Source organism: Oncorhynchus tshawytscha, linkage group LG17 (genome assembly GCF_018296145.1).
Source record: "Oncorhynchus tshawytscha isolate Ot180627B linkage group LG17, Otsh_v2.0, whole genome shotgun sequence".
NCBI lineage: Eukaryota > Metazoa > Chordata > Actinopteri > Salmoniformes > Salmonidae > Oncorhynchus > Oncorhynchus tshawytscha.
In genome coordinates this window covers 18,154,731-18,226,819 of record NC_056445.1, presented here as the reverse complement: position 1 = coordinate 18,226,819, position 72,089 = coordinate 18,154,731, and the positions used below count along the sequence as shown (strand labels likewise).

The window sequence follows — 72,089 nt, the reverse complement described above, 5'->3', positions numbered from 1 at the left end:
GGCATGTGTATTCTGTGTTGGTGGGGAAGGCATGTGTATTCTGTGTTGGTGGTGGAAGGCATGTGTATTCTGTGTTGGTGGGGGAAGGCATGTGTATTCTGTGTTGGTGGGGGAAGGCATGTGTATTCTGTGTTGGTGGGGGAAGGTTGTTTTTGCTGTCTCTTTGTGTTCCTCTCCTCCTCCCACCTCTGTACACAGCTCTGACAGAGCTGCCTTCAGGTGGGATGTTCGGCAGCAGTGTCCTCCAGGTCTGTGGGTTTGATGTTGTACTTCTTCAGCCACGTTTTCAGCTGGTCCTCGTAATGCTAACCCCCCTGCAGACCGCCGGTCACGGTGTAACTGGCCATACACGATCTTCTGCGGCAGGCGCTCCTGAGATCACCTGAAGACATGCCCGAGCCAGCGGAGTTGGTGTTGGGTGACTGTGGCCTCCATACTCTTGCAATTGGTCTTAGCAAGTATTTTTGTCATGCCAGGTAATTCCAAGGATGGGAACACACACTCATACACACTTCACTTTGGGCTAGGTCTAGAGCGACAGGAGTGAGTTCTTATAAACAACACGGACACAAATTACGTTTCAGGACCACAGTAAAAGCTGAACGATTCAACCAGTATACATTGTACATTCCAAGGCAGTCACCAAACTGTCTCACAGTAACTAAGAACGAAGTCAACACTGCCATTTTGGTTGATCATACCACATTGTCCTTGGATTACAGTGGACAAATAGGTCTGAGATGAACAAGTGCATGACAATATTCTGGACAATCGGCTTTTTAGAGAGGGGCTATGAGGTGTTAAGAGGGGCTCTGAACAAAACTAAGTACAACAAATACAAGAATAAGTCACCTTGTTTATCTGATTGCTTCTCGGGCCATTCGATTAAATAAATGTTCATGGTTTCAATTGCATCCCTTAATTAAGAGAGGACCTCTCCATGTAACAGCAGCCCTTGGCTCTCATTGATTGGTGCCTAATATAGCAATCAGGGGGGGGTAGCAAATATGAAAAAATGGATACTGCAGCAGACCGGACAAAGTGAGAGATGAAATTAAGTTGCACCGCCACTAGTGTGAATGTGTGTGAGGTCTCGGTGTGTGTGTGTGTGTGTGTGTGTGTGTGTGTGTACGTGTGACAGAATGTCCCTCTGTCTAACACGTTCATACTCTACATGACCTTGACAGGTTGTTTCCCTCGCCATCCTTGAGTGGGGACAAAGAGGGGTTATAGATCTACATTTGGAGGGACACAGACAACACAACATCCAGTTTGATATTATGCTGTACATATTGAAGTCTCTCTGGAGCATTCCGTCTTCATGACTATGACAGTGTTTTGCAAATCAACAGTTATATACACACACACAAATGGACAATAACAACCAGAGAGGTCTTACAAATCTGTGTTTCAGAATTCATCAGCATCTTCACGGTTTGTACAGATTATGAATGCACGCAGATTCATTTGGCTTGTGTAATAATTATCCACAGCCTACAGTACGTTTTATTTATGGAAATGTTTTCATGCATGGGCGCTATTTTCAGACGATCTCTGTTTGGAAAACAAATTGCTGAAGCAACCAGGCTAATATATTCCTATTTGTGAGGCAAGTCGTTGAGCCAATGTTAACATTAGCCTTTGGCAAATTCACCCAAGTGAATGTACTGTAGGCCTACAGATATCATTACCTGCAGTCAGTTTCCCTTAAAGCGCTATTTTCGAGAAAACACTATTATTTTTAAATGAATTCAATACGGATTTAGTTGGGAACAATTGGTTTGTATTGAGTGATGGACTGGGGTATAGGTCATGGCTCAACCTCCGTACACTCACCACACACTCTGAAGAAATGATCCAGGGAGACCTACTGCAGAGACCGTCTTATCATATGTTCATTAGAGATCAGGATCACACGCCACTATCTAAATATAGAGATGTCATTCACTTAGAAATTCAAATTGGAAAAGGAGCCTGAAAGAGTTGAAATGAGCTGGTGGACAGACAGTCTTCATGTGGAAAACGTTATTGTCCCCATTAATCTGACACAGTCCAGAACTTCATTATATTACTGTAATAGATAGGAGAGGGTAGTATCTGATTAATGGCCAGTGGTGTGATATCATATGCACTCTGAATTGATAAGAGGACTTTCCAGGAGAACTTCCCCCTCTCTCTCTCCTATAGTCCTGTACCCCCCTTCAAACATTCAACCTCCAGCTGCGTACCCCCTCCAGCACCAGGGTCAGTGCGCTCTCAAATGTTGTTTTTGCCATCATTGTAAGTCGGCCACACACATTTATTAAACATAAGAATGAGTGTGAATTTTTGTCACAACCCGGCTCATGGGAAGTGACAAAGAGCTCTTATCGGACCAGGGCACAAATAATAATAATCAATAATTGTGCTCTTTATTTAAAAATCTTACATATAAAACCTTATTTGTTCATCACAAATTGTGAATAACTGTCACGTTGGTATGAAGAGATTCGGGAGACAAGCGCAGGAATGCGTAATATTTTTTTAAATTTAAACCCAAATTACAGAGTGCCGTGTAAAGGCACGGGGACGAAGACCAAACAAACACGTAACAAACACAGGGTAGAAACCCAAAACAAAGAGCGAGGAGTACCTCGAATAAATAACACAAGCACACAATGATTAACACACGGGACGAGACCCGTAATCATCTGCGCAATCCACAATGGCACGAAAGCCCAAAACACACAGCACAGGTACTCACACGCACCAACGGGCAAAGTAACAATAATCGACAGCACAATGGAAACCAAAGGGCACACTTATACAAGTACTAATCAGTGGGAATAGGGGACAGGTGTGCGTAATGAAAGTTCCGGATGGATCCGTGACAATAACTCACCACAGGTTAATGAGAAGGGTGTTTGAAAGATGCACATAACTCTGCAATGTTGGGTTGTATTGGAGAGAGTCTCAGTCTTTGTCCACTCAGTCTGTGCCTGTATTTAGTTTTCATGCTAACGAGGGCCGAGAATTCACTCTCACATAGGTAAGTGGTTGCAAAGGGCATCAGTGTCTTAACAGCGCGATTTGCCAAAGCAGGATACTCTGAGCACAGCCCAATCCAGAAATCTGGCAGTGGCTTCTGATTAAATTCAATTTTCACAGAACCGCTTATTGCAATTTTGATGAGGCACTCTTGTTCAGATATCGGTAAGCATACTGGTGGCAGGGCATGAAAGGGATAACGAATCCAGTTGTTTGTGTCATCCGTTTCAGGAAAGTACCTGCGTAATTGTGCACTCAACTCACTCGGGTGCTACGCAATATCACATTTGACATTGTCTGTAAGTTTTAGTTCATTTGACACACAAAAAATTCCTACAATGGTGGGAAGATCTGTGTGTTGCCCTTGTTAATGCAGACAGAGAAGAGCTCCACCTTCTTAATCATAGCCTCAATTTTGTCCCGCTCATTGAATATAGTTGCAGGGAGTCCCTGTAATCCTGGATTCAGATCATTCAGGTGAGAAAAAACATCACCCAGACAGGCCAGTCGTGTGAGAAACTCGTCATCATGCAAGCGGTCAGACTAGTAAAAATGATCAGACTAGTGAAAATTATGGTCAGTAAAGAAAACTTTAAGCTCATCTCTCAATTTAAAAAAACTTGTCAATACTTTGCCCCTTGATACCCAGCGCACTTCTGTATATTGTAAAAGCGATACATGGTCGCTGCCCATATCATTGCATAATGCAGAAAATACACGAGTTCAGGGGCTTTGCTTTAACAAAGTTAACCATTTTCACTCTAGTGTCCAAAACGTCTTTCAAGCTGTCAGGCATTCCCTTGGCAGCAAGATCCTCTCGGTGGATGCTGCGGTGTACCCAAGTGGCGTTGGGAGCAACTGCTTGCACGCGCGTTACCACTCCACTATGTCTCCCTGTCATGGCTTTTGCGCCATCAGTACAGATACCAAAACATATTGACCACCAAAGTCCATTTGATGTCACAAAGCTGTCCAGTACTTTAAAAACATCCTCTCCTGTAGTCCTGGTTTCCAGTGGTTTGCAGAAGAAGATATCTTTCTTAATTGACCTCCCATAAACGTAACGGACATATACCAGGAGCTGTGCCAGGCCCGCCATGTCTGTTGACTCATCCAGCTGTAAAGCATAGAATTCACTGGCTTGTATGCGAAGCAGTAATTGTTTCAAAACATCTCCTGCCTTGTCACTGATGCGTTGTGAAACAGTGTTGTTTGATGAAGCCATTGTCTGTATAGTTTTTTGGGCCTTTTCCCCCAGCAGTGTCCCAGCCATATCCACGGCAGCAGGAAGAATGAAGTCCTCCACAATAGGTTTGCCTGTCCTAGCCAGTCGGCAGCTCACCATATAGGATGCTTCTATCCCCTTCTTATTAATGGTATATGTTGCTTTTATACACGTCTTAATTCTCGCTCAAAAAAACCCTGTGGCTTGTTTTTCAAATTGGCATGTTTTGTTTCTAAATGTCTCACATTGAGTTGTGAGATAGTACTTTTGCACACATAACACACTGTGGCTGAGGAAAGGCACTACTCCCAATATAAGTGAACCCCAAATCAATGTAGTTCTCATCATATTTGCGCTTCTTCGATGGTCAAACGTCCCTGTCTGTTGTTCGATGACTTCCCGGGTAATGGGGCAGTAGCTCTTCGGCTGCATCAGCTTCACAACTGTCAGTGTCCATGCTAGCTGGGCTAACAACAAATGGAGAATTACTGATGCTAGCATTGGATGTGCTCGTGGAAGCAGAACAACTTGTGTCGTCAACAGGTGCTGGTGTAGTACTGCTGGTAGTAGCAGTACTACCAGTAGAGCTCGTATGTGTCTCTATGGATGCAGAACAACTTGTGTCATCAACAGGTGCTGGTGTAGTACTGCTGGTAGTAGCAGTACTACCAGTAGAGCTCGTATGTGTCTCTATGGATGCAGAACAACTTGTGTCATCAACAGGTGCTGGTGTAGTACTGCTGGTAGTAGCAGTACCACCAGTAGAGCTTGTATGTGTCTCTATGGAAGCAGAACAACTTGTGTCATCAACAGGTGCTGGTGTAGTACTGCTGGTAGTAGCAGTACTACCAGTAGAGCTCGTATGTGTCTCTATGGATGCAGAACAACTTGTGTCATCAACAGGTGCTGGTGTAGTACTGCTGGTAGTAGCAGTACTACCAGTAGAGCTCGTATGTGTCTCTATGGAAGCAGAACAACTTGTGTCGTTGACAGGTGCAGGTGTAGTACTGCTGGTAGTAGCAGTACCACCAGTAGAGCTGGTATGTGTCTCTATGGATGTGGGCCTTACTTTTTTTAACCATTTATCAATATTCGAGGAAACGGATTGAGCAGCAGCTACATTTGGCTACATACGGACCGTTAGTGGAATTCCCTCGAGAGAGTAACGGTTAATGTGATTGGATGTTAATTATTTGACTCGGCTACCTGTATTTGACATTGTGTGGTTATTTCGCCGAACACTTGATGGTTTAATTTTATTTTTGGCAGTGAAACGATGATACTCAGGGGAGAAAAAGCCTCACCCAAATATTTAGCCCAGTTGGAAAATATACTTTTTGAAAATGTGAAGACTTTTTTTTCAAAACATAACAAAAAACATTTATTCATTTATTTTTTAAGAATGTGTATCACATTTTTATTTGGCGTACCCCTGACGGCATTGCGCGCACCCCTGTTTGGGAATACCTGATCCAACGCAAAGCTAGCTTTACACTCTATTGTTATGTACAGTCAATTCTGACAAGTGGAACACTAAAAACCAGGGCTCAATGCCAGTCGGTTACACTCCAATAAGCTTTTATAAATGCAGGACATTTTCCCTGACTCTGTCTAGCTCTTTTTGGGAGATGAATAGCTGAACACACAGACCAACAATGAAGAACTGGAAGTCTCAGACTGGTGGAATGGCTTTATGTGTTCACTTGCTATTCTACACACATGATACCATAAACATCATGCTCCCTGTAATTATCATATGTTATTAGCTTGTAAATGATCATTCATTAGCTAATGCATAATTTACGACATATGAGCTGATCGTAGGCCTATATGACATCCCTCACATGTGGATAATAGCATACATTTATTTTGACCTGAAATGATTGTACATTTAGGATATAATCATGCCCCTGCGATAGCAAACAAAAGCTAATCTAGCATGACTAGCTCATAAGAATAACATTAGCATGAATTAGCATTGAAATATGGTGAGCCATTTGTCTTACATAGCTGCACGAAAACAATCTTGTGTAGGCCTAGCTAATACTGAGCATGCCTCTCAAGTACACATTAAAAATATTCAGCAAATATAACGTATAAATGTTACTTATTAAGTCAGAAGTAGGGACAGGAAAGGATAAAATAGCATTTACCCTGACATTTAGCACTGAGCTAGGCAAAGTCATTGAACTGTGAACCAACATGACCCTTTTAGCTGACCAATGCAAAACAGTAATGGCAGAATTTACATGAGCCTCTGAATGTTTCACTTAGATGGCAGTAGATGTGGAATGACAAGCCCAGACAAACAGAAAACATTGAATCTCTAGTGGACCACTGTACATAACAGCATATGTTCCCCCAAAAACAACAAACCACTCTGACACTGAAGGAAAAAAGACGGAATACGGAAAGTGCAAGGGAAGAAGTTATTTCCATGCCGTACTACCGTACTCCCAAGTCAGAGTCTTTGAGTGGAAGTCCGATTTTCCTTGTGGAATAGAGTGGAGGCCTCTGCTCTACTCGCTCCAGGGAACCTGTTTGGAGTGCAACTTTATTTTGGCCTGTGGACACATCAAGTTCTGCCTCAACAAGAAGAGAAAGAGAGCCGAGGAGGAGAGAGAGAGGCTTTTCAAACAGCATACATTAAATGTCTTCTCTGTACTGTCTTCACCTTCCGTGTTTGCCTCTCCTTTGGGTCTGTCTCACGTCCTAGGGCAATGGCACTAACAAGACTCCCTTCCATGGTCTCTGGTCACACCAGATTTACCTCACTGTCAGTTCAGCTCCCCTTCAAGGAGAGGCTATCAACACATTGGTCACAGTGTAAGCAAAGTCCAAGTGTTCAGATAACAAACGTTAAACCGAGAACCTGTGTCTAGTGGAAACTAATGCTAAATGGAAGTTAAATAAAACATTTAAGAAGATGTATCTGGAGACATTCCAAATGGACAAGAATTGAGCACCATCTGAGAAACATGTATTTCCAGAAAACGAAAGGTTGCCTTTTGAAGGATGTACTGCATACTTGTATATCCTTCCAGACATCCCTTAATCCCTACTCGCACGTTGTTCTTACACTGCCGAGGACCGGCAACAGTTCAGCTCCATTTGAAGAGAAACCATTTGAATGCATGACCTGCATCATAGACAGATAATGCTTAGTGAGGCATCGAAGAGGAGCGTTCCTTGCTGAGCAGAGTGCATGGACATTCTCCTGGGAGGCCATATTAACAATGGGTGAGCTCCTTCCAGAGGAGGAGCATGGTGAATCCATGAAAACCACCAGCAGAACCAGGGAGGAGCTGTTAGCATGGGCTCTGTCCTGACTCAGGGAAAACCATGGATACTGACCTTACCTCAACCATCTCTAGAGTAGCTTGTGCACGTTCACTATGTCATCAAGCCATGTCATTGGTACTACAACACTATACATCCTGTGTGATGACATGAAGCTAAAATGAATGGGAGTGGGGGAGGGTTGGGGGGACTTCAGGATGGGTTTGTAAGGTTTGTGGGACATAGTGTATTTTAGTCTTTCCCCTGTGAACATAAATGTGGATGGATGAGGAACAATGCAACTCTCATGCCTGGATTGGCAAAGGGCTTTTACAGACACGTAAGACTAACTGATGGCTTGTAGCTAAAATGGTCAAGATCCTTCAGCTGATTTAATGATGAGGTAGTATGGCAGGTGCTGGAGGTGGAGAGGATTAGCTTCTTTCTCTGTGTTCGTTCATAAGATATACCATATAAACTGCAGTAAAATATCACTAAATGTAGGTATCTACTGTATAGACAGACACTGTACATATCACCGAATTTTGATTAGGCATGATGACATTGAGCTAATGATGTGCCGTCTTGTCTCTCACCCTAGGGATGATGACAAAGTGTTATAGCCTAGTGTGCTATCAAGTAGTCACCAGAGGGTCAATTCTGCTGAACTGAGTTTGCATACACAAGGTTCCCTTACTGTGTTTTAACTTGGAGAATGCCTGGAACATCTGAAGGCTCTCCCCAATTTAATTCAGAGCTCCTACCTTTGGATATTAAGTTCCCAAATGCAGCTTTTGAATGAGGCTGAACTATTTTAGGAGGAATATCTGTTATAGCTTGGAAGGAGTGAACTAACCATCATTAAGTTAGTTGAGACTGTTTAGAGAGGCTCAGCACTAGAGAGAGCCTTTTTTTACCTTGCATCAAGAGAGGGGGTGGAGACACGCTGGCACTTGAGACTGGAGTGACCCTATCCTGTGGATTCTGCTCGCCCTAGGTAACGCCCCCTACAGTGCAGCCATAGACAATTACCAGGGAGTGTTTGATTGAAGATCAAAATTCAGCTCAGAGCTTTCAACAAGCCTCACATTGCCAAAATCTTGGTTCGGTTTCTATTCAAATCTGCCAGGTTATAACTATTCACAAATAATACTGTAGCTTTTTAAGTTCTGCATGCATCTTCATAATTAGAATTGCAGACCTCTAACAAGCATATCTACAGGAAATCAAATGTGTGATTCGACAAGTCTGTTCTCTGGGTAGGTAGCTTGCATAACACATGTATGTGGATAATTCCTATGTGGGTAGAATTACAAATGACCAAGTGCAAACAACAATAAGGCTTTTTTTGTCTCTCTTTTGGATGGTGCAGAAATATCACAGAATGTGCTGTGACTTGCAGCATGTTAGTTTGAAGTCAGCAGTTTGTAATTGTAATTAAATTGCAGAACTGAACGGAGGTGTCCCAGTTTTATTCAACTTTGGCAGCCGGTGAATAATCAGTGCACAGTTGAAGGACATAATTAATGATAAGGAAATGTAAATACAAATACATGTCATCTATCTGCAGGAGAATAGTGTATTGTTATGGGAGTGTTGTCTAAATGATTTGTTTCCCAGATGAACTGTACCAACTAGTCACAAAGAACAGCTCATTCTCCAAATATAACTAACATTCCTGTACCCATTTATTATTTTCCCAGGTACATACTTTGATTGACCGTTTGTTATCGCAAATGTAAATGATCCCAATGCAACAGTTTAACAAGAGAAAAGTTGTTTGCACTTTCAGAACATCTCTCCCAAAGACAGCCTTTGAAATCCTTTTACAGAACTTCAAACACTTTAAATACTCTGTCTTGCCACTGATCAGTATGAGCACCATTAGTTTCTCATCTTATGGGCTATTTATAGTAATCTGTGCTGATGAAGTTTATAATGTAAGACTGTTCTCAGGGGAACTATAAGAAATGCTTTGTAGCTCTGCTGACATGAAGAAAACTCACCTCCGCAAATATATATATATATATTTTTACTTTTTATCCTTTCAAAGCTAAATGTGGACTCTCTGGATGACACCCTGAGCATCTGCAGGCTGAGCTTACAGACAGACTGTATAAACAAGAGAAGAGTGCCCCCTGTATGCAGGCTATGTCCTCGCTTTTATTTCTGAGTGGTATTTAGTTCTGCAATAATCAAACTGGTGTCATACATCCTATTGCAATTTATTCTAAATGATAAAATAACAACACAATCACTTTTATTCAGACAAGGGTTTTCATTTTATGCATTTCCAGACATTTCTTGCTTAAGCCAACAGCCAATAACCAATAGCCCAGATACTCCGTTTTAAATTAAACATATTTTTGTCTTCCCTCAGAGATAAGGGTGTATCTAAGGTGAAAGATACATCAGAAACGTTCCCATTCAAAATTCCCTTTCTATGTGCAGTGTCAAATAGAGTTAAATGAAGAGACAGGGCAGAGAGTTCCGCCAGCAGATCTCCACTGTCTTATCCACTAAACCAAGAGAGACACTGTCAAGACCTCATCCGCGACCTGCCTGCTAGGATAAATCACATATTCCTAACAGAGATTAGAAATGAACTCGTCAACCATTCAGATAGTCTACAATAGGTGCCCTTATTATCTGTGTAAGAAAGGCTCAATCAATATTATTGCATTTTATATCATGCCTGAGTAACCCAAATATACATAGTCCCATCGCATGCAGACTATTTTATATATGCTTATATAATGCAGTAGAATGAACAATAATTCAACAAATGGCTGACAAAAACACATCAAAGAAACCAGTCAGGTGTATCCAATGAGGCACGTAAGTGGATTCCCAAATCGGGTTATGCAGTATTACCAGGGATCTTCTTGGGTTATATGGTATTTGGTATTTTGGTATTTTATTAGGATCCCCATTAGCCGTTGCAAAAGCAGCAGCTACAGTACTGTTCCTGGGGTCCACACACAACATGAAACATAATACAGAATGACATAATACAGAACATCATTAGACATACAGTATAACCAGGGATCTTTTGGGGTTATATAGTAATACCAGGGATCTTCTTGGGTTATATAGTAATACCAGGGATCTTCTTGGGTTATATAGTAATACCAGGGATCTTCTTGGGTTATATAGTAATACCAGGGATCTTCTTGGGTTATATAGTAATACCAGGGATCTTCTTGGGTTATATAGTAATACCAGGGATCTTTTTGGGTTATATAGTAATACCAGGGATCTTTTTGGGTTATGTAGTAATACCAGGGATCTTCTTGGGTTATATGGTAATACCAGGGATCTTCTTGGGTTATATGGTAATACCAGGGATCTTTTTGGGTTATATAGTAATACCAGGGATCTTTTTGGGTTATGTAGTAATACCAGGGATCTTCTTGGGTTATATAGTAATACCAGGGATCTTATTGGGTTATATAGTAATACCAGGGATCTTCTTGGGTTATATAGTAATACCAGGGATCTTCTTGGGTTATATAGTAATACCAGGGATCTTATTGGGTTATATAGTAATACCAGGGATCTTCTTGGGTTATATAGTAATACCAGGGATCTTCTTGGGTTATATAGTAATACCAGGGATCTTCTTGGGTTATATAGTAATACCAGGGATCTTCTTGGGTTATATAGTAATACCAGGGATCTTCTTGGGTTATATGGTAATACCAGGGATCTTCTTGGGTTATATAGTAATACCAGGGATCTTTTTGGGTTATATAGTAATACCAGGGATCTTTTTGGGTTATGTAGTAATACCAGGGATCTTCTTGGGTTATATAGTAATACCAGGGATCTTCTTGGGTTATATAGTAATACCAGGGATCTTCTTGGGTTATATAGTAATACCAGGGATCTTCTTGGGTTATATAGTAATACCAGGGATCTTTTTGGGTTATATAGTAATACCAGGGATCTTTTTGGGTTATGTAGTAATACCAGGGATCTTCTTGGGTTATATAGTAATACCAGGGATCTTATTGGGTTATATAGTAATACCAGGGATCTTCTTGGGTTATATAGTAATACCAGGGATCTTCTTGGGTTATATAGTAATACCAGGGTTCTTCTTGGGTTATATAGTAATACCAGGGATCTTCTTGAAAAGCATAATCATCATGATAAGGGAATAATGGTTTGCTGAGAACATATGGTCTGTGCTATGTTATACACAGCTTTTGTCATGTGCTCTCTAGAGGGCTATCAAACGGCTCCAAATACACGTATCACCTTTAAACATTCCCTTTTGCACAAGAAGAGAATGAGCCAAATTAAAATGCACACTGGGTAGTTGATACTAGTAGGGAGCACATGATGCACAAAACCTGATCAAGTAAACAAAGAACACTGTAAGCATTTGCACTTAAAGCTGAGGAATTAGCATCTGTTCAAATGTAGGTGAACCCCAGGCATGCAGTAAACATCCTATTGAAAGAGTAAAGACCTCAACAGTTCGACTCAAGAACAGGATTGAGATTAATAAAAGGATCAGGCGTGTCGACCAACAGCAGAATAATGTGATGCTTCCAGTTCCGAGTTGGAACCTGACGCCGCAGAGGAGACAGATGTGCAGAGGAATATGCCATCGATTGCCCCCAGGCATTTTCAACAGTTCTAAAGGCTTCCACTGTCAGAAACGAAGCACCGGGGAGCGCACAACACAAAAGTTAAATGAAGGTTAAATGGAAGCACTTCAAAGTGGGAGATCCTCCACAGAAAAATAACAAAAAAGGATCATGTGTGTTTTGTTGAGACAGCCCAGCAGCTTGTAGCTTTTGGGTATGGCAAGTCTGAGGTCCAGTTTGAGCCGACTGCCTCAGGGCCTGACAGGTTTCATTTACCCAGTAACAACGGCGACTAGCACACAAATAGGGTTTTCCACAAATGACATGAAACGGCAGTTTTCACCCAATCCCCTCTTGGTTGATGCCGCAACTACTTCAATGCCTCAACACCTGGGATGAAAACTCAGCAGCATGGCGGGATAGTCACACAACCTGCTCTACCTTACATGTCCAACATCCCCTTCTGCTGCTGGCGATAACGAAGTGTCACTATCAGGTGGGGAAAGAGGAGAGGATGATATTGGTGTAGGTGTATTAGGTAGATGTACTGGTGTAGGGGTATTAGGTAGATGGAGTGGTATTAGGTAGATGTAGGGGTATTAGGTAGATGTAGGGGTATTAGGTAGATGTAGGGGTATTAGGTAGATGGAGTGGTATTAGGTAGGTGTAGGGGTATTAGGTAGATGTAGGGGTATTAGGTAGATGTAGGGGTATTAGGTAGATGTAGGGGTGTAGAGGTATTAGGTAGATGTACTAGTGTAGGGGTATTAGGTAGATGTAGGGGTATTAGGTAGATGAGGGTTTAGGGGTATTAGGTAGATGTAGGGGTATTAGGTAGATGTAGGGGTATTAGGTAGATGTAGGGGTATTAGGTAGATGTAGGGGTGTAGAGGTATTAGGTAGATGTACTAGTGTAGGGGTATTAGGTAGATGTAGGGGTATTAGGTAGATGTAGGGTTGTAGGGGTATTAGGTAGATGTAGGGGTGTAGGGGTATTAGGTAGATGTAAGGGTATTAGGTAGATGTAGGGTTGTAGGGGTATTAGGTAGATGTACTGGTGAAGGGGTATTAGGTAGATGTAGGGATTAGGGGTATTAGGTAGATGTAGTGATGTAGAGGTATTAGGTAGATGTAGGGGTATTAGGTAGATGTAGGGGTATTAGGAAGAAGTAGGGGTATTAGGTAGATGTAGGGGTATTAGGTAGATGTAGGTGTGTAGGGGTATTAGGTAGATGTATGGGTATTAGGTAGATGTAGGGGTGTAGGGGTATGAGGTAGATGTATGGGTGTAGGGATATTAGGTAGATGTAGGGGTATTAGGTAGATGTAGGGGTGTAGAGGTATTAGGTAGATGTAGGGGTGTAGGGGTATTAGGTAGATGTAGTGGTGTATGGGTATTAGGTAGATGTAGGGGTGTAGGGGTATTAGGTAGATGTAGTGGTGAAAGGGTATTAGGTAGATGTAGTGGTGTAAGGGTATTAGGTAGATGTAGTGGTGTAGGGGTATTAGGTAGATGTAGGGGTGTAGGGGTATTAGGTAGATGTAGGGGTATTAGGTAGATGTAGGGATATAGGGGTATTAGGTAGATGTAGGGGTGTAGGGGTATTAGGTAGATGTAGTGGTGAAAGGGTATTAGGTAGATGTAGTGGTGTAGGGTTATTAGGTAGATGTAGGGGTGTAGGGGTATTAGGTAGATGTAGGGGTATTAGGTAGATGTAGGGGTGAAGGGGTATTAGGTAGATGCAACTACTTCAATGCCTCAACACCTGGGATGAAAACTCAGCAGCATGGCGGGATAGTCACACAACCTGCTCTACCTTACATGTCCAACATCCCCTTCTGCTGCTGGCGATAACGAAGTGTCACTATCAGGTGGGGAAAGAGGAGAGGATGATATTGGTGTAGGTGTATTAGGTAGATGTACTGGTGTAGGGGTATTAGGTAGATGGAGTGGTATTAGGTAGATGTAGGGGTATTAGGTAGATGTAGGGGTATTAGGTAGATGTAGGGGTATTAGGTAGATGTAGGGGTGTAGAGGTATTAGGTAGATGTACTAGTGTAGGGGTATTAGGTAGATGTAGGGGTATTAGGTAGATGAGGGGTTTAGGGGTATTAGGTAGATGTAGGGGTATTAGGTAGATGTAGGGGTATTAGGTAGATGTAGGGGTATTAGGTAGATGTAGGGGTGTAGGGTATTAGGTAGATGTACTAGTGTAGGGGTATTAGGTAGATGTAGGGGGTAGATGTAGGGTTGTAGGGGTATTAGGTAGATGTAGGGGTGTAGGGGTATTAGGTAGATGTAAGGGTGGTAGATGTAGGGTTGTAGGGTATTAGGTAGATGTACTGGTGAAGGGTATTAGGTAGATGTAGGGATTAGGGGTAGGTAGATGTAGTGATGTAGAGGTATTAGGTAGATGTAGGGGTATTAGGTAGATGTAGGGGTATTAGGAAGAAGTAGGGGTATTAGGTAGATGTAGGGGTATTAGGTAGATGTAGGTGTGTAGGGGTATTAGGTAGATGTAGGGTATTAGGTAGATGTAGGGGTGTAGGGGTATGGTAGATGTATGGGTGTAGGGATATTAGGTAGATGTAGGGTATTAGGTAGATGTAGGGGTGTAGAGGCATTAGGTAGATGTAGGGGTGTAGGGGTATTAGGTAGATGTAGTGGTGTATGGGTATTAGGTAGATGTAGGGGTGTAGGGGTATTAGGTAGATGTAGTGGTGAAAGGGTATTAGGTAGATGTAGTGGTGTAAGGGTATTAGGTAGATGTAGTGGTGTAGGGGTATTAGGTAGATGTAGGGGTGTAGGGGTATTAGGTAGATGTAGGGGTATTAGGTAGATGTAGGGATATAGGGGTATTAGGTAGATGTAGGGGTGTAGGGGTATTAGGTAGATGTAGTGGTGAAAGGGTAGGTAGATGTAGTGGTGTAGGGTTATTAGGTAGATGTAGGGGTGTAGGGCATTAGGTAGATGTAGGGGTATTAGGTAGATGTAGGGGTGAAGGGGTATTAGGTAGATGTAGGGATTTAGGGGGCATTAGGTAGATGTAGGGTTATTAGGTAGATGTAGGGGTGTAGGGGTATTAGGTAGATGTAGGGGTATTAGGTAGATGTAGGGGTGAAGGGGTATTAGGTAGATGTAGGGGTGAAGGGGTATTAGGTAGATGTAGGGGTGAAGGGGTATTAGGTAGATGTAGTGGTGAAGGGGTATTAGGTAGATGTAGGGGCATTTAGGGCATTAGGTAGATGTAGGGGTATTAGGTAGATGTATGGGGTATTAGGTAGATGTAGGGGTGTAGGGGTATTAGGTAGATGTAGTGGTGAAAGGGTATTAGGTAGATGTAGGGGTATTAGGTAGATGTAGGGGTGTAGGGGTACTAGGTAGATGTAGGGGTGTATGGGGTATTAGGTAGATGTACTGGTGTGGGGTATTAGGTAGATGTAGGGGTGTAGGGGTATTAGGTAGATCTACTGGTGTAGGGGTATTAGGTAGATGTACTGGTGTAGGGGTATTAGGTAGATGTACTGGTGTAGGGGTATTAGGTAGATGTAGGGGTGTAGGGGTATTAGGTAGATGTAGGGGTGTAGGGGTATTAGGTAGATGTAGGGGTGTAGGGGTATTTGGTAGATGTACTGGTGTAGGGGTATTAGGTAGATGTACTGGTGTAGGGGTATTAGAAAGATGTAAGGGTATTAGGTAGATGTAGGGGTATTAGGAAGATGTAAGGGTATTAGGTAGATGTAGGGGTATTAGGTAGACGTAGGTGTGTAGAGGCATTTGGTAGATGTTGTGGTGTAGTGGTATTGGGTAGATGTATGGGTATTAGGTAGATGTAATTGTGAAGGGGTATTAGGTAGATGTAGGGGTATCAGGTAGATGTTGTGGTGTAGGGGTATTAGGTAGATGTAGGGGTAATGAGGTAGCGGTAGGGGTATTAGGTATATGTAGTGGTGTAGGAGAATTAGGTAGATGGAGTGGTATAGGGGTATTAGGAAAAAGTACTGGTGTGGGGGTGTAAGGTAGATGTAGTGGTGTAGGGGTATTAGGTAGATGTAGGGGTATTAGGTAGATGTAGGGTTGTAGGGGTATTAGGTATATGTAGACATGTAGGGGTATTAGGTAGATGTAGGTGTATTAGGTAGATGTAGGGGTGTCGGTTTATTAGGTAGATGCACTGGTGAAGGGGTATTAGGTAGATGTAGGGGTGTAGGGGTTTTAGGTAGATGTAGGGGTATTAGGTAGATGTAGGGATATAGGGGTATTAGGTAGATGTAGGGGTGTAGGGGTATTAGGTAGATGTAGTGGTGAAAGGGTATTAGGTAGATGTAGTGGTGTAGGGGTATTAGGTAGATGTAGGGGTATTAGGTAGATGTAGGGGTGTAGGGGTATTAGGTAGATGTAGTGGTGAAGGGGTATTAGGTAGATGTAGGGATTTAGGGGTATTAGGTAGATGTAGGGGTGTAGGGGTATTAGGTAGATGTAGGGGTATTAGGTAGATGTATGGGGTATTAGGTAGATGTAGGGGTGTAGGGGTATTAGGTAGATGTAGTGGTGAAAGGGTATTAGGTAGATGTAGGGGTGTAGGGGTATTAGGTAGATGTAGGGGTGTATGGGGTATTAGGTAGATGTACTGGTGTAGGGGTATTAGGTAGATGTAGGGCTGTAGGGGTATTAGGTAGAGGTAGGGATATGAGGTAGATGTAGGTGGTGTAGGTGTATTAGGTAGATGTAGTGGTGTAGAGTATTAGGTGGATGTAGTGGTGTAGGGGTATTAGGTAGATGTAGGGGTGTATGGGGTATTAGGTAGATGTACTGGTGTAGGGGTATTAGGTAGATGTAGGGGTGTAGGGGTATTAGGTAGATCTACTGGTGTAGGGGTATTAGGTAGATGTACTGGTGTAGGGGTATTAGGTAGATGTACTGGTGTAGAGTATTAGGTGGATGTAGTGGTGTAGGGGTATTAGGTAGATTTAGTGGTGTAGAGTATTAGATGGATGTAGTGGTGTAGAGTATTAGGTGGATGTAGTGGTGTAGAGTATTAGGTGGATGTAGTGGTGTAGGGGTATTAGGAGATTTAGTGGTGTAGAGTATTAGGTGGATGTAGTGGTGTAGGGGTATTAGGTAGATTTAGTGGTGTAGGGGTATTAGGTAGATTTAGTGGTGTAGAGTATTAGGTGGATGTAGTGGTGTAGAGTATTAGGTAGATGTAGGGGTGTAGGTGTATTAGGTAGGTGTAGGTATGTAAGGGTATTAAGTAGATGTAGGGGTATTAGGTAGATGTAGTGGTGTAGAGTATTAGGTGGATGTAGTGGTGTAGGGGTATTAGGTAGATTTAGTGGTGTAGAGTATTAGGTAGATGTAGGGGTGTAGGTGTATTAGGTAGGTGTAGGTATGTAGGGGTATTAAGTAGATGTAGGGGTATTAGGTAGATGTAGTGGTGTAGAGTATTAGGTGGATGTAGTTGTGTAGGGGTATTAGGTAGATTTAGTGGTGTAGAGTATTAGGTGGATGTAGTGGTGTATGGGTATTAGGTAGATGTAGTGGTGTAGGGGTATTAGGTAGATGTAGTGGTGTAGAGTATTAGGTAGATGTAGGGGTGTAGGTGTATTAGGTAGATGTAGGGGTATTAGGTAGATTTAGTGGTGTAGAGTATTAGGTAGATGTAGGGGTGTAGGGGTATTAGGTAGGTGTAGGTATGTAGGGGTATTAAGTAGATGTAGTGTTGTAGGGGTATTAGGTAGATGTAGTGGTGTAGAGTATTAGGTGGATGTAGTGGTGTAGGGGTATTAGGTAGATTTAGTGGTGTAGAGTATTAGGTGGATGTAGTGGTGTAGGGGTATTAGGTAGATTTAGTGGTGTAGAGTATTAGGTGGATGTAGTGGTGTAGAGTATTAGGTGGATGTAGTGGTGTAGGGGTATTAGGTAGATTTAGTGGTGTAGAGTATTAGGTGGATGTAGTGGTGTAGGGGTATTAGGTAGATTTAGTGGTGTAGAGTATTAGGTGGATGTACTTCAATGATCTGTGTATTTCTTATTGATAATTAAGACATGGACAGATGGGTCCATTTCATGCTCTTGCTATATATTAGGCACATACAGAATTAAATTCATCGTTTTGCTTGGGAATGTGGCACAATTGACTGCTACACAATAGCTACATGAGATACGTGGAGCCGAGTCATTGTTAAAAGCCTGTCCTGTCTGTCAACACATACGCTCACATGTCATTGTTTCTGTGCTGACACAACTAGCCTCATGTTATTATTACCAAGTCAATTCTACATTAAAGAAATGTGTATCTTGCCCCTATAGTGCCAGGGGTCCCCCTTTAGTACATCAACTTATCACAACAATATCAAGAAAATAGGTTCTGTGTCTACGTCGAAACACAATGGGGACAATTAATTGCAAACTATGAGGACTAAATGAAGCCATGGGGGAATGGTGTTGAACTGAGGCTCTGCAGCTTACCAGGGAATAGTTTGACACTGTTTTGAAGGTCAATTCCTCCTGCATTCAAACCCCATACCATTCCCTTGGGGTCCCCTTGCCCTGTTAAAATGCCTATCACAGGAAACTAGAGAGGCTCATTGTTCTCCCCTCTCCTGTTGACCCTTACCGCCCCATTAAAATCTAGCCTGAAACCCAGCCTGGGGGTCTTCAGCCATCATCGGCACGCATGCCTTGGTAAACAGCGTTGCATACTAACGAGAGGGCATGCACAGAGTTGGAGGAGACTGCGGCTTGCATCCTAAAATATGACAATAGAAATGATCTCATATTTATAGGCAAATGCTGAATCAGAACTGGGGACTGGCGTTCTTAAAGCTGCTATGCACTTTCACATTGACGATTGATTGAATACAAATGTAAAGTTTCCTGTATGGGGAATGTTAGGGAGGCAACACACACACTGTTTACTGATAGGGTTATCAGGTGGTTGATGGTTTGGAATGTTTCAGGCCCTTAAAGGGAAAAAGTGATTTGCCTCTCTCAAAAGACCACTTCACATTTTGATATTGGGATCATCATAAGGTGTCTGTCAAAACTATAGGTTTAAAGGGATAGTTCATCAACATTTCTTAATTCCTCATGTATTTTCTTACCCTGAAATGAGAAGCAGTAATCCATGCTTTCATTTTTTACATCTAGCCACTTCAACACGTCGCTAACGTGAGAATTTCTGAACAACAAACAATGAAAGTCAATGTAGCCAATATTAGCATGTCCATTAATCAATTCATGCCCAAACGATCAATCAGAGATTCACACTAATTATGCAAAGATAATACATTTTTAAAAAAGTGCAGTGAACAGAGGATGTGTTCGCATGATCTTTTATTGGACTATCGCGATGCAACTTCTTTATATTGCAATTACAAAAATGTAATTGGTCGTCTGCGTACCCGTGTGACACTTATACTTGCTTTCAAAATGACAATTGCAGAGGTAGTGGAATTACTGACACAATCTGACATATAGTATGATTGTCTATTCTATTACAACACCGGGACTCAGCTACAGACTGGAGCTCATGTTTCTACTCATTAAATGAGAACGTGGGCACACAAAACCATATCATATACATCATTCCCTCAGAATCGGTGCATTAAACTTTCCTGCGCGTTTGCATCCTTAGACTAGTATGGTAACGTGTGTGTTGTTATACATACAACCAACGTAGTTGAAAACATGACCTTTTTAGATTCACGTTTAAGAGTCGTTATCGTCAAGGTGTTATGCCCATTGACTTCTGTGTGTTCTGATGTAAGGCAGACATACAGGTACTGAAAGGTTAGGATTTTTGTTTGTCACTGTGGCTGGGTTCCCTCCCCACATAAATCCAAGGGTATGTTCTCAAAATGTGCTGAATATAACAACTGTGGAAGACTGAAAAGGAAAAATAAATGTCACATTCAGATGTCCAAATGAATTACTCACATGAGATCAGATGATGGAATAGGATTTGTAAACATCAAGGAGCAAACTGAGAAAAAAATAACACAAATTCCCCCAAAAATACTGTCACAGTTGACTCTCTCACAAAATGCAGTGTCAACACCAATTAAACAAGGTTGTTTATAGGCAAACCCTTACTTGCTTATGAATGGATAATATTTAAACACAATATTCAGCAGGGTCTAATAAGGCACAGTAACTTGTTAACTTAAACATTTACTGACAATACCTTTTCAATAGTGTGAAATTAATGACAGCTTTAGCCTCCTAGTATAGCAAGACATTTCTGCAACTGCAAATCATCTGCGGTTCCTTTAAGTTTTTAATCCCCATGTTGATATCCAGATCCATCTGTGAAAACAGATGTGTGAAATAAAAATGTATTGCGGCTAAATATGTATTTTCATACTTATAGAGTGTTTTCCTTGCCACACCAACACTGTCCATTGCACGGTTAATCTTCTAAGTGCTTTTCAGCCCTTCTGATTAAAGAAGAATGACAATTAAAGTGTTTTGTCACAAGTCTTCTAGGAGACATAATTGAGATACAGTCTAAGCTGTGAATTAATCAGAAGAGGATTGTTTTTCTTCCAAAAACAATTTCCATTACGCTATGACACAACCCGAGTCAATTACATTATGTCCACAGTCAGCAAATCAAGAGAACTCCATCTTTAAATGCATCATTAGTAGAGTTACAGCCTTGTCCTAGTAGGAAACATTTTCATTAGCTACAATAGGATAATAAACGTGTGTGTATAAGAAATAAAAACAGAAAACGCATTAACAAAAAGAAAAAGTATAGACATTCTTTGAAATTCCTTGTGATGTATTAGATGCTGTTTGACCATCTGATTAGATGCTGTTTGACCATCTGATTAGATGCTGTTTGACCATCTGATTAGATGCTGTTTGACCATCTGATTAGATGCTGTTTGACCATCTGATTAGATGCTGTTTGACCATCTGATTAGATGCTGTTTGACCATCTGATTAGATGCTGTTTGACCATCTGATTAGATGCTGTTTGACCATCTGATTAGATGCTGTTTGACCATCTGATTAGATGCTGTTTGACCATCTGATTCCATACATACCTATTTTGGCTTAGCATTTTTGTTCAGATGAACCTTTACAGAAAAAAATATAGATTTATAAATCAAAAAGTGTTGGTATTATGATAACCCCACAGACATACCAAACATGCCCAAAATACAACATTATAATACAGAATCCTTCATACATAGGAGCCAAGTGTATTTGATAAGGCTAATGGTGCATAATTGTTATTCGATTGACCCAAATTTAAACAATTTCCTTTTGGTCCTTAAATAATATGCAAATAATTTCAGCATGACACATTTAAAAACGCATCACATTGCCTTCACATTACTATGTACAGAACAATCTGAATACTGTAGATTAATTGTATATAAAGAGTATAATGAAGTATAATTTTAATTTGATATAATATTATACTTAATTGTGGCACAAATCAAAGTTAAAGCCTGATCGTTATACTGTGTTGCATTGGAATAAAGAATGGACTATATAAGTCAGTGTTATAACCTTGTTTGATTATGTTTCCTTCACAATAAAAACAGAATATAACTTATAAGAAAAGGAAAGAAACGGTTGAATACTGAAGAGTTAAATCATTCCAAAAAACAGCACAACACATTTTGCTCATCCACATTGTCTATGGAATGACAATAAGCAATTGATATGGTAACTAAAGGGAAAAGCAACACTATGATTTTATTATTTTAGAAATAATGTCTCTGATTATACAAAACACAATCTCAAATCATACACATACTACACATGGTTGAAAATGGAAACAAACATGATTTTGCTCCAGAACAAACATAATTGCCTACAAAATGGCTTTGCCACAGCAGCACATGAATGCAGTGTGTTTATTAAGTCAATCTACCGTTAATGTACACCCTGTGAAATACTAGTATATACACACCTGTTGAAGCTATAGAAGGGAAATAAAAGTACAAAGAAAATATATTCAATGGCCATAAAAAAAATACGTTTTTTTAAACTTCAAACTTCAAATACAGAAAATCGAAACTAAAGAGAACTTTTATTTTTTTAACGTATTTCATCTAGGAATTTCTTATCTTTTGACACAAGAGCAGCCACTGGGAACAATGTGTCGTTTTGCGATTTGAGGGCAGCTCAGATTGTAACATTTGGTCTAGGTCTTTTGAAACCAGTAGGGGGCAGTGCTATTTGATATATAAAAGTGATTATACAGTACATTCATCCTTTAAGAACTACTGCATACTGACCCCTGTTGTCAGTGACTGGGAATCGAGAGCTGCAGCTGCAAGCAAAAAGTAGACACTTGCCAATGTAATACAGCCCACAGTCAATCTAAAAACTACCAGAAATCACATAATCATAATGATATATCTATTTTTAAAAATCTAAATATAAAATGCTGGTAGGCTACACACAAATTGGGCCGGTAAGCAAACTACCGCAATCTAACAGGTGCATAAGTCTGTTTCAAGCTGTGTTGAGCTATTTGACCAGAACACAAGAAGTGATGGATGTTAAGAATTCTAAAAAAAATATGAATAATCGCCTCTGTGGATGGCATCCAGCCAATGGAGGATTTAGAATCAATGTCAAACAATGTTATGGTATATTGCACATTAAAATATATAGCATATAACATCATTTAGTTAATTATTGTTAATTTAGGTCATTATTTGCATATTATTTGTACTAATTATTATTAAACATATATTAAATCATATTAACATGTATAACGTTTGTGGTGCAATGAAACAGATATTATTAATTAAGTGAAGCTATACTTTGAATTGTGTACATATGGTACTGTACATAGTTGGTTAAACAATCTTCATTATTATGTTAATAGAAATTGCTGACAAAATTCTTCAAGCAAACATTAAGCTTACTACAACTTCCCACAAAAGTAATTTAAGAGAGTTAGAGTTGAAAGGAAGAAATACTGTACTTGAAAATTAAGGTCACATAAGAAGCTGTTTAACCGTTTCACAATAGGCATGTTCATTTGGTAATTTCTATAACACTTCAATAAATACTTTCTAATATATATATATATATATATATATATATATATATATATATATATACACAGTACCAGTCAAAAGTTTGGACACACCTACTCATTATAGGGTTTCTCTATATTTTTAATATTTCCTACATTGTAGAATAATAGTGAAAACATCAAAATTATGAAATAACACACCAAAAAGTGTTAAACAAATCTAAATATACTTTATATTTGAGGTTCTTCAAAGTAGCCACCCTTTGACTTAATGACAGCATTGCACACGCTTGGCATTCTCTCAACCAGCTTCATGAGGTAGTCACCTGGAATGCATTTAAATTAACAGGTGCGCCTTGTTAAAAGTTCATTTGTGGAATTTATTTCCTTCTTAATGCTTTTAAGCCAATCAGTTGTGTTGTCACAAGGTAGGGGTGGTATACAGAAGATATCCCTATTTGGTAAAAGGCCGAGTCCATATTATGGCAAGAACAGCTGAAAGAGGAAAAGAGAAACGACAATCCATCATTATTTTAAGACATGAAGGTCAGTCAATTCAGAAAATTTCAAGAACTTTGAACGTTTCTTCAAGTGCAGTCGCAAAAACCATCAAGCGCTATGATGAAACTGTCTCTCATGAGGACCACAACAGGAAAGGAAGACGCAGAGTTACCTCTGCTGCAGAGGATAAGTTGATTGGAGTTACCAGCCTCAGAAATTGCAGCCCAAATAAATGCTTCACAGAGTTCAAGTAACAGACACATCTCAACATTAACTGTTCAGAGGAGACTGCGTGAATCAGGCCGAAATGCTCCAAAGAAACCACTACTAAAGGACACCAATAAGAAGAAGAGACTTGCTTGGGCCAAGAAACACAAGCAATGGACATCAGACCAGTTGAAATCTGTACTTTGGTCTGATGAGTCCAATTTTGAGATGTTTTCTTTCCAACCACAGTGTCTTTGTGAGATGCAGAGTAGGCTTTGCTGGTGACACTGTCAATTATTTATTTAGAGTTCAAGGCACACTTAACCAGCATGGCTACCACAGAATTCTGCAGCGATACTCCAACCCATCTAGTTTGCACTTAGTGGGAATCATTTGTTTTTCAAAAGGACAATGACCCAGCACACCTCCAGGCGGTGTTATGGCTGGCTATTTGACCAAGAAGGAGAGGTCATCTGCATTAGATGACCTGGCCTCCACAATCACCTGACCTCAACCCAATTGAGATGGTTTGGGATGAGTCGGACAGTAGAGTGAAGGAAAAGCAGCCAATAAGTGGTCAGCATATGTGGGAACTCCTTCAAGACTGTTTGAAAAGCATTCCAGGTGAAGCTGGTTGAGGGAATGCCAAGAGTGTGCAAACCTGTCATCAAGGCAAAGGGTGGCTACTTTGAAGAATCTCAAATATATATATTTTTGATTTGCTTAACCTTCTTTTGGTTACTACATTATTCCATATGTGTTATTTCATCGTTTTGATGTCTTCACTCTTATTCTACAATGTAGAAAATAGTAAAAATAACGAAAAACACTTGAATGAGTAGCTTTTGACTGGTACTGTATATATGACACAACTTAGATGCATTCTTTACATAAGGCAATGTATCATTGGGGAAAGTTAAACAGCTACTCCCAGAAATGACCATTGACTACACAAATGAATATCCCTGTTTATACGTACATCAAAACAATGGCTAGGAATAGGTTATATTGCTCATGGATTCTTTATTTGGTATAAACCAGCAATATGCACATTTCTAGATGATTTTGATTGTGAATATCAAGTATTCTTAATAAGGCCATTGAAAATACAGCCAATAAAACTAATTTACATTCAACCTCATTAAATATGATTAAATTGCATTTGTTTCATTGTTGTTTTGGATGAGGCCTAAACATGGCCAGTTTAGAAGTAGTGCAGCGTATACGGACTCCATGTGCAATATGCAATAGTGAATAAAACAGCGGGTGTGTTATCGTTAGATTAGAAGCTTGGCAGTTGTGCAGGTTTAGCTAACGAACACAACGGACACCGTGTGCTAAAGGACAGTATAACACATGGTCACTGGAGCCACCAAACCATGAACTCATCTCTGTTCCTGTGTTGCAACGATATCTGTCTCTCACCATAACCCTGGTAATAACAGACATTATGTGTCCTCGCATGTCAGCTCCCAGCATAGGAAGCTGGGATATTAATCTGTATTGATTTCAATCAGAACAGTTGAATTGGGTTGCTGGTGTGGTAGGTTTAGTGTCACAGACTAAATACATGAGCAGTACTAGATTTCTGTCAACAGGTTGCACAGATTCCTAGATACGCGACAAAAGCTTCTTTCTCATATTCCAAGCCTTGTGGCCTCCTAACATGCGTTCAGTATCTTACACCATTATCTCCGGCTAGTCTGATGTCTGAGTAGTAGTCAGGGCAGTCACCCCTTCCTCCAGCAATACGCCTCGCAGTATCCCACGACATGGTTGTCGTTGTTACTTTGGCAGTTTGAGTGTCTCTGAAACAAAGGGGCCCCTGCGGGGAGGCCCCCGAGCAGTACCCTGGAGAGTGAAAGACCAGGAGGCACCCCATTGGGCTCAGTCTGCAGTTTGATAGTGGCAGAGGGGGACGTGAAGGTGGTGGTGGAGGGGGGTGTGGTTGGCAGTAGGGAGGGGCTCTAGATGTTGGTCTCCCTCTGCATGGCGTCCTCATCTTTGGGGTCTACCATGTCCTCCAAGGCCTGGGCGTCCCCGTCTGTCTCCTTTTGGTCCTGGTCCCGGTCAGGGTCCTCGGTTTCAGTCCGTTTGTACATCTCCTCCTGCTTGCGCTCCTTGGCCAGGAGTCTGTAGTTGATGAAGTTGCCGATGAACAGCCAAATGCTGGCCATGATCACCACAGCCCCACAGCAGAAATACATGTACTTGTAGTTTTTGGTGATGTCCACCAGTTTACCTGTAAATAAGAGCATAGAAAGGGTCAATGTTATTACATTTTTGTAAATGTTTTTTAATGTTTTATTGAGTGATGAAGGTCTGTCATATTGTTATGTTCTGCATTTCCAAATATGCCTTTATCAGGTTCTTCATGTCTACTGATCTTTAATGAGGACATTATGTCAAATAAATGAAGCATTTTGTAAAGGACCAATAATCACAGAATGAACTTTCCATTTGTTGTTATTGTAATTAGACAAATAAGCACATATTATAAGAATGCCAAAACGTAGTATGGCTTTTCCACTATAAATCAGCAAACTCTATAATCAAGATCAAACCAAGTGAATGACTACTAAGCAATAGCCCTCCATAAAACAATAATTGGGTGACTTTAATTTATTCCTTTGGCATATCAACTGCTTAAAAAGTAAACAATGTCTCACAACTGAATTAAGTAGTAATGAGTTGAGAGATCAGTGACATACCTGCCAGAGGTGGACCAATGAGGACAGGGCAGCACTCCACAATGGTGGTGAGCCCCACAGCGCTGGAGAACCTCTGAGCCCCCACCAGGTCCATCAGCGTCTCAAACAGCACCGAGCTGACCATGCCGAAGGCAAAGCCAAAGAACACGGCGTACACCACCAGGCCTGTGTAGCTCTCCACCAGGGGGCAGAGGATGTGGCACACCCCGTTGTAGAGCACGGCGAAGCTGAAGAAGTACTGGATTCTGGGCCGGATCCACTTGGAGTTGGCCAGGAGCCCCATGGAGGGCCGGGCAAACATGTCCACGAAGGCCAGGATGGAGAGCAGGAAGGCGGCCGAGTACTCGTCCACGCCTATGTCCTTGGCATAGGCCGTCAGGAAGACGATTGGCGAGAAAAAACCCAAGAACATGATGACGTTGCCCGACAGGTAGATGAGGAAACCGCGGTGCTTGAAAAGCGACAGGTCAATGAACTTGTTGACAGTCCCCAAACAAGTGGTCGTCTCCTTCTTCTTGGTGGCAGTTTTGGCAACGACCAACTCCTCGTCCTTCTTGATTTTGCCCAGTGGTGGCCCCAGGGGCCTCATCAGGGCGCCAGCCACACAGCAATTGAGCAGTATGCCCCCCAGGATGAGGAAGCTGCCCCTCCAGCCGAAGGAGTTGAACAGGTACTGGTTGAAAGGGGCTAGGCTGCTCAGGAACACTGGGCTACCGGCCATGGCTATTCCGTTAGCGATGGGACGCTTCTTATAGAAGTACTTGCCAATCATAGTCAGGGCTGGCTGAAGGTTAAAGGCTAGGCCCAGGCCTTTGTGAGGAGAGAGGAATAATATGATTTAGAGTTAAAAAGATCATACATTTCTAACAAGATAATTATCTGATAAAAACACATTCAGAATAATATACATTTTCTTCAAGTAGCCAGACTGTGGTCATTAAATGATTTGACAAATCAAGCTTAACTGTACTCTTGTAATGTATCTATAGTCTTTTACTATGACCTTTGTGAAAGACAGAATGGGAAACTCCAAATCAGTTGTAGGCTTATTTTCATCCAGTCACTTAAGGAGTTTGACACTATAATCAAATAACTCCGAATGAGTTGAAAATGGATTTCATCGGAATTACCTCCTATAAGACCGATGCAAACATAAAGCTCCACCACGCTGTTGCAGAAGGAAGCGGATATCAACCCGATAGAAGACAGTACTCCCCCCATGATCATGACAGGTCTGCAGCCATATGTGTTTACCAGTACACTGCTCATGGGACCTGGAAGAGAAACAAATGAGATACTAAAAACATGGTCTTTCATCCAACCCATACATTCAGCCTGCAATAGACTTGGGTAATCATGTAGTGATTACTTAACGGTTTAAGCTTGTTAGCGTTGAAAGACAGCGTGAAACTTCCCAGCTCTGGAAATAGAAGTACTGTAACAAGACCTTGTTGATACTGGTAAACAATGTACAACATCGTGTTGTGTGTTCTGCATGCATTCTTAAGGGGATGAGGTCTGCATTGAGAGATCAGTAACAAACAGGCATGGGTATAACACAGCATTATCTTAGTAGTCAAACTGAAAAAAATTGCCTTATTGCCAATAAGTACAGAGCACGTTGACAAAACATCTGTTCTTTTCCAGCTTAGCTACATATGTATCAAAGATCCCATCACGACAAGCAATACATGTACTGTTGGACCAACAAGACCAATGACACAGAGTGCAGGTGACGTCTTGGACATAACTCAGCACCTAGACAATTAACCAATGGGTGCCTGTCAGCCTTGGACAGGCTGCACTGAGAGCTGAGGGCCAAACTAATAGAGCGTTAGTCAAACAGAATGAGTCAGAATCGATCAGGCCCGTCAAGCATCATCGACACGCTGAGTGAAGACAATGAACTGAGCTCTGGTTGGACACGCAATGGTTCTCTCTATTTCATAAGCTTTCAAGGCACAGCTGCCATGCTAATGTGAAACAGAGACCCAATGTGGCAACCAGTTATCTTATGAAGTGGATAATAGACACTGACTGTATGAATACACACTGTATGGGCATAGATAGGTTTCAGATGTAACAGTGAGAGAACACTGGTTAACGTAAATGGACTCCTCTGAATTGGTCTGGTTACACTGCATTAAAGCATTACCAGATGTATTTTCTGAAAGTGCACTGCAATGTAATGTTTTCGTATCTAAAGAGAGGGGTGGGGGGGGAATCAGGAACTATGACACACATACACCTTGAAGTGATCAGAAGACCTTGGCTCCATGGCCCATTTGTCCCTGAGCCCCATTTCTTTTTCATTCAGTTTTCCATGAGTAACAGGTAAGCACTTGATATTGGTAGTACACACGCAGTTGAATTGAGTGGGGCAGACCAGCATCACGCTACTATGCCACACTGCACTTTCCATTTCCTTGTTACCTTCAATAAGGGCTTGCCACACAACTTCTTCTTAGGGGCCATACAACACAAGACAACTGGCAGCGAGGGAATCTTAGCAGATGTTGGTTTTAGTGGGTCAACCCGTCATTCAACTCTCTCTATGGTCATTGATAGTACATCAAACTGACTGGTCCAAACAGTTCCTTTTAAATTGTGTCCTTGTCAAATTTCTAAAAGTTGTTGTTGGGGGAAACTTTGTCCTTTGTATTTCTAAAGTCCTGTTATGTTTGAACCTCTGGTCTCCATTACCTGATAGGGTGAGGAATGACTCCGATTCTATGGCATGTCACAATGTCCCCTTTCATGACAGACGTTAAACAAAAGGACGAGTAAATTAAATAAGAAACGATAAGAGTAATGAAAGGTTTTTTCCCTTTAAAAAAAAAATAATGCCCCCATTAGCGAGCAGAATGTGTCGTATCTGTGTCGGACTCGGGGAGTGGTGCTATTTAAAAATCAGGTTGGGGAAGAAGTCGCCTGACTTCATTTGCTCTGCGTGAATCTTTTTCCGACCTTGAGGAGAGGAGCCCTCCTCGTTTGCATACAGAGCACTTGTCAGTATTCTCCTGAGTCTGGTGGTGAAACCTGGATAGGCCAAGTGGAGGGAGCCCTTGAGGTTTCATATTAGCTCCTTTTAAAAAGGAATTCATAAGTGAAGTTTAATTGCTGCAATAGCTGGACACACTTTCCAGGTTACCAAAAGGAAATTGGGAGTTTGTTTTGACAGTAACTATAAGGACAATAAATTAGACTACTATTGACATAGAACACGCTATATTTGAACATACTGTATCTCAGACCCTACCAATATGATTGGGCTCAATTATAAAACATTTTAATGAAGCATGATCAGATACCATAACTTAAGGTTGCTTGTGTCCAGACTTGAGGCAAAATATGGGCTCAATCATGGAAACGAATACCTACAAGAGGATGGGTACACCTGTCATTTACCCTTCCAGCTGTGATTTATTTCACAGGACCTAAAAGCTAGTTTGACAGCAGAAAGATGGAAGTTTGTGTAACAAATTTGCCGACCGCTCCCTGATTTGTGAGGTTGGAAAAGAAAAGGTTGATAAACTGTCAAGACAGCTGACTATGCAGGAAACTGATGTTTGCAATCCATCACATCATACTATTAATGTCACTCTCATTACGGAATAAAGCGCTGATATATAAAACATAGAGTTGTTTTCCAGAGCAGTTATGCAAGGACGCAAACATGAATTCTATAAGTGGTTGATCGACTAATAACACAGCTTAGCTAGCCGTATTTCTGGACAGTTCAGTTAATCTGCTTGGCAGTGAGAGAGCTCTGCTGTGCTGACCGTCAACAGAGGATGGTACTGTACGTAGCCATGCTGCCTAGCCTAGCCAAGGTCAACTGTCCCTCTCTCTGTGTGGATTAGTGACATTGATCCAACGCTGACACACACACACAGCCTCCATTTTAGCACGTCACTGCAGAGCGACACTCGGCCAGGCTAGAAGGGAGGAGGGACGGGAGATCTGCATTAGGCTTACATATAGCTGATGTAATAGAGTGCAATATGTCACAATAATTCCCTTTGTGCTCTTTTCTGCACCCATCAACATCATTACTAATCATTCATCTCAGTGTCTGTGTTACACCCTGGGTTATGGAGACACACAACATCCAGGAAGATATGAAATAGTTGCCTTCACTTACAGTTGTTGTGCATTTGTGGTCTTATCTAATATGTGTGTGTGGCCGTACATCATAAAAATAGGTTGGCTGCTGTTGTTTGAAATCAGCAAGAGCCACACATTGGCTTATCCTGATGTTTGAGGATATGGCAAGCATTTCCAGTTTGTTTGCTCTGTGATTGACATCCAATCAGCATCATAAGTGGCACTGCTATCTTATCAGTTAGAGAGTCTGCCTGATGACTGCCCTGGAGAATTCAGTATGTGTCTGACCTCTGAACACGTGGTTGAGGTGGCAGTTGCGTCAACAGCACAGACGGCAGGCGATGTGAAAACAACAGGTGCGTTGTAAAAGAGCCACAAGTCTCCTTCCTCTTCCAAGAGGACAAACACCCTCAATAAGCAGCTCTCTGATTGGGGTAAATATTTGGTGATGCGTGATTGTTTTTCCGCCATGTTATTCCAGAGAACAGCATATACCGCACTGGGCTGTCCGTTGCTTGTAGAGATGAAGAATGCATTAAACACTAAAAGGACAATTGCTTTATCGGCCTACAGCTGGTGCAAACACATAGGACAAGAGAGCAGGTGTTTAATGAATAGCTGATGAAGCTCTGTTCTCCCCTTTTGCTCAGAGATCAATATGAATGAATTACACTAAACATTTTAACGAGGGACAAGTACCTTCTTCTTGTCACATATAGAGGATGGTATTGGGTGTCCTTGGCTCTCTATGGCCAATTGGCCATCACTGTCACCGTCATCACAACAACGGCATAGGATACAACAAACCCTGTTGACAGCAACAATTAGAAATGACGGGATAGGATGGCATCAGCTAACAGATGGCCAGCGTGGCACTGCCAAGCAAGGTGCCTACCGGGTAACCTAGTGAGGGGTAAAGTCATGCTGAGAAGGAGACAATGTGATGCATGACTACTACAATATGCTGATGACTAGTCACAGAAACCATATTTTCCTCTTGAATGTCAATTTAAAGATGGCCATAGGTTCTCATAGGACACACACAATCAGATCAGTACAGGTACCTTGCCCCATACTTAGGGCATGAGTTTTCCCTGGACAGGTCACATGGTGAAGATAAACTCAGGGCACTACTTATACAGAACCCCAACCTTAACAAATCAGACAGACGACTTCAACAAGAGACTACCTGGACACCAACTTAATGTATTGGTCTTACCGCCTGCGTACATGACGGCCAGCATGATGGAGGAGATCCATGCTATCTGGCTGTAGGAGCAATCAAAGATCTTCTGTATGTCCTTGAAGTAGACGGTGATGGCCTTGGGGAAGGCGTAGGAGAAGCCGATGGAGATGAAGGATCCCAGGACCACGGCCCAGCCCCAGCCCCCGTCCGGAGGGGTCACTGCTGGGGGGCCTGCGGCAGGGGGTGGCATCTCTGACCCAGCTGGCTCTCAGCGCTCACTGTTTACTGGAGGGGGAAAGAGGCAGAACAGGGGTCAGGACAGGGGATATATGAAGAGGAATGAGAGGGTCAGTAAAGGGGAAATATGAAGAGGCAGAGGAAAGAGAGGGTCGGTACAGGGGAAATATGAAGAGGAATGAGAGGGTCAGTACAGGGGAAATATGGAGGGAAAAGAGAGGGTCGGTACAGGGGAAATATGAAGAGGAATGAGAGGGTCAGTAAAGGGGAAATATGAAGAGGAATGAGAGGGTCAGTAAAGGGGAAATATGAAGAGGAAAGAGAGGGTCAGTAAAGGGGAAATATGAAGAGGAATGAGAGGGTCAGTAAAGGGGAAATATGAAGAGGAAAGAGAGGGTCAGTAAAGGGGAAATATGAAGAGGAATGAGAGGGTCAGTAAAGGGGAAATATGGAGAGGAAAGAGAGAGTCGGTACAGGGGAAATATGAAGAGGAATGAGAGGGTCAGTAAAGGGGAAATATGAAGAGGCAGAGGAAAGAGAGGGTCGGTACAGGGGAAATATGAAGGGGAATAAGAGGGTCAGTAAAGGGGAAATATGAAGAGGCAGAGGAAAGAGAGGGTCGGTACAGGGGAAATATGAAGAGGAAGAGGATAGAGAGAGTCAGAAAAGGGGAAATATGAAGAGGCAGAGGAAAGAGAGGGTCGGTACAGGGGAAATATGAAGAGGCAGAGGAAAGAGAGGGTCGGTACAGGGGAAATATGAAGAGGAAGAGGATAGAGAGAGTCAGTACAGGGGAATGATGAAGGGGAAAAGAGGAAAGAGAGGGTTGGTACAGGGGAAATATGAAGAGGAAGAGGATAGAGAGAGTCAGTACAGGGGAAATATGAAGAGGATAGAGAGAGTCAGTACAGGGGAAATATTAAGAGGAAGAGGATAGAGAGTGTCAGTACAGAGGAAATATGAAGAGGAACAGTGAGAGAAACCGTTGAAAAGCTCTCTGGGTAGGGGAGCTGGACAATAATGATGATAATGACTCCACTCCCTCTAAGATTAATGTCTGTATTGTAAACTTAGGCTTGAAAAACTAATAAAAAATGTAAGTTATATAAATGTATAATAAAAAAAACTCTCATATGTGTACTACTTTTGGACTATTCTCTCCCACATATGTGGACCATTAGGCACAATATTCAGAGGTTAAAGGTTGTTTGGAGACAACTGTAGCTAACACCAATACCACATTGACAATGGCATGTTTTAAGTGTGCGCCCTACTGAAAATCAGTTTCCCACAGGTTGAGGCCATGTCCCTTTTGTCATTTAAACTCTTGACTCTGGGTCATAAGACCAGATCTCAGCTCCAGAATGCACGTGAGCACACTGACAGAGTTAATCACCCTTGTCACAAGGTTGAGTTTCTACCTGAAACCAGATCAGCTCTTGCCCCACCCACTTTTCACCTTGAGGGTAGCCCCCTCCACCCCCACCCCCCATTCTGCCCTCACATTTCAGGAAGGTAATGGGAGTAATGGAAACCAGAATGGGTGGAGAGTGGAGTGACAGGGGAGTGGTGTACGGGCAGCAGTGACCAAGATCACGTGTCTTTATTGACAAAGCAAACATGTCTCTGATCGTATATACACACATACACCACACATACACACTTTCTCAATTGTTCAAGAGATATCATGGGTAAGAGGCAGCTGCTTAGTTCCAGACACACAATCTACAACAACTGATGAGTGATATTAATATGTGCCTCCGTGATCCAACGAGCTTAATTAACATTCCATTTTTTTTCTGATCTCACATACGTTGACATAACACAACCAACCACTGGCTTATGGAGGCATTTCAACATCACAAGTAAAAGCTTATTCAAATGGGATTATTAGTTTAGTAAAACATGCTCAGCCATACTCTAGAGACGATACAGCTTAACAGGGGCATGGCATGGCTTTGATTAGGTGGGTTAGAAGCATGAAGGTAGACCCATAGCTCAAAAGGCGACCCATAGCACACTAACTCTATCCAAGGTAAAGAGTTGAGGAAAGTGGTTGAAGTTCCAACCATACCAGAAGGGGACAAAAGCACTAAAACTAGAACCTACCATTTCAATCTCAAGAGTGGCTGTAAAACGGGCTCCATGACAACAACATGGTGCAGTGGCATCAATAAATTATATCAGTCTCTGTCTCTCATCAAGTCGTGGCCAGATCAGATTGCACTGCTGTGGAGCCTTATTCATATTCAGCCCCATCTCAGCTGTCAACGGCAGGCAATTAGCAATACTAGTCGCCATGTGCTGTGATTGGCTGACCTTTCAGAAGAAAAAAGGAAAACGTGAATGAAGACAGTGACTCAAAGTCACTATAAAGACGTTAGAAAGCCTATTTAAATCTTATGCTAAAACTGATAGTAGTAGAATTTCGAGATTTTATCAGCTGGTTTATAACTACTACACGACACGACACGACACGACGCTACAAGACTTCTGACACACACACACAAACACAACATTGTTTAGGTAAGGAATATCTCCAGCCCAGCTTTTCTAAATAAAGATGTTGTTTCATCACGACTATGTAAACACAGTTGTTATTGAACAGGCACCATGAGTATTTGTGACCTGTATAATGTGGGCTTAACGGAGGGTGAAGTGGTAGAGAAAGGGTATTCCTACAGGCGTTCCGGGCATCTTCACGTCACTCTTTTCAGGTGTTTGACTAACAATATTTTTTTACATTTCTAACTTAAGCTAAAAATGTTGCTAATCACTCAGATATATAATCCCCTGTGCATATACCCACGTGTTGCTCTTTTAATTCAACTCAGAGATGATCTATTTTTCAAAACATCCATATGGTAATAAAGTCTAATCTGATGATTGGCCGGGGTTGATAGTGGGGTTGGTTGATTGAACGTGACGACAAAGCATAACGGGGTCTCAGGACTCATAAGCTGCTTAGGTTTATAAGTCTGAATAGTATAGTGAAAATACCAAAACACACCGTGTAAGCGATGATAACAGTCGCACAAAAAAACTTTCTGTGAGTAAACAAAACAAGTTTGTTTAGGCTATTTGACTTACATGAGCCTACTTGTGTTTTTCAAGAGAAGTTTATTCATTCTTTGTGCGCCACAGTAGTTTCTCCCCTCTCCCCATGATGTCATCATGTGTCCTCTGTAATGTGTCTTTCCTCTGTTTGGTGTCTCAGAATATCAGCTGACACAGAGGGATGGGCAGATGCTTTCACAGCCAGAGACAACCAACCACAGTCCCGCCCAGCCAGAGGGATGTGTCCCGTCTAAGCCAATCACAAGGCACTTCAGATGCCTGTCCTTGCCCGTTGTTGAACTGAGCAAACAGTGTGCCTACCTTAGGTCTACCTGTGCTCGAAACTATCCTGTTACCTTAAACGTCAGGGAAGGTTAAATGGACAATGGAGCCTTAGAAATAGAATGCAGAGGCAGGCAGCCAACCACTATAACAGCATTCCTCTAATTGAATTATCTCAATGACAAGCTGATCAGAGCATGTAACACAATAGTGTGTGTGTGTCTTTGGTTTGGCAGTTTGTCAAGCTGGTAGGTCTGCATTTTCCTCCAAGGTCGAACCTGAGGGATAGCTTGACAGGCTGCCTAAAGTCTTCCCTCAGACATCCATGGCCAAGGTAAACTGATCCTAGACCTGTGCTGACTAAGGGGTACAACTTCTGAGCCTGGCTGTGTTCTGTTTCAGGTAAGCTACGTTGAGTAACCATGGAGCCTGAAACAGAGAAGGCGTGTAACTGAGTTAACGGACACAATGTGCCACCTGCAGCAACACGACTGACTGCCCATGAGCCACATGATGATCAGGATTGGTGGCTTTGTGTCTCTTGGTACACCCAACAGGATTATGTGGCATAGAGTGTGCAGAGCGAAAATGAAAAAGGTAACCTACTCAGAGTTATCTTGGCACCACGTTGACAGAACGATTTGAGTAAATATAGAACCACTCTGAGGCTGGTTGCGGTTTTGAGCTTTGCAAATTACGGGATAATCACACTTTATTTTTCATTGACGTGTTATAATTGAGGTTTTATAAATAGCAGCTACGCCAATTGCCACGGTCATAGAGGTGAAGTAGAACAATATATCATATCTAGTAACTGCATTTGACTTCTGCCTAAATGTAAAACAGGCAGTAATAGAAGTTTCTTGTTGGGCCCTTGCTCAGAGGTATGAATGGCATTCAGGCATTGCGAGGTCACTAGCGTCACCATGCTGTCATCTGGTTTGTGTATCCACAGGCCTTCGGGCAGGCACAGGCCACTCCTGTGACAGTCTAGTCCTCAGGGAATCTTGTGTCACCTTGGATGAAACTGACAAGAAGATATGAGCCAAGTGTTTTCATTAGCATCATACACTACCTGGTTAAGTAGGTCTGAATAGCCTGTGGGAGAGGAAGACATGAGGAAGAGGTGGAGAGCAAATCAATTGAGAGGGAGAAGATGAGTGCTTGTAAAAGGGACTTTCCAGGTGAACAGAATGGAGAGCCGTTATTGATCCCATCTATCAAAATCATGTCGATTGATTATAAGAATTCAGGGAGAACATCTCCAGAGCAGAAGCCAAGAGAAATGTCTAATCCGCCTTCTCTTAATGTCGCTGGTTCGAATACCTGAGCTGACAAAGGTGTAAAAACCTGTCGATGTGACCTTGAGCAAGGCACTTAACCCTAATTTGCTCCAGGGGCGCCGTACTACTACTGCTGACCCTGTGAAAGCAACACATTTCACTGTATGTGACAATTAAACATATTCCCCCCCCCTTTTTATTTTACCTCACAGCACCAATGTTCTCTAAACAACAGCCAGAGAGTCTTGTACAAAGTCACAACAGAAGACAGTAAGTGTCTGCTTTCCACCAGACACTGGGTGATGAATTCACACAAAGCTCACAAGGTCATCAATACAATATCAGTGTGCCTCCAGTCTGACGTCCTTCACTATCAACAGATGAGTTTTAATACATAATATACAGTGAGGAGTCTAGCGACCATCAACCTGTGACACAAATGAGTGTCACAAATAGAACACTGGAAATCATGTGTATACAATAAAGATAAAAGTAATAAATATGCATGTAAGTAATGCAAGTAATGTGTTAATTACTCTTAACTGAATATTAACTTTATCCTTCTGAAATGTTCCCGATTGCAGTGCTCTACACAACTCTGTGTTGTCTTTCAGAAGCAATTTTCCTTGACCATTGCCATATGTCAGGCCATACTGCAGGTGCCCATCCCCCGCCCTCGCCCCAGTCAAAACATGTTCCTATACAACATGCTTTCCATACCTGTTGGCTTATTGGGGCGGCAGGTGGTTTGAGCGTTGGGCCAGTAAACAAAAGGTTGCTGGATTGAATCCCCAAGCTGACAAGGTAAAAATCTGTCATTCTGCTCCTGAACAAGGTAGTTAACCCACCGTTCCCCGGTAGGTCGTCATTGTTAATAAGGATTTGTTCTTAACTGACTTACCTAGTTGAATAAAGGTTAAAAAAATATATATATATATGGACAGATTTGATGCTGCCTGGATTCGAACCCAGTACTGCAGTGATGCCTCCTGCACTGAAGTACATAGTCTTATACCACTGCGCCACTCGGGAGCCCAAAAGGAATGGCAGACCTATAATGCACATTTCTATGTGAATTTGGTCAAGTGGCCCAAAAAGTTGCATATTGCAGTTTTCATGATAAAGGCACCGCACGAAAGCAAACTGTTGAAACAAATGAACTCTCATTCTCTCAATACATTAATTCTAGGACTTGGCATGTCAAAAGTGTAAGCCAGGGTGGTGTTGAAGGTGCTTGTTGCCTTCAATGTATGTACATGTAGCAAACGTGTATCTGTACAACTAGCTCATCATTAACCACAACTGCCATCTCTCACTTCACACAAATCGATTCAACATTGACATAAACATTCATCAAGATGGAAAGTAATCTACCAGAAACACTGATCCAGTATACAGTTGCCTCTTTGAAGACCTGTATAGTAAAGACGCAACAGGAACTACAACCTCCATGGTTTCTCAATAGAAGAAAGACTACTGAGAGACAATGGGGCCATTGACAGCCAGAATAAACACCCTGCCCAGCAGTCAGGGGTCTTTCCATGAAAATAATCAATAGGTGTTTTATATCCTATTATTGTAGTTTCTGCTTTCTAACTTCTATGGCAACACACCCAGAAAGTAGTCTTACATGAACAACTGGTAATGGCAAAACAGACAATAAGTCTATCTACCACATTTAGGGCTATAAGGAGACATTTTGAGCAACAATAGACCTGTTAATATAATGGCATTACAAGAGTAAATACCAAGTTACTACACAGGTATGAGAACAACTTGGTGTAAAGTGTTACCGGATGCCTTTTACTACAGGTTCTCTTAACCCATTACCGAGCTGATTCTGTTCAAATGCATGGGTGGTGACTAATCTACCATCTACCAGCTAACCACACCCACTTAGACTACTTATTAGACATGTCTTCAGCTGCTAAGTAAGTACATTTAATTACCATGGAAGGCCTTGAGCGGTGCCTGTGCGTAGTCAGCAGATTGTAGTCAGCGATGGATTTAGCTCACCCAGTGTGCCAGGTAGGTGGTGTTAACTTTTGGAACCGTTCCATTGGTCTATAAGTGCCAACTCTGCCCTCCTGGCGCACAGGGCGAGCTAAAACAAGTGGTGATTTCTGTCTAGGCAGAGTGTCATGGCCCCCGGAGCAACAACCAGTGCTGCCAGTGCCAAGAACCAACCTGTTAATCCATGCCAATATGTTCTGCAGCATCAACGCCTAAGTAATGGTATGGGCAAACATGACATATTACACCACACATTTTAAGTGTAAAGTTTTAGTAGTTTGATAACGGTGTGTAGATGATTCTTCTAAATTCTTCTACAACAAACATTTTTTAATTAGCTTACATTGATTTGATGGACATTTGATCCAAGTATTTGTTTGAGAGGGGGTCAAAGGGGACCACGAGTAAGGGTTAGGCTACGTAAACGCCAAACAGGACATCCATAACTGGAGAAAAAGAATAAACAAACTGGGCTCTGACCGAACATGAACTGTCTCTTACAACCTCTTTTGATAAGCTACGGCTGTAGAGGACTGCTCAACTACTCACAGGGGATTAGAGTCTGAGCTCCACTTCCCTCCCTGTTTTCTACGACGGCACCATGGGACTGGAGCACTGGACGGACACAGCACCTAAGCCACGTTGTTGATCAAGGGTTCTTGTGCCAGGCTAGGGACTTACTGAAGGTATGCAACCTAATACATACCTGACTCCAGTTGACATATTACACAGTATACATCTAAGGCATTTCTATGCCTAATATACTGTGGTGTAGGACACTGGAAATGGTTTCCTATTGAATCGTGCAAGCACTTATTAAACATCAAAAGCACCAAAACTGGACCACGGGAACAGCATAATAGATTGTATACTAGGGCCGGAAATTGCCATGATATTATCACGATATTTAAGCTGATTATACGATATGTATTGCGATTCTCACAATTCTATATGTATTGCGATTCCATACTGAGATCTTATTGCAATTTGATGTTCCAAATTTGCAAACATATGGGAACATGTTTCTCACTATATCTACTGCAGAGAGACAAGAGAGAGCATGAGAAAATGAGTTTTGATTAGTCATGGAAATAAAAGTGCTGGAAACATGTTGGCTCAATATTTAAAAAGAAGATGGAGAACAAGCTTAAGGATGAACAATACCAGAGTTTTGGCACAGGTACTGCCGACAAGCACTAGCTAATGCTGATTAGAAAATCATTATTATATCTATATATTTGTCCGAAATAATATTGCTAAATGTAACTGCATCGATTTTTTCCCCCCCATCACTATTGTGTACACAACAATAATCATAACAACAGCTTTGTAAATACTATGTCAACACCACAAACCTGTTTGGGAATTATTGTAACACCTAAGTGTTAAAACCTCAGCAACTTTTAAGGGTTGATTTTCTACCCACATGCTCAGGGGGAACACTGCTTTAGTTTACATGAAAACAGTGAAACACATTAGAGCAGAGGACAATGAATGTGGCTTGAGGGCTATGACAACCTTCCAGTATTTAGGATCGAGTCAGAGGTCATGTTACCCATATCACAACAGTGAAATATGGCCTACGGGCTGCTGACGATGGTTGGCTGGTCACTGCTTGTTTTAGTCACGATGAGAAACCATTTCCCCGGTGAGATGGCCGTCTATAAAACTGATTTATCTTCAGAGGGGTTGGGAAGCCAGATGGATGGTGAGGCTAAGAGGCAGATGACAACGGGTTGTGGAGATGAGTCAGCTAAGCTTGAAGCTAACCATCCATGTATTATTTAGCTACATAGACTAGCGCAGTAGAATGCACCATTTCTATTGGGATTTGAATGTTTCCTAGCCATCTGTCAGGTCAACTATGAAGTGGTGGCTCAATAAAGTGGAGAGGCCCCTATCTAGGTTACAATACAACAATGTTACAAAGGTTTCTCATGTCTAAAATGTCTACATATTACCCTTCCTTTAGTAACCCAAAGAAAGTAGTCCAGTACCAGAGGCAGAACCAGCCTACGCCAGTACCAGAACTTCTTCAATAGGCCTACCATAGAGCAAAGTAATGACCTGGGGAGGAACGCGAAAGCCCCTGAAGTGCATTATTAATTCATTATCAATATGTGCACATAGCCAAATCTATGGCCCATTGTTATTTGTCTACATTTCTTTCTACAATGCAAGCCATATATTGCCCAATTTCCCATTACATCTTGCATTACCCAAGAACCAGGCAGACTTCGCTGGTAATTCTGTAAAAAACATTTTTATCTCCTGCTATATCAAGTCAAGGTGGAAAAAAGACAGACCAAATGTGACTGACCGATGTTATATTTAAAGCGCACCAGCTGACCCGGAGAGTGAAACATCCTCTGCTTGGCCCAAACCTGCTTACGAAAAACCTTCAGATCAGATCCTTAGATAATAATAGACTAGTATGATTTGGTAACTGTGTCATCTCAGTGGGAAAATGGTTACATTATATTAGGCATCGAGACGCACGGGATGAGAAGAGAGATGTACAGTAGACCTACTGATCAGTGACGCCTCAAACTATGATGCAATACCCGCGTGTAGATCCTAATCCGTGTAGTCAGATACTCTGTTAGCGTGTGCTGCTGATAGAAACCGGATGGAACCAGCCAAATATGCATATCATAGTCTACACTGGGCCTACATAAAAAAGTATTCATAATTGTCTAGGCTAATGTAGTCTATAAGCATCATTCGCACAATATTGGGAGTAATAAGAGTAACGACTAACATGTCTGTCGGTGCCACATTTGGTTAACTCCGTGATTACGCACAATATATGTACATTTCAAGCTGAAACATAATGTAATTCAAAATCCAGCCTATTGTTTGTTTTATAAAGCATGTAGCCTAAGTGGTGTAGGCTATTGTTGTCACGATGACCAAGCATCTCTCTAAATGCCGAAGCAAAGCGTATCATTGTTGGACAAAAATAATAATCGTGAACGCACGGGCAGCTGTTCAGAGTTTCGTAAGCATTATTCCATCACGGATAACTTTCAGGAAACGCATATTACCTTTTGCGAATATAGGCGCGGTCTATCCCCAAATGTGGTATGTGGTCCTTGGTCGCTGACCTTGTCAGTGTTGCGGGAAGATGGGGCTGTATTCTATTTGAATTCGCTCACTAGGAAGCTGAATGTGACGTAGAACGTTGAAAGAAGGCGGCCCAACCTGCTGTTATTCTGGACCACGGGTAGCATAGCGAGCATAGCGCTGGAGACAAGAGACCGGCAAGAGCATCAAGTAAAACCAGCCGGCTTGCGCTTCAATACGGGTAGGGAGGAGAGGGGGGCGTTTGACAATTTGTTTGTGGGTGTTTCTCATTATTTTGTTATTGAAACCTTATGTGGTTTAGCGTCTGCTTCCACTGGAAGAACGCTCCGCGTGTTGTGCCCCATTCAACACTTCAAAACAAACTCGAAGTAGGTCATCCGATTTATCACAGGGATTCTTTTAAACAGTCATGTAATGAGGGAGTTGTCTAAACGCTTGTTTCATGCTAGCAAACTATGCATCAAAAATATTGTAGCAAATTTAATTTCACATCACTTATGTTGGCCAATTTGACCAGTTTACCTGTTTGAAGAGCAATTGAATCCTAGAGCGCCAATCGCCCATGAAGGCGTTAGGTGCAGCGTCCAACTTGTGATACATATTTTGTATACATACACAGGGCAAAAATATGAACGCAACATGCAACATTTTCAAAGATTTTTACTGTGTTACAGTTCATAAAAGGAAATCAGTCAATCAAAATGAGTTCATTAGGTCCTAATCTATGGACTGGGTATACACATATGCAGCTGTTGGTCACAAATACATTTACCTTTAAAAAGAAAAAAGGTAGGGTCATGGATCAGAAAACCAGTCAGTATCTGGTGTGACCATCATTTGCCTCATACAGCACCACCCATTACATTTGCATAGAGTTGATCAGGTTGTTGATTGTGGCCTATGGAATGTTGTCCCACCTCTTCAATGGCTGTATGAAGTTGCTGGGTATTGGCGGGAATTGGAACATGCTGTCGTACACGTAAATCCAGAGCATCCCAAACATGCTCAATGGGTGACATTTCTGGTGAGTATGCAGGTCATGGAAGAACTGGGACATTTTCAACTTCCAGGAATTGTGTACAAATACTTGTGACATTGGGATGTGCATTATCATGCTGAAACATGAGGTGATGGCAGTGAATGGCACGATAATGCGCTCAGGATCTCACCTGCCCGGCCAGTGGCGACCCGTCATTCAGGTGAGCCTCACCTGTTTTGATCCCCACATTTTTTGCAACAATTTTTTGGGGGGCTTGTCTGTTTTGCATGTTATTTTGGCATTAATCCGTGTCACATATCAGTTTGTAAACAATGTAAAATATATATTTTATATAGATATTACAGTGCATTCGGAAGGTATTCAGACCCCTTGACGTTTACCCCCTCTGGAACGCTTCAATGGAGAGTCGAGCACATGTTGGGCTTTCTAGCTCAATGTGTCCTCATTTTCAAGCTTCAGCCCTCCTTCTTCCCCTCAGATTGCGCCAAGATAGCCCATCTCATCACGCTGATGTCCGGGAGGGCTCTCACCTGGGCTACTGCTGTGTAGGAACAGCAGCCGGCCATATGCGGCCATATGCGTTAGTCTGGAGGGGTTCGTGGGAAAGGTTAAGAAGGGTTTTTACGCCGTGTTCTCTGGGAGAGAAGCTAATCCAGCTTTGGCAGAACTCCTGTAGTGTGGCTGACTACGAGGTGGATTTCCGCACGCTGTCATTGGAGAGTGCTTGGAACCAGAATGCACGGTTCGATATGTTCCTGCACGGCGTCTCGGAGGAGGTCAATGATGAGCTTGCTGCTCATCCTTGACCTCATCCTTGACCTACGGTAAATCTCGATTCCCTCATCGCTTTAACTATCTGAATCAATGGTCGACTACGGGAACTAGGGAGGGAGAGGAAATTCGACTTCACTTGCACGTCCAGGGATTCCACCTTGCCTCCGAGTCATCCCGGAAGTCCCCAACGATCCCTTTGCTGTGAGCACCTGAGGCTTCCCGACCTTTCCCGAGGGTTGCCGAAGATGGCTGAGTCACCGCTTCCCAAGCCTACGCAACTAGGTAGAGCTGGGCTTTCACCAGCGGAATGGCAATACAGGATCTACACGAAGAGTTGTCTGTATTGCGGGACGCTTGGTCATTTTGTGTCCTCTTATCCTTTAAAGAGATCAGGCTCACTGGTAGGAGTGAGTCCTCTGATGGGCCATATGGAGAACTTTCCTGCTTCCCTTGCCTGCACCCTTTTAATGCCATTCTGCTGTGGGGAGGCCAGTCTAAATCTCTCCGGGTCCTCATTGACTCTGGGGCCCAATGAGAGTTTTTTGGACGCTACCCTGGCTTCCGAGCTGAACAGCCCACTCAGCCCCTCTCCACTCCTAAGGATTTTAGAGCGCTGGACGGGCGCTGTATAGGCCAGGTCACTCATATTACCACTCCCATCAACCTACTGGTGTCAGGGGTCAACCTACTGGTGTCAGGGAATCACAGACTTCAATTCCGGCTCATCAAGTCTACTCAGATTCCTGTGGTATTGAGATTCTCCTGACTCCAGTGACACAATCCCCTCATCAACTGGTCTACTGGTGCCATCATGGGCTGGAGTCCGTACCGCCACACCCAGTGTCTGAAGTCAATGCAACCTGCCCCGGACGTCTTCCTGGGTGCTTGGAAGGTGCCCAGGACCTCTCCGCCATTCCTGTGAAGTACCAGGACCTTCAAGAGGTGTTCAACAAGGCCCAGGCCACTTCGCTTCTGCAACACCGACCTTATGAATGCAGGATTGACCTTCTCCCTAGCACCACTCCTCTCCGGGGATGACTGTGCTCGTTGTCGGGACCGGAGACCAAGGCTATGGACTCCCTAGCTGCAGGATTTAATATGGCCTTTGTCCTCTTTTGCCAGCGCAGGGGTTCTTCTTTGTGGAGAAGAAAGACAGCACCCTGCGCTTGTACATCGACTACCAGCGACTCAATTACATAACGGCGAAGAACCGCTACCACTCATCTCCTCGGCCTTTGAGCCGCCAAGCTGGATCTATGGAACGCCTACCATCTGGTGCAGATGCGGGAGGAGGATGAGTGCAAAACCACTACGATGCCATTTGGCCTGACCAACGCCCCTGCTGTGTTGCAGGCTCTGGTAAATTATGTTCTCTGCGACATGTTGAACAGATTAGTCTTCGTCTACATTGATGACATCCTCGTCTTCTTCCGCTCTAACCAAGAACATGTGCTCCACGTCTGACAAGTTCTTCAACACCTACTGGAGAACCAGCTGTTTATTAAGGCAGAGAAGTGTGAGTTCCATCGCTCCACCATCCCCTTTATGGGGTACATCATCTCGGCTGGGAGTGTCCAGATGGATCCTAGGAAGGTGAGAGTGGTGGTGGATTGGCCCCAGCCTTCGTCCAGGATGCTGCTGCAATGTTTCCTGGTGTTCAGCAACTCCTATCGCAGCTTCATCTGGGGTTACAGCACCCTGGCTTCCCCCCTGTCAGCACTCACTTCATCCAAGGTTCCGTTCACGTGGTCCCCTGCTGCTGACCGGGCGTTCCAGGACCTCAAACACCACTTCACCACTGCTCCCATCCTGGTTCATCCTGACCCTCCCCATCAGTTCGTGGTGGAGGCCCGATGTGTCGGATGTAGGATTGGAGGCGGTCCTGTCCCAGTGTTCTGCCCTAGACCTGAAGCTACATCCCTGCGCCTTCTTCGCGTCAATGCCACGGAGAGAAACTACGATGTTGGAAATCGGGAGTTTCTCGCAGTGAAGATGGAGATGGAGGAATGGAGGCATTGGCTGGAAGGGGCAGAACATCTGTTCATCGTATGGACCGACCACAAAAATCTGGAGTATCTCCGCACCGCCAAAGGCCTCAACTCCAAGCAAGCTAGATGGGCCCTGCTGTTCTTCTCCCTCGCATATCGGCCGGGATCCAAGAATGTCAAGCCGGATGCACTCTCACCATTATAGTCCCACGGTTATTGCCCTGGAGCCCGACACCATCCTTCCCACCTCGTGCCTGGTAACTGCACTCAGATGGGGTCTAGGGAAACTAGTCAGGGAGGCACAGTGTTCCCAGCCAAACCCCGGGGGGGTCCTGATAATCGGATGTTCGTGCCTGACGCGGTCCACTCCGCGGTCCTGGAGTTGGCCCACTCCTCCAGACTGGTCTGCCACCCGGGTTCCCGCTGGACCCTGGCGTTTGTGCGACAACGCTTTTGGTGGCCCACCATGGTTCCTGACGTCTCCGCATTCGTCTCCGCTTACACAGTGTATGCTCAGAACAAGACTCCTCGGCAAGCTCCGGCTAGCCTTCTGCAACCTCTGCCTGTCCCTCACCGTCCCTGGTCCCACATATCCCTGGATTTCGTCACGGGTCTCCCCCCATCTGAGGGCAACACTGCCATCTTGACGGTGGTTGGCCGGTTTTCCAAGGCCGCCCACTTCGTTCCTCTCCCCAAACTACCCTCGGCCAAGGAGAAATTCCAGCTCATGGTGCAGCACGTCTTCCGAATCCATGGACTGCCCGTGGACGTGGTCTCCGACCGGGGCCCTCAGTTCTCGTCCCGGTTCTGGAAGGCGTTTTGCACCCTCATTGGGTCGTTGGCCAGGCTGTCCTCTGGGTTCCACCCCCAGTCCAATGGCCAGTCAGAGCGAGCCAACCAGGATCTTGAGACAACTCTGTGCTGCCTGGTCTCTGCCAACCCCACCACCTGGAGCCAGCAGCTTGTGTGGGTGGAATATGCATGCAACACCCTTCCCTACTGCCATGGGCCTATCACCTTTTGAATGTTCTCTGGGGTATTAGCCCCCGCTAATACTTCTTTCCAGGTGTTTGTCCGCCACTGTCATCGTACCCGGTATCGTCTCTGGCAGAAGGTATGGCTATCCACCCGGGATCTGCCGCTCCGGGTGGGAAACCCGCAAGCTCTCCCATCTATAAAATGATTAGTCCCTCTGCTGTTCATCGTCTGTTGCCCCTTACCCTTTGTATACACCACACCTTTCATGTGTCCTGAGTTAAACCCATGTCTCAGAGCCCTTAGTTTCCTGTTTTGTCAAGTCAACCAGTGTTTTTTGTATCAGCTCCTGCTTTTCCCCAGTCTCTCTTTTCTCATCCTCCTGGTTTTGATCCTTGCCTGTCCTGACCCCGAGCCCGCCCATCTGCCTGACCACTCTGCCTGCCCCTGACCCTGAACCTGCCTGCTGTCCTGTACCTTTGCCCCACCTCTGGATTACCAACCTCTGCCTGACCTGACCTTGAGCCTGCCTGCCGTCCTGTACCTTTGCCCCTGTTGCTGTAATAAACATTGTTACTTTGACACGGTCTGCGTCTAGGTCTTACCTTGATTCCTGATACAATCATTTGTGATTTTTTGGGCTTGGGTTTATTAAATGTTGTTAACATAGGGCTCAGGAAATGTATTTAATATGGGGCTCATCAGGCTAAGGTAGCATTAGGTTTGAATTGTCATGCTGATCAAAGCTCTCAAATCCAGACATTTATATGCATTATAATGCTTTTGAATGACTTGTGATTTATTCTCGGCATGGAACATTTGTAAAATACCAGGGAAATATTCAACTCTAGCCAATGGGGACTTTAGAACAGTTACAGAATTTAATGGCTGTATTAGGAGAAAACTGAGGATGGATCAGCAACATTGTAGTTACTTTTACAGAGCTTGAAGAATTTTGAAAATAATAAAGGAAATGTTGCACAATCCAGGTGTGGAAAGCTCTTAGAGACTCACAGCTGTAATCACTTCCAAAGGTGCTTCAATAAAATGTTGACTCAGGGGTGTGAATACTTATGTAAATGTAATATTTCTGTATTATATTACCTTTTATCTGTCTCAAACAAATTAGCCTTCCATAGTGGCCTCTGGGAAATGTCTACACATTTTACAGAAAACAGCATCCCCTTTCAACCTGCAAATAAAACTGTCCATACCACTTCCACGAGAAACACTGCACTTTCCATCGATCACTGTAGTGGGGAACACTTCTCATGTCATGGACTCGTGATGACATGCTCACCGTGACGAGGTTGGGCCAGGCGATGGTGAGCTTGCTTGGCTGTGGAAGTCGAAGTAGTAGCCATGCTAATCTCCTCATGGGCTGCCATTGCCATTAGCAAATAATTGCAGAGAGTCAAAACAATTTGCAGAGTTAGCCAGCTGTATACTCACTTCTCCAGGCACCACTACACCACTGTGCATGCCAGATAATGACAAAACACCTGATGCCACTAATCATACTAATTTGAATAACCTACTAAAAGCAACATAACCAAACAGATTATGTTTGCCTCACACAGTGTCTGTCTCAAACTGTAATTAGGCCTACATTAATCCAAACACAAATTTTACACTCTGCACATGGACATAAAAGTACATTTTATTCATCCATCCTGAGAAGCGATAGTCCGGCGTCCCCTTGTGACATAGTTAAGCGGCTCTGAGAGCACCATCCCCAGGGGACACACAGATGGACGAGCACCTCCCTACAATTCCCAACCAACATGTTTCTGGTACACATCCCAAATTCATTTGAATCTGTTGACAGTTGGAGAAATTGCTTGAGCTGCGCTGAGAATTAGAAAAATATTAAATCCAATGGTCCAATATTCTAGAACAGTGCTATGTGCATGCGTACACGCTTGGTACTCTGATAGACCCTTTAGGCTTATCCAGAATCTATCAATGATCTTTATTTCTGTCTCTGACTTGGGGAATCCCCTTAGGCCTCATAATCACTCTCAAATGTCCATCCAACCAAAATGTATTGTCTTTGTTCCCACTATTATATTAGACATAGAAACATTCCACACACTATGCTTAGCCTGTAGGCTTATGCATGAGTTAATTCTCTCTGAGCAGGATACATTTCTGAAGGCAATGAACTCTAGTTTATTCTAGTAATAACCAGGCTGTTTTTTACAGAAGTATCACACAAACTGAGTAATGTATTGACTGGAATAGAGAGCTACTGGTGCATGACATGTCAGTGACACAGAGATGCTGCCTGCACAGGCCCAGGTGTCACTGTGTGTGGGGAGAGAGAGTTACAGTTGGTGGTGGTGGGTGATATAAATAGCCTGGCATCTTAAGGTGATTGATGTTTGCTCTCTGTAGCACCAGTGTCATGGCAGGATGGATTAAATTCATTGAGTGCATTGCTTCCATCATCACTGGAGCTATACGTTAGGCTACACAGACAGTGGTAAAATTGCGAGGAGTACGAACAGGCAGGAAACATTGCAGTCAGTGATACAAATCTATATGAAATCATTCTTTGTCACAGATATATTTTCTTATTCTGTATCTTGAACTGAAACCAGTCTCTCGAGTGCCATAAGCCGGCCAGCAATTATTAGTTTGGTTCCCAATTTCATGATAGATTGTAAATACCACAAAACATTGTTTCTTCACAGCAGTTTAAATGTGTTTCAATGTATTATAAAACAAAGATTTGCACACCTTGTCTTGTATTAGACCCAATGTTTCTATAATCAATATTGTTACATAATTATTATTTTTAGTCATCCATATTGTCTTTCGCGACAGCCCATCACACATCACTTTTGGAGTTTGCTACTATAACAGCCTCCACTCTTCTGGGAAGGCTTTCCACTTGATGTTGGAACATTGTTGCGGAGACTTGCATCCATTTAGCCACAAGAGCTTTAGTGAGGTCGGGCACTGACGTTGGGCGATTAGGCCTGGCTTGCAGTCGGCGTACCAATTCATCCCAAAGGTGTTTGATGGGGTTGAAGTCAGGGCTCTGTGCAGGCCAGTCAAGTTTTTTCACACTGACCTCAACAAAACATTTCTGTATGGATTTCACTTTGTGCACAGGGGCATTGTCATGCTGAAACAGGAAAGGGCCTTCCCTAAACTGTTGCCATAAAGTTAGAAGAACAGAATTGTCTAGAAACTTTACAAACTTTACAGTTGACACTATGCATTGGGGAAGGTAGAGTTCTCCTGGCATCTGCCAAATCCAGATTGGTCCGTAGAACTGCCAGATGGTGAAGCATGATTCATCACCCCAGACAACGCGTTTCTACTGCTCCAGAGTCCAATGGCGGCTAGCTTTACACCACTCCAGCCGGCGCTTGGCATTGGACATGGTGATCTTAGGCTTGTGTGCGGCTGCTCGGCCATGGAAACCCATTTCATGATGCTCCCGACGAACAGTTATTGTGCTGACGTTGCTTCCAGAGGCAGATGATTTTTATGCGATACGCGCTTCATCACTCGGCGCTCCCGTTCTGTGAGCTTGTGTGGCCTACCACTTCAAGGTTGAGCTGTTGTTGCTCATACACGTTTCCACTTCACAATAATAGCACTTACAGTTGACCCGGGGTAGCTCTAGCAGGGCAGAAATGTGACAAACTGACTTGTTTGAAATGTGGCATCCTTGGACGGTGCCGCATTGAAAATAACAGAGCACTTCAGTAAGGCCATTCTACTGCCAATGTTTTGTCTATGGAGAGTGCAAGGCTCTCTGCTGAATTTGATATACCTGTCAGCAACGGGTGGGGCATTCGTGTCCTTGTGGATTGTGCAGATGATTACAGGTCTCGTCCCATGTGATAATCATTGTGTGCGTGTGTATATTATTTGAGTTACTCCTCGCTTTTATGTTTGGGTTTCAACCCTGTGTTTTGTGTACGTGTTTGTTTGGTCTTTGTCCCTGTGCCTTTACACGGCACGCCGTAATTTGGGGCTTAATAAGAAACCCTGTTACGCATTCCTGCGCCTGTCTCCCGATCCTTCTGTTGCTCAATAGTTTATATGAAAGCATGTGATCCATATGTAATATACACTTCTTCAGAAGATGCCCCCTACCTGCTTCAAATAATGGACAAAACAATAAGCTATCATCTCCCTCCACATGAACATGCTTTGAAAACCTCAGTCCCCTTTTCCATGTTCGGAAAGAATTCCCCACCCAAACATGGGAGTAGAATTTAAGGAAGCTTGGCCCTCCCAAAAGCCAAACAAAAACATCCAACTAGTGTGTGTTTTCTATGAAGTATAGGTGAAGTTTCAAGTGAAAGCCAAGAAAAATAAATGAGCTTTTCACTGCTGTAGTATATATAGTTACAACAAAGAGCTGTGTGTATTTTAAACTGGCCCAAGAGAGAAAAATACAATAAAACGTTCAAGATAAGCACCTTCTTTGATGGGAAAACACCATCATAATATACAGTAAACTAGTCGCCATGGTGCATGTAATCAGAAAATAAACAGAAATTGAAATTCACTGAACAAACATGTAAATGCAACATGCAACAATTTCAAAGATATTACTGAGTTACAGTTCATATAAGAAAATTAAGTAAATGCATTAGGCCCTAACCTATGGATTTCACATGACTGGGAATACAGATATGACAGATACCTTAAAAAGAAAACCAGTCAGTATCTGGTGTGACCACCATTTGCCTCATGCAGCGCAACACATCTTCTTTGCATAGAGTTGATCAGGCTATTGTTGATTGTGGCCTGTGAAATGTTGCCCCACTCCTCTTCAATGGCTGTGCGAAGTTGCTGTATATTGTCTGGATCTAGAACACACTGTCGTACACGGCAATCCAGAGCATCCCAAACATGCTCAGTGGGTGACATGTCTGGTGAGAACTCTGACATTTTCAGCTTCCAGTAATTGTGTACAGATCCTTGCAACATGGGGCCGTGCGTTATCATGCTGAAACATGAGGTGATGGTGGCGAATGAATGGCACGACAATGGGCCTCAAGATCTTGTCACGGTATCTTTGTGCATTTAAATTGCCATTGATAAAATGCAATTGTGTTTGTTGTCCGTAGCTTATGCCTGCCCATGCCATAACCCCGCTGTCAGCATGCCAGTTGCACGCTCCCTCAAAACTTGAGAGAAATAAACTTTTGTGCTTATGGAACATTTCTGTGATCTTTTATTTTACCTCAATAAATGTGGTATGAATACTTTTTACATGTTGCGTTTATATTTTTGTTCAGTGTATATTCAAAGAGCGTGTGAAAATAGACTAAAGGCACACTGAATTGAATTATTTAAATAATCAATATTGGCTAATTTATATAATAGTATGTATCGCCATGGGCACTGTTGCCATGGGCACTGTTCTTTGTATGACTGACGCCAACTGATCACCACCAGGTGGCAATATTGTCAATGAATATGTGTGTTGCCCAGCACATTAAGGAACAGCTTGATGTGTAGTAAATGCTCGAATACAATGTTGTTACTAGTAATAACCATGTAATAACAAATTTACAAGAGTACATTATAGTAAGTTACCAACATGGGTTCTGTGCTAACTGAAGACCTATTATTAAAGGGGCAAGATTTGTGAGAAGGTCAACATGTAATATGTGAGTTTTATTGCATTGGTTGTATTTATATTGGTTTTGGCCCGTAGAAATCATTAATATATATCCACATTCATACTCTTCTCTTGTAGTTTTTCTGTCTTGAGGTTTCCAAACCAATATGTTTTTGCAAGTTGGTCTGTGCTGCTTTTTAGAAAATTGATTGCTGAACCACAGTACTTTTTGTGCTAAGCACATACGCCTGAAGAAAATTCTTAATGGCTGTGCTTCATATTGACTGTAGGTAACTTTTCTTTTTACTTACCCAATCTATTCTATCTTTCGATCTACTAATCAGTTCATTCTTCAGTATTTTAAATTGCAGTGTTAGATGATATTGCTCTTGGTTGATTTCATGGTTGCGTACTACTGTCCCAAGGCTTTCAAGTCTCTGTAATGTCAATTAATCTCTAACTTCTGCCCCTAGAGGTCACTAGTCACTAGAAACATCCCATTGGGGCTTCAACTAACCAGGAAGAAAATCAAGATCCCAATCAAATAAAATTTTATTGGTCGCATACACATATTTAGAAAATGTTATTGTGGGTGAAGCAAAATCCTTGTAAAAAATATAACACACACACACAAAAAAACAATCCTAGGGAGCTAGATGCAGAGCTGCCATGTCTATCTGCGTCATCTTCTGTTCAATTGTTGCTGACAACTGTACTTGGTATTAAAGCAACTGTGCTACCCTACTCATGATAAATGTTCTCATCCTGTACCATCTACTGTATCAACTCAAAATATGCAAGCCTGCTAGAGTACTGCTTAAGTGCACTGTACTTCTAATTCAAGCTTTACTTAGACACCATTTGATCCAGTGACTGATAAGACCACCATAGGAAGTGGTTCTCTCAACACCTTAGTGTTTACTTCTGCTGTCATGTTGTTTCCACAAAGGTACCTGTGTAAAAGACCTTGGGTGTTTTGAGAAGCTGCAGCTGGGGGTAGTATAGTGTTGATATGTGGAATGGAGATATGGAGGGCTTCCCCCTTCCCCCATTCTTACCTCACTGCCTCCCCTTGTAACATGGTGGGGGGAGAGAGGAGACAACCAGCAGCTGTATTCTACCAAGCCCTCTGACCAGGGCCTTTCCATGCTTTCACAGTACACACACAGAAACTGGCAGGCACACATACACACAAAAACTGTTTATGTCCTTCTACGGACGAACTTCAATGTATTTCCCATTTGCTAAAGTTCCTTGTACCTCACACAAAGAGTAGTGCAGTTGCTACTGAGGTGTCCCATGCTGCCCCTGAATATACAACACCAGCCTTGCACGGTCGACCTACACACAAAAGCACAGGATGGAGGGAGGGATAGGGGAGGTAGGAAGATAGGAGGGGGAGGTAGACTGCATAATCAGCACTCCACAGGGAACCCTATAGGTGCTGTCACTGTGGAGTTCACCCCCTCTCCCCCTTGCTTTCCAGAGGTGGTAAAGGCCTTTTGTCTTTTTCCCTGCCCCCAATTCACCAAGCTCCCTGCATCTTCTTTGTATTCAACCACCACAGGGAACCGAAGCTGTGAAAAGAGTTATGCATGGTTATTTTGTCCCTTTCCATTTACTGATGTATTGTAATTGATAACACATTCCTGATGTGTCACCTTGTGATTCACAGGAAATGTATCAGCTAGGCCTATTGTAGGTCCTCTTGCAAATTAGAAATCAGTTACATGTTATTAACTCTACATTGTTTTCCTTGACATCCCTTAACACTGCTGATCACCCTTAACACTGCTGATCACCCTTAACAATGCTGACCTGGGTGTTAGGGGGTTGCATGCCTGTTTTCATGTCTTTGAAATAAAAATTCAACTAAACAGCGAATATCTAACTAATTTTGTCTCGAAAACCTGGAGATAGTATCAAATTTACCAGGGTGATATATTTTTGAAAAAGCCTTAGAGACCAATTATTTTGAAGAATGTTCTCCAATGGTCCACCGTATAGGCAGACCTGGAATCAGTCTGGACTGAGACAGGGAGGTACAGTATGTCAGGATCAACCTCTGTCATGGACTAATATTGACCTGCTCAGCAGTGACAGCTAACTGGAGATTTGGTGGATCCATCATGGTTGTCAGGTTCCCTGAGGCACAGTACTTTACTTCACAATAAAGACTTTCTAGACCCGACGCCCTCTATAGCAGCACATGAAGAATCACATTTTCTACAGAGGCACACATCCTGTTTTGACCACAGGCATGTTTGCCACATGTTTGCGCCATTGGACATCAGTGCTCACAATGGAAAATTGGATATCATTCCTCCTAGACCTACGGAATGGAACAATGCATGACTATACAGCTTGGTTAGAGCACTAAAGGGATGATTTCATGTAAATCTTTGTTGTCATGTTAATATAATCTGACTCACATAGATGCAGTTACATTATTTTCTATACTAGGTAGTGGAACAATATTCCAGAAACCTAGCATGCATGGGTGAAATTATGACCTGGATGGATGGGTTATGGCAAATCACCAGATTAGAAAGGTTTCTCAAATATCCTGTTTATTTGAATCCACCATAGCTTGTAGTTTGCGACAGAAAGTCTTCTCCTGTTTTAGTCACGTTCACGTGGGTCAACAAAACACCCGAATGATGCAACTCTGCCTCCCACAATGCATGGGATGGCTGCAGGGACTTGCTGTGACTATCAAAATGTGTGTGGCCTTCCATCGGTTCTTGTAAAGTTCATGCAGTTGACTTGCGGCTTTTATAACTATAATGCAACACACTTTGAAAATTCACTGATCACTGGGTCATTCCACCAAATGAGTATTCTTTGGGTAGTGTAACTTCGTATGAAAAGAAAAAAAACACTTTCCATTAAGTTTGCCCTATTACTATGTAACTACACAGTAATTACTGTAATGATGACATACTCATTACATAGGTGTTACTATGTAATTACATGGCAATAAGGTTGTAGGGCTATGGGTTGTTAGACAATTGAAACAAGCACTGTGTAATTGCACATCCACTTGGTGAAGGTTATTCCGCATGTGTAATTACTGATGTTATTGCACATGTTCTTTTTCCACTGTGTAACACATGTTCTTTTTCCACCGTGTAACACATGTTCTTTTTCCACTGTGTAACACATGTTCTTTTTCCACTGTGTAACACGTTCTTTTTCCACTGTGTAACACATGTTCTTTTTCCACTGTGTAACACATGTTCTTTTTCCACTGTGTAACACATGTTCTTTTTCCACTGTGTAACACATGTTCTTTTTCCACTGTGTAACACGTTCTTTTTCCACTGTGTAACACATGTTCTTTTTCCACTGTGTAACACATGTTCTTTTTCCACTGTGTAACACATGTTCTTTTTCCACTGTGTAACACATGTTCTTTTTCCACTGTGTAACACATGTTCTTTTTCCACTGTGTAACACATGTTCTTTTTCCACTGTGTAACACATGTTCTTTTTCCACCGTGTAACACATGTTCTTTTTCCACTGTGTAACACATGTTCTTTTTCCACTGTGTAACACATGTTCTTTTTCCACCGTGTAAAATCTGACCTTCGTTACATGTAACTACAAAGTGCAACTACCTGGCAACAACAATTTTAACAAGGCTCACCTTGTCATTAACTTCCAGTCATTTTCAATTAGTTTATTTCTATGGTAATGACCTGGCTCAAAGGCTATACCGAGTCAAGGAGTAAAGTAAGAACAATGTAGTTATGTAAGATATAATTGTAATTATAGACTGGGTGGTTCGAGCCCTGAATGCTGATTGGCTGACAACCATGGTATATCAGACTGTATACCAAGGATATGACAATACATGTATTTTTACTGCTCTAATTACATTGGTAACCAGTTTATAATAGCAATAAGGCATCTCAGGGGTTTGTGGTATATGGCCAATATACCACGGCTAAAGTTTGTATCCAAGCACTCCCATAAATACAGCCCTGAGCCGTGGAATATTGGCCATATACAACACCCCCGAGGGCCTTCTTGCTTAATTATCATGTAACTTCATGTAAAGTGAAACCCATAGGGTATTATTACTATGTGGTTACAATGTAACAACCTTTGCAGACAATAGGCTAACAAGGAGAAATAAGGAGAAAGGAGAACATTTTGGGGTTAAGTGGGTTAAAATAAGAACATTTGAAAAAGTCACAGAGGGTGTACAGAGGGACATGTCAAAACACTGAATTCTGGCTCTTTAGCAAGTCTTTAGTCATCTAAAAAACATATATTTGTTGAATTCTCTATGTGGTCTATATTAATGGGCACGTAGTTTAATACAACAGGCTTTAACAATAATTTAACATATCAAAGGGACGCAACAAGCACTAATTTGGTGGAACGACCCCACTGCTGATCACTGCTGATGATGACACTGGGAAGTTTGGTAAAGTTTCCACAACCAAGCAGGGACTGACCTATTTTCCAATCAATAACAATTCCCATTTGTTCCTATTATAGCTTCCTCTGTTCACATCCCTATATAAGAGAGAGATAAACATAATGGACTGCACAGAATCCTTGAAGACATTAAAGGGTTATTAAGTGCCTTGCTCAAGGGCAGATCATTCTCTGTTTCACAGAAACATGGCTTGCTCGGGATACGTTATCAGAGTCCGTACAAGCCACCTGGTTTCTTCACACATCGCACCGACAGAAACAAACATCTCTCTGGTAAGAAGAAGGGCGGATGTGTATGCCTTATGATTAATGAGACGTGGTGTGATCATAACAACATACAGTCCTTTTGTTCACCTGACCTAGAATTCCTTACAATCAAATGCCGACCGCATTATCTACGAAGAGAATTCCCTTTGATTATAACCACAGTCGTGTATATCCAGACACCTCGACAGCCCTGAAAGAACTTCACTGGACTCTATGTAAACTGGAAACCACATATCCTGAAGCTGCATTTATTGTAGCTGGGGATTTTAACAAGGCTAATCTGAAAACAAGGCTCTCTAACTTGTATCTAACGGCTGTTGGTGGAAGGAGGTGAGGACCAAGGTGCAGCGTGGTACGTGTTCATATTATTTATTTGAAACTGAACACTAAATACAAAAATAACAAAAGGAATAACCGAAACAGTTCTGAAAGGTGAAACAAACACTAAACAGAAATTAACTACCCACAAAACCCATGTGGGGAAAAAGCTACCTAAGTATGGTTCTCAATTAGAGACAACAATAGACAGCTGCCTCTGATTGAGAACCACACCCGGCCAAACAACAAAGAAATACAAAACATAAAAAAATGAACATAGAATGCCCACCCTAGTCACACCCTGGCCTAACCAAAATAGAGAATAAAAGCCTCTCTATGGCCAGGGCGTGGCAGTATCAGCATATCGAATGCGCGACCCGGCCTGGCAAAATTCTGGATCATTGTTACTCTAACTTCCGCGATGCATACAAGTCAAATCAAATTTTATTTGTCACATACACATGGTTAGCAGTTGTTAATGCGAGTGTAGCGAAATGTTTGTGCTTCTAGTTCCGACAATGCAGTGATAACCAACGAGTAATCTAACATAACAATTCCACAACTACTACCTTATACACACAAGTGTAAAGGGATAAAGAATATGTACATAAAGATATATGAATGAGTGATGGTACAGAACGGCATAGGCAAGATTCAGTAGATGGTATAGAGTACAGTATATACATATGAGATGAGTAATGTAGGGTATATAAACATAAAGTGGCATAGTTTAAAGTGGCTAGTGATACATGTATTACATAAAGATGGCAAGATGCAGTAGATGCAACAAGATGCAGCAGTTTAAATGAGTACAGTATATACATATACCTATGAGATGAGTAATGTAGGGTATGTAAACATTATATTAAGTGGCATTGTTTAAAGTGGCTAGTGATACATTTTTACACCAATTTCCATCAATTCCATTATTAAAGTGGCCCTCCCTCGCCCTCCTTTCGGCAAATCTGACCACGACTCCATTTTGTTGCTCCCAGCCTATAGACAAAAACTAAAACAGGAAACGCCCGGGCTCAGGTCTGTTCAATTCTGGTCCGACCAATCTGATTCCACGCTTCAAGATTGCTTCGATCACATGGACTGGGATATGTTCCGGATAGCATTGAACAACAACATTGATGTATACGCTGATTCGGTGAGCGAGTTTATTAGCAAGTGCATCGGTGATGTTGTACCCACGGCGACTATTAAAACCTTCCCCAACCAGAAACCGTGGATGGATGGCAACATTTGCGCAAAACTGAAAGCGCGAACCACTGCTTTTAATCAGTGCAAGGCGACAGGAAACATGACCGAATACAAACCATGTAGCTATTCCCTCCGCAAGGCAATCAAATAAGCTAAGCGTCAGTATAGAGACAAAGTAGGGTCTCAATTCAATGGCTCAGACACGAGAGGTATGTGGCAGGGTCTACAGTCAATCACGGACTACAAAAAGAAACCCAGCCCCGTCGCGGACCCCTATGTCTTGCTCCCAGACTAACTAAACAACTTCTTTGCTCGCTTTGAGGACAACACAGTGCCACCATTGTTCCTGTTTCCAAGAAAGCATAGGTAACTGAGCTAAATGACTATCACCCCGTAGCACTCACTTCCGCCATCATGAAGTGCTTTGAGAGACTAGTCAAGGATCATATCACCTCCACCCTACCTGACACCCGAGACCAACTCCAATTTGCTTACCACCCCAATAGGTCCACAGACGATGCAATTGCAATCACACTGCACACTTCCTTAAATCATCTGGACAAGAGGAATACCTATGTAAGAATGCTATTCATCGACTACAGCTCAGCATTTAACACCATCGTACCCTCCAAACTCGTCATTAAGCTCGAGACCCTGGGTCTCAACCCTGCCCTGTGCAACTGGGTCCTAGACATTCTATCGAGACACCCCCAGGTGGTGAGGATATGCCCCAGGCCCCTCAACCTTGGGGCCCCACAAGGGTGTGTTTTCAGCCCTCTCCTGTACTCACCGTTCACCCATGACTGCGTGGCCATGCACGCCTCCAACTCAATCAGCAAGTTTGCAGACCACACTACAGTGGTAGGCTTGATTACGAGACGGCCTACAGGGAGGAGGTGAGGGCCCTCGGAGTGTGGTGTCAGGAAAATAACCTCACACTCAACGTCAACAAAACAAAGGAGATGATCGTGGACTTCAGGAAACAGCAGAGGGAGCACCCACCAATCTACATCGACGGGACAGTAGTGGAGAAGGTGGAAAGTTTTAAGTTCCTCGGCGTACACATCACGGACAAACTGAAATTGTCCACCCACACAGACAGCGTGGTGAAGTAGGCGCAACAGCGCCGCCTCAACCTCAGGAGGCTGAAGAAATTTGGCTTGTCACCAAAAACACTCACAAACCTTTACAGATGCACAATCGAGAACATCCTGTCGGGCTGTATCACTGCCTGGTGCAGCAACTGCTCCGCCCACAACCATAAGGCTCTCCGGAGCACTGTGAGGTCTGGACAAAACATCACCGCGGGCAAACTACCTGCCCTCCAGGACACATACACCACCCGATGTCACAGGAAGGCCAAAAAGATCATCAAGGACAACAACCACCCGAGCCACAGCCTGTTCACCCCGCTATCATCCAGAAGGCAAGGTCAGTACAGGTGCATCAAAGCTGGGACCGAGAGACTGAAAAACAGCTTCTATCTCAAGGCCATCAGACTGTTAAACAGCCATCACTAACATTGAGTGGCTGCTGCCTACATACTGACTCAAATCTCTAGCCAGAAAATCACATTGTAGGATTTTTAATGAATTTATTTGCAAATTATGGTGGAAAATAAGTATTTGGTCACCTACAAACAAGCAGGATTTCTGGCTCTCACAGACCTGTAACTTCTTCTTTAAGAGGCTCCTCTGTCCTCCACTCGTTACCTGTATTAATGGCACCTGTTTGAACTTGTTATCAGTATAAAAGACACCTGTCCACAACCTCAAACAGTCACACTCCAAACTCCACTATGGCCAAGACCAAAGAGCTGTCAAAGGACACCAGAAACAAAATTGTAGACCTGCACCAGGCTGGGAAGACTGAATCTGCAATAGGTAAGCAGCTTGGTTTGAAGAAATCAACTGTGGGAGCAATTATTAGGAAATGGAAGACATACAAGACCACTGATAATCTCCCTCGATCTGGGGCTCCACGTAAGATCTCACCCCATGGGTTCAAAATGATCACAAGAACGGTGAGCAAAAATCCCAGAACCACACGGGGGGACCTAGTGGATGACCTGCAGAGAGCTGGGACCAAAGTAACAAAGCCTACCATCAGTAACACACTACGCCGCCAGGGACTCAAATCCTGCAGTGCCAGATGTGTCCCCCTGCTTAAGCCAGTACATGTCCAGGCCCGTCTGAAGTTTGCTAGAGAGCATTTGGATGATCCAGAAGAAGATTGGGAGAATGTCATATGGTCAGATGAAACCAAAATAGAACTTTTTGGTAAAAACTCAACTCGTCGTGTTTGGAGGACAAAGAATGCTGAGTTGCATCCAAAGAACACCATACCTACGGTGAAGCATGGGGGTGGAAACATCATGCTTTGGGGCTGTTTTTCTGCAAAGGGACCAGGACGACTGATCCGTGTAAAGGAAAGAATGAATGGGGCCATGTATCGTGAGATTTTGAGTGAAAACCTCTTTCCATCAGCAAGGGCATTGAAGATGAAATGTGGCTGGGTCTTTCAGCATGACAATGATCCCAAACACACCGCCCGGGCAACGAAGGAGTGGCTTCGTAAGAAGCATCTCAAGGTCCTGAAGTGGCCTAGCCAGTCTCCAGATCTCAACCCCATAGAAAATCTTTGGAGGGAGTTGAAAGTCAGTGTTGCCCAGCAAAAGCCCCAAAACATCACTGCTCTAGAGGAGATCTGCATGGAGGAATGGGCCAAAATACCAGCAACAGTGTGTGAAAACCTTGTGAAGACTTACAGAAAACGTTTGACCTCTGTCATTGCCAAAAAAAGGTATATAACAAAGTATTGAGATAAACTTTTGTTATTGACCTAATACTTATTTTCCACCATAATTTGCAAATTAATTAATTAAAAATCCTACAATGTGATCTTCTCGATTTTTTTCTTCTCATTTTGTCTGTCATAGTTTAAGTGTACCTATGATGAAAATTACAGGCGTCTCTCATCTTTTTAAGTGGGAGAACTTGCACAATTTGTGGCTGACTAAATACTTTTTTGCCCCACTGTATATACTGTACTCTATACCATCTACTGCATCTTGCCTATGCCGTTCGGCCATCGCTCATCCATATATTGATGTGTACATATTCTTATTCATTCCTTTACACTTGTGTGTAAAATATAGTTCTTGTGAAATTGTTTGATTACTTGTTAGATATTACTGCATGGTCGGAACTAGAAGCACAAGCATTTCGCTACACTCACATTAACATCTGCTAACCATGTGTATGTGACCAATAAAATTTGATTTGGATTTGATTTGATCGACACTGGCCCACACGCTAACCGCTAGGCTACCTGCCACCCATTGTAAGATTGAAGGAAGTTTTGGTCCTACTAATGCTTTCTCCTTGCCTCACCAGAGGCCTGGAACCAGTTTGCCTGTCTGCCAGCCTGACCCCTGCTCTTTGATCAGAGAGCTGGCTGTGCTGAAGGAGAAACTGGGAACCACGGACCAGAAACTCAGAGCTGTGGAGGAGATGAGGAGTGTGAACAAAGCTCAAGAGGAAGAACTGAAGACTTTGAAGGAGGGTTTAAAGTGTCTGGTTCTGGGCCTTTGGACCGATCTCCACCGACATCCATTTACAGTACAAGTGAGTATTCTCCAACGTTGGCAGTGGCTACAACTCTGCTAAAGGCGTCTTCACAGCCATGGTGAAAGGGGTATATTTTTTCCGTTACACCAGCGTTTCCCAAACTCCGTCCTGGGGACCGCAAGGGGTGTACGTTTTGTTTTTTCCCCTAGCACTACACAGTTGATTCTAGCTGTCTATTTGCAATTCAAATCAACCCCCTTTTTTCTTCCATGTGTGGCTCAGATCTCCTGTCGGGGTTAATCTGTGCTGTTGGAACAGCTAGTGTTTCTTTATCATTGAATTTGACTCCACTACTGATTTCTCCTGGTAGGGGAGGGTTCCTCATGTGCGAAGGGCCCAGCAGGAGAGAGATCTTGTCTGACTTGACTGACGCCTCATTGTTTGGCCAAGTGCAGCCGCGACCAACAAACCACCACCGTTTTCTGGTTAATGGGTACGCCCCTAAATATTGTAAAATGCTCATCATTACTGTAGCCGTTGTTCTATCTTTATTTGACCAACAAACAAAAAAAGGGTTGGACCTTTTCACTTCATATCTGTCAGGTTGTCATGGTGATGGATACATGTCTACACACTCAAAGCATTAGTCTGAAACATGATACATGTATAGTCTCCAGCCACTGAGTGTCCCATAAGCTATTTGTCAGAAAAACAGGCTCATTTCCTGGGACTGAAAATAATGCCTTACCCATCATTATAAGATGGATGACCTGTCAGGGACCTGAGTCGGTATTAAAATAATTGTGATTCTATGTTCCACTGCATTGTACTGGTGAGTGGGAGAGTGAAACAATTATTAACTTGGAGACAAACAACACCAAGGGAATGTAATTTAAGATAATCTGCAAACAAAAGCAGACACTCCTAGGGGGTCTTCATCCATCTAGGCTATCAATGTTCTTGTTTGAGTTGTCAACATGGAAGTTTGCTGCCTCTGGTCTGGATTTATAAGAAATAAAAGTCATGACCGTCAAAAATGTTATATCATTTGGTATGTTTTATTGGAGTAATTATAGGTTATTTGAGACCATCCCGATTACTGGGTTCAGTGGTTATAAGAGGTAGGGCTGCCAGAGCATGGAGAGGTCTACAACCTTAGTCTACATGGTACTATGAAAAACAGTACTCTCATATGTGGCAGTAAACAGGACAGATGACCTCTGTGGGACATTTCACACGGACTTGTGGGGACAGACATGCCTTATGGGGACATTCAAATGAAATACGAGACACAGCCACATCCTGCCTGACAACCGTCACACAGCTCTGTCTGTCATAGTGAGGTACTCACACACAGATGGTTTTGTGATGAATGGTGCAGATGCCGAGCTCCACTGTAAAGCTAGCTCTGCTCTTCCCATCTATCTGAGAAGGCATCGGCGATGTGTCATCGTTTTCCGTCAGATGATGTCACTAGTCATCTTTTAATAATGCTGGATTCCATTCAGACGTTCAGTGTTAACATCGTTGGCAGAGGTTCAGTCCTTTGGCTCTTTTTTCAGCTCAGCAGTTTTTCAAGAAGGAAAACTCAGCATCTGGGGAACTCATGTCTCCACTGTTCTTCTCGTTACCTTTTTGAGCAATTAATATGAACCCCAGAACCCCATATCTGTAGATTATAGGAACACCTGTAGTTACAAAAGTACAATGATTCATGTTTTGCTTTAGCTTGAGATTAAGAATCAGTGGTAGAGACTTTGTAAGTGCATGAAGAGGTCAACTGTACAAAAGTCAGATGTCTGTGTGTTGAAACTATACTTTCAGTTTCTGCTGATACTATGTTCCAGTCTTACTTCTGCGAGCACATGATAGCAATAGGAGGAAGAAGGATTGGGAAACTAACTGCAAATAACAATAAGCTGAACTCTGCCTAGCTGAGACATCTTTATATTAGCAACAATTAATTATGAGCTTATTTGGTATTAAAGTTAAAGGACATCACCCTGGGCGGGGTGATCCTCAGTAGGGATACAAAGGGAAAACACCATCTTTTGTACTGAGTGTGTTACTTGCAAATTACTGTAAGTGTATACTCCGGGTTGCAATCATTATTAAACAAACTAACCTCTGATCAAAGTTTCCTGGGGTCACTTGTGTGCACATAGGGCAGAATTCCCTTACACAACTCTCACACGTGCACACACGCGCACACACACACACAAGTAAGAGTGATTACAATGGGTTAGTTTGGACATTGCCACAGGCATTGAGTGTCATGACCATCATATTATGAGCTGTTGAAATGTCATTAGATTTTGTCTCCCACAGTGTGAGGTATTGATTGAGGCAGGAATTAGGACAGTCTTTCACCAGCAATACTGTAGTCATAATGTGTACTCGCACCCAGTGTCTGTGATTGCCTAATACCCTGCAATCCCAGTGTAGTAGTGACTACATTTGGACAATATCTACTTTTAGTACAGCTGTCCCCGATATCAAACAACATGACTTGTGTTTACTCACTGCTGTAATATCACCTGTTTTAGTTGTTATAAATTACTGAAATACTGCTTTAGAGGACAACTAGATAATTACATATCTATAATCAATAGTGACATGAGGCTGTAGACTTTTAGCAATGAACCATAAACCACGAATACAATGTTCCACTAGCGTTCTTTCAATGTACAGACATTAGCCTACTAGGACCCACAATTGAACAGTAGTACACTTCTTTTTAGAGTCCCAAATCGGACAGGGAGAAGGTTGTGGGAATTCTGTCCTCTAAAAACGTGGATCCCCTCTAAATCAAATCAAATCAAATGTTATTTGTCACATACACATGGTTAGCAGATGTTAATGCGAGGGTAGCGAAATGCTTGTGCTTCTAGTTCTGACAATGCAGTAATAACCAACAAGTAATCTAGCTAACAATTCCAAAACTACTACCTTATAGACACAAGTGTAAGGGGATAAAGAATATGTACATAAAGATATATGAGTGAGTGATGGTACAGAGCGGCATAGGCAAGATACAGTAGATGGTATTGAGTGCAGTATATACATATGAGATGAGTATGTAAACAAAGTGGCATAGTTAAAGTGGCTAGTGATACATGTATTACATAAAGATGCAGTAGATGATATAGAGTACAGTATATACATATACATATGAGATGAATAATGTAGGGTATGTAAACATTATATTAGGTAGCATTGTTTAAAGTGGCTAGTGATATATCTTACATCATTTCCCATCAATTCCCATTATTAAAGTGGCTGGAGTTGAGTCAGTGTGTTGGCAGCAGCCACTCAATGTTAGTGGTTGCTGTTTAACAGTCTGATGGCCTTGAGATAGAAGCTGTTTTTCAGTCTCTCGGTCCCAGCTTTGATGCACCTGTACTGACCGCGCCTTCTGGATGATAGCGGGGTGAACAGGCAGTGGCTCGGGTGGTTGTTGTCCTTGATGATCTTTATGGCCTTCCTGTGACATCGGGTGGTGTAGGTGTCCTGGAGGGCAGGTAGTTTGCCCCCGGTGATGCGTTGTGCAGACCTCACTACCCTCTGGAGAGCCTTACGGTTGTGGGCGGAGCAGTTGCCGTACCAGGCGGTGATACAGCCCGACAGGATGCTCTCGATTGTGCATCTGTAGAAGTTTGTGAGTGCTTTTGGTGACAAGCCGAATTTCTTCAGCCTCCTGAGGTTGAAGAGGCGCTGCTGCTCCTTCTTCACGATGCTGTCTGTGTGGGTGGACCAATTCAGTTTGTCTGTGATGTGTATGCCGAGGAACTTAAACGTGTCAACCCTCGCAAGGCTGCTGGCCCGGACGGCATCCCCAGCCGCGCCCTCAGAGCATGCGCAGACCAGCTGGCTGGTGTGTTTACGGACATATTCAATCAATCCCTATCCCAGTCTGTTGTTCCCACATGCTTCAAGAGGGCCACCGTTGTTCCTGTTCCCAAGAAAGCTAAGGTAACTGAGCTAAACGACTACCGCCCCGTACCACTCACTTCCGTCATCATGAAGTGCTTTGAGAGACTAGTCAAGGACCATATCACCTCCACCCTACCTGACACCCTAGACCCACTCCAATTTGCTTACTGCCCAAATAGGTCCACAGACGATGCAATCTCAACCACACTGCACACTGCCCTAACCCATCTGGACAAGAGGAATACCTATGTGAGAATGCTGTTCATCGACTACAGCTCGGCATTTAACACCATAGTGCCCTCCAAGCTCGTCATCAAGCTCGAGACCCTGGGTCTCGACCCCGCCCTGTGCAATTGGGTACTGGACTTCCTGACGGGCCACCCCAGGTGGTGAGGGTAGGCAACAACATTTCCACCCCGCTGATCCTCAACACTGGGGCCCCACAAGGGTGCGTTCTGAGCCCTCTCCTGTACTCCCTGTTCACCCACGACTGTGTGGCCACGCACGCCTCCAACTCAATCATCAAGTTTGCGGACGACACAACAGTGGTAGGCTTGATTACCAACAACAACGAGACGGCCTACAGGGAGGAGGTGAGGGCCCTTGGTGTGTGGTGTCAGGAAAATAACCTCACACTCAACGTCAACAAAACTAAGGAGATGATTGTGGACTTCAGGAAACAGCAGAGGGAACACCCCCCTATCCACATTGATGGAACAGTAGTGGAGAGGGTAGTAAGTTTTAAGTTCCTCTATGCATGCAGAGAAAGTGGTACTATGGCTTTATGTGTTATAGGGTGAGTGAGGGCTTGTTGACAAATTGCTGGGTGATCGACTGGCGACCACACTCAATGCCCACGGCTGTCATCTCATTAATTATAAACGGCATGTATCCCTGACCATGAAATATGCATCTGCACACTGCCCTCTTTATGCCACGTCCCAGTCAGCACAACGTTTATTTTGTTTAGGGGTCTCCGACCTGTAATTGGCGAAGGCCACACAACTCAGACCCGAACACAGACCACTTTTGCACCCACTCAGCCACCCATCAACAGAAACCTCACACAGTCATGGGGATAGGAGGCTTGTGTGTGTAACCTTGACAGCGGCCACTCTGTTCTGACACTTTCCTGTGGTAGCGAGTCGATGAGCCGAGGAGTCTGGGAAAAGTGATGTTGTTTGTGTGTTTTGGTAGTCAAGACTTTTGAGGTGAGACGAGGTCTCATAAACCTGGTACGTGTCTAGATGTGTGTCTAGATGCTCCACATTCCAATGGCTGGTTTCACTCTCAGAAGCATGATGCATCAGTTTTCAGTTAGAATCTCATTTGCTAAAGATCCATTTTCAATGTGACACAAACATATGCAGTCACATTTTAGTCACTCAGTCACATTATGAGGTGAAACTGTTACTAAAATGTTTTATTTTCCCATGACTGTTTTAACAGTGGTTTATTATATTTCAATTGGATGGTATCAACTATTTTCCATGTCCTCCCCCAATCCAAATGCAAATTTTATCAAGTGCAACTGTGTCTGACATTTTAGATGGAGTAGACTGCAGGTTTATACAGACACAGTACCTCATTCTGACTCTGGGTAAAGAAACGTGAATAAACAGTGTCTGCCTTCTGTTGCCTGTAGAGAGACCCCTCCCTCCCATGCACACACACAAACACACACACCCGTCAACCCTCCTCAATGTTTTTACTGGCCAACATTGATACATGGAGCTAGGCATGCTGGGTAGACATGTTTTAATTCTGTTACTATTCTGAGTATAATGACTGGCACCTAGCCACTTGGAGAGAGTTATCGGGTGAAAGCAGTCCACTGCCAACCTCTGTATGTGCTTCTGAGGACTTCACCAGGTCTTCAACGCCTTTATTTTCTTACATTCCAGACACTTGTCTTATTAAACCACACTTGATGGACCTGTAGTTCTCATGTAAGAGAAAAGTACCTCAAGCTATCCTCTGTGTGGGGTGCGGTGGATGTTCCGTGGCCAGCGAAGCATCCATCATCTAAGCGCCAAACAACTCGGCAGCCAAGAAGAGAAAATATGATTTCACCAAGTAGGGAATGCTTTAGATGGCATATGTTTTAGCTGAACGAGGGTCTGCTTCAGTGCTTCTCCAGACAGCAGAAAAATGTGTGTCTTTGTTGAATGTGTTGTGAATGTTTTCTTGGGAATATGTCACAATAAATGTCACTCGCATTACACACAGTCAGATTACAAACAAAGTTCTGTCTTTGTAATGTGCTTTCTCTCTATCACTGGCAGGTGATTTTCATAAAGGTTTGTGGAGACATGCAAAGACATGTATTGGCTTGTGTTCACCCAGTAGTTTATATGTTAAAGACTGTGGGTTGGTTGGTTAAACAACTGCTGTTGTTGCTCTCTTCTCCCTGCTCTCAGTCTGAGAGTGAGACCACTGCAGACTGGTGAAGCATGAGGAAGCAATCAACTGATCAGGGATTGGACTTCCTAGGGCCTTTAGGGCATTTCACCCACCATCCAGGCCTGGCTGGCCTACACGCTCCCTCCCCCCTCTTTCCCCTAATCCAGCAGGGGTCCCCAGGGACCTAATCAATCACGGCGGTCATGCAGATGCATAGGCATGCCTTTCCACCCCCAAACTCCCCATGCATTCCCACACTGTGATTGTTCCAGGGTGCTATTACTAAGTCAGATGTTCTAGAAAATGTGCGGTTGTCTGTGGATTTAGTCCAATTTAATGTATTGGAATGAAGTGTTGAAGACTGTTTTTGCTGATGGTAATATAACAGATAACACATAGACACAGAACAACAGTAATTTTGCTGTCCTTATTTGAGCATTGGCAAGAACAGATTGATGAAAAACAACTAATGGTTCTAGGCTACGAAAGACAAAGGACCGTTTTTTTCAGGTTATTTCATAATTGTTCAATACTGATCTCAAATAAACTTTTACAGATGATTGAAACCTAGTTGAGTCTCTAATTATATGTTAAAGGGGACAATAATTCTACCTAGTTCTAGTACAATAGAATAATTATCATTGATCAATTGTTTTTAATGGAAAATTTGACTATGCATTGGATTGACTGGTATGATTGGTATACCAATACTGTCTTATCTGTGCTTCTCACATTCTAAATTGCCAACGCACCATTTTGGTGTTTTAGATGTATATCCTACCTTAATACCTTACAAAAAGATACTCACTTAAATTGCAGCATTTATTTTGTGCAATTTGACTGCAAAGCATTCAGAATATAAGCACCTTACATAATAGCAAACCCACACCTCTAATGTGCCTCAGACATAATTATGAATTTGGAGCACAGAGAGCTATACTTATAAAGATAATTAACAGGACAGTCCAATAAGATAGCTCCTAATTTGTTGCTGAAGTTTTAGCACAGAATAAAATAATGAAGTTGCTCTCTGGCTGTACTGGCGTCAATGAGAATTGATTCTCATGTGCCCCAGTTTGCTTGTATTCTGATTCTAGAGGCCCAATCTCATTTTCAATTGACCAGGTGACCCATTTTGAATACAAATGACAAAGATAATTGGGGCAACTGGGCCGAAGGACAAGTCTCACACCTTGCTGTTTCAATTATTGATGCAATAAAGCAGTCAAGAGACTGCTTAAAGACAACAATACACATGCCTCAACTAAATGACCTTCATTGTGAGTTGGAGTGGAAAAACTAATACAATGTCTGTCCAAACAAGAGGTACTTTGGGGGAAAAGGACAGATTGAGCCCGTTTGGGATAGCCAGAGGACGTGCAATTTTCAGACGAAATTGAGGAGAGTTTTTTGTTGTTGTAATTGGACAAAATGGGGGAGGAAATAGAGTCAGTTATGCTGCAAGCAATCAGGACTTATTAGAAGCATGCATTATTCAGGTTGTTTTGCCTGAAGGATCTCACGGAGTGAACTGCAATTTATGGAAATGTAACCAACTGGTATCAGACTCTGGCCAAAGTACACTTACACTATGTCCACAGTCACACCTAATAACATGGGAGATTGAATGATAAGAGAAACAACAGAAAAGTGAATTTCTCTTTCACACTCTGCCTACGGGAAGGTTCGATACATTGCAATGGGCCATGGAGTGTCATGATGTGTATTTCACATGGTAATAAACAACGAGACGGGAGTTTCTTAAATTCTAATAGTAGTTCTTGTTTGGTTTTTATTATTACTTACATTTTTTGTTCTATTTTCTGTTATCTATGTTATTGTCATTGTATTGTTGGAAAGAGCTCTCAAGGTGAGAATTTCACTGTACTGTTTTACACCTGTTGCATTTCACATGGTAATAAGCAAAGAGAGGGGAACGTAGCCTTCATCTTGCTAATGTAATCATTTATCAGAGACTACACATTGTTAAGCTTTCGAGAATTTACAACCAGTAATAAGTCATAAAACAAATGACCCTTGGCCAGGCGTTCTCAAAAACCTTGGTTTTATCTGTGTTAAGACTGTCTTTAACACACATTAGCAAATATTTATGTGAAATGTCTACATTAGACAAGAAGAAGCCGTCTGTTTGTGTCATCAACATTATGGTGTAAACAAAGTTGTGTAAAATTTGAATAAAATGAATCTGGAACAGTTGTAAAATAGGCCTACTATTTACCCCCACCCCCACCCCTGCCCCCGCCGGTGCGTATCACTACAACAACCAATAGAGAGGCGCGCTGTTGAGAGCCTTGAAAGTAGTAGCTGCTGCGAGTGCAAGGCAAAAAGTATGCTATTACAGGCTAAAACTTTTACGAAGGTATGGAGAAGTTTGGGTCCCGTAAAAATATTTTACATGTTCGTAGTTTCAAAGGAATACGGTCGAGGAATTGGATTTAAGGACTAACCAAACCTCTGACTAAACCGTACAACATTGTCCTTGGGTTGGAATTTTTACTATATCGGATTTTCTCGCGCTTTTCTCTAAAACTTGGGGGGAACTTCAGTGTGGCTAAAATGTCCGCATCTATGCAGCCTCTCAACGCTGCGATGTATGCGGTCGTTTTCTTACTGTTTTCCCGAATAGAACTTATACTTGGATATGATGAAAACACAAGGACGTGTCCGTCTCCGTGCACATGTGTTGGAGACCTTTTGGACTGCAGTCGGTTGAAAAGGCGTGGAATTCCTGAAAATCTTCCCGAATGGACCGTACAATTGTAAGTCAATTTAGAGAGCGTTTGTTGATTTGCCATTTAATCTTCACTGCCCATAGATACGAACAGCTATCTTAATTACCTTTCACACCTATGTTTGAAATGAGTAGTTTGATAGATATAGGTTTTAACACAGTTACAACAAGTGTATAAATGGAATGAATACTCGAATAGATACATTTATGCAGAGAATTAACGTTATGTGATTTGTTACATTGTTGCCAACTTTGTTAGGTTGTTGCTTACTGACGATTCGAAGAGAATGAAACCGTTTGGAAACAAAGTTGATTTCACTTCACATCAACAAGAAAGGGAAATTAGTCCTAAATCCTTACTTTATGATTCCCCAGGACTGATTTGCTGTTTGTTTAGAAAGTATTTCGCAATAACGCGCGATAGGCCTCTCCATTTTACAAGGTGCGAAGGCCAGAACTGATTTTTTTTTTTTGTAATTTAGAAGACGCTCTCATCCAGTGCAACTTGATACATTATTGTACTTTTTTCCGTACTGGTCCCCCGTGGGAATCGAACACACAACCCTGGCGTTGCAAGCGCCATATTCTGTCAACTGAGGTATAGAGATATTTACTGAATAAAAGTTGTGTTTGTCACATTTAGAATTATATTATTGGATTTTTATTTATTGTGATTTCAAATTTCAAATACTCGATTGTTTATCATTCCTTAGCAACATTTGGTGTTATTTAAGATAAAGGAAATTACTCTAAACATCAAGGAAATTTAGATTTTGCACTCGAACAACACTGTAATTGAAATCAAACGTATTTCTTGCAATGTCACACTGCCTACAATTCTTCCATGGGAATACCTATAGGACATGTGTGCCATACTCCTTAGGAACAAGAGGGAAGATCAGTCTTGTGAGTAATAAAGCCAGCCGTTTTAGAAGAAGATATAACACGAATGACCTTTACACATCAGTGTCCCATTGTCAGTCATTCTACACTAGTGAATCATTAGTTGGCCTTTTATATTAGGATTATTCCAATCACCCAGT

The 72,089-nt window shown here is 42.6% G+C and overlaps 2 protein-coding genes across 3 annotated transcripts in view; one reads left to right on the top strand and one right to left on the bottom strand.

The window, feature by feature from the left end:
- Window positions 1-24,603: 24,603 nt before the first annotated feature.
- On the bottom strand, window positions 24,604-41,983 carry LOC112216978 (monocarboxylate transporter 2-like). 2 transcript variants are annotated; one of them, XM_042300330.1, is made up of 5 exons: window positions 34,203-34,223; window positions 31,890-32,141; window positions 27,694-27,837; window positions 26,564-27,373; window positions 24,604-26,094 (listed from the first exon to the last, which is right to left on the bottom strand). In XM_042300330.1, exons 2-5 carry the CDS (start codon window positions 32,104-32,106, stop codon window positions 25,820-25,822), a joined length of 1,446 nt encoding a protein of 481 aa, XP_042156264.1. In that variant the 5' UTR covers window positions 32,107-32,141; window positions 34,203-34,223; the 3' UTR covers window positions 24,604-25,819. The 2 variants fall into 2 exon arrangements, with proteins under 2 accessions (XP_042156264.1, XP_024232926.2); XM_024377158.2 differs by lacking the exon at window positions 34,203-34,223 and adding an exon at window positions 41,776-41,983 and having other exon boundaries at window positions 24,605-26,094.
- A 28,632-nt stretch (window positions 41,984-70,615) lies between these two features.
- LOC112217190 (leucine-rich repeats and immunoglobulin-like domains protein 3) overlaps window positions 70,616-72,089 on the top strand; it is a 23,141-nt gene continuing 21,667 nt past the window's right edge. The window contains exon 1 of the mRNA XM_042300329.1: window positions 70,616-71,074. Coding sequence (XP_042156263.1) covers window positions 70,872-71,074 — 203 coding nt within the window. The 5' untranslated portion in view covers window positions 70,616-70,871. The remainder of the gene's footprint in view (window positions 71,075-72,089) is intronic.

Excerpts from the sequence above, each read along its gene's own strand:
- LOC112216978 (XM_024377158.2), bottom strand. The coding sequence starts at position 32,106 with ATGCCACCCCCTGCCGCAGGCCCCCCAGCAGTGACCCCTCCGGACGGG. Across the intron at positions 27,374-27,693 it reads TTGCATCGGTCTTATAGGAG|GCCTGGGCCTAGCCTTTAAC; the intron begins GTAATTCCGATG and ends CTCCTCACAAAG. Across the intron at positions 26,095-26,563 it reads CATTGGTCCACCTCTGGCAG|GTAAACTGGTGGACATCACC; the intron begins GTATGTCACTGA and ends TCTTATTTACAG.